This window comes from Hyaena hyaena, unplaced genomic scaffold, assembly GCF_003009895.1.
Source record: "Hyaena hyaena isolate Hyena2069 unplaced genomic scaffold, ASM300989v1 scaffold_255, whole genome shotgun sequence".
In the NCBI taxonomy this organism is placed as follows: Eukaryota; Metazoa; Chordata; class Mammalia; order Carnivora; family Hyaenidae; genus Hyaena; species Hyaena hyaena.
This window is the reverse complement of record NW_024080888.1, coordinates 1,373,928-1,434,875: the sequence shown is the minus strand read 5'-3', so window position 1 is coordinate 1,434,875 and position 60,948 is coordinate 1,373,928. Positions and strand designations below refer to the sequence as shown.

The window sequence follows — 60,948 nt, the reverse complement described above, 5'->3', positions numbered from 1 at the left end:
CATCATTTCATGTGTCTGTTGGCCATCTGGATGTCCTCTTTGGAGAAGTGTCTGTTCATGTCTTCTGCCCATTTCTTCACTGGATTGTTTGTTTTTCAGGTGTGGAGTCTGGTGAGTTCCTTATAGATTTTGGATACTAGCCCTTTATCTGATGTGTCATTAACAAATATCTTTTCCCATTCAGTCAGTTGCCTATTAGTTTTATTGATTGTTAAGGAGTATTCTAGAAGACTTCTGAAGCTGTATTCAGTATTTTTTGTTGAGACTGTGTGTGTGTGTATGTGTGTGTGTGTGTGTGTGTGTGTGTGGCTATGAGCTGGAAAAACAGAACACTCTTTTAGCCCTCTGACAGGTGCTATTACTATGTACAGAAGTACATTCACAGTTTCAACCATTCATTTGTTTATTCAACAAATACTTATTGAATGCCCATTAGGCACTGTTCTAGGTGCTGAAGCCATAGCAGTCTACTGGTGTCCTGGAGTTTCCATTTCCCAAATGAAAGAAGAATATTATTGTGCTGTCAAAAATAAGACACTGTCATCCCTATAAACACTGTGCACAAATTGAAAAAGACACCTAGCCAAAGAGAAAAAAAAATTAGAAAAGTTTAGACTAAAACCAAACTTATAAAAACACAAATTTTCTCCTCTAATTCCATAAATTCAAACTAATAGTAATCATTAAATTATTAGTGTGTCTCAATGCATGTTTTAGCTGTGAGATAAAGCAAAAACTAAAGAAGGTAAAAACCACTGATAAATGAATTTAAGATAATTTGACTTTTTTTTAAATTTAGAATTTAAATCTCTGTGAATTTAGAAGTTTATCAATTCTTTGGGGGTGTATTATAAGATGGTGGAAAGAATCAGAATAGGACATAAATATCTATTCTGTCAGTTAACTGTGTGTTTACTCCTTGAAATTATTTAGCTTCTTTAAGCTTAATTTTTTATCAGCAAAATGAGGGTAGAATACTTACCTGGAAGAATTAAATAATATGCCAAATTTAACTGTTTGGCTTATCAAAATCTCACTTAAGTCTGTTTCTTTCCTTCCCCCAGCCCTATTACTGTATGCTTACAACTCCCTTTGTCTACCTGTACATTCCACATGTTTCCAGTACTTTCATGTGACATAATATTGTAAAGGGCTTAAAACTTTGTTTTCCAGATTATTTTTTGACAGTGACAATTTATGGAAGAGGGTTACAATGAAGTATTATTTTAAATGTTTTAAATTATTTTTAAAAATAAGAATTTCTCATGTCAAAAGGAAAGAAAGAAGCTGCTAAGAAATCCTACTAATCTAGTGGAAGTTATTCTACATGGATAATACACTCACAGCCATAAAAGTGGCTTTAAATAATAGACAGCACCATCTATAAACAATGAAGTTACTAATTTAAGATCATCATTTAACTCATTTGTATGTTTATTTCAACTTAATAAACACTTTTTTGTTTTTTTTCTAGTTATTAGAAAATTGATTCATCCATAAGGGAAGAAAGAAAAATACAATGAATCTATTATCTCATTACCTAGAGAGAACTCGTTTTGCAAAATGTATTCAATCTTATGTTTATAATACAATGAAAAATGACATAAAAATCTGCGATAGCACATAATATGATGAGTTTCTTAGTTTCTTTCTTTTAAAAATACTCAAAGTGAATAAATGGTAATAGAGGAAAACATAAAAACCACCTAGTGGGCAATGAAGGGCATAGCAAAATGATGGGACACATGTATATAAAACTCTGATGGTATAGTTTAATCCACAGATAGTATTTTAAGTAGCTAGAAGAATGGATAGAGTAGCCTTTAGGCAACAATCACAAGAATATTATTTTTCTTAATTTTTATTTGATAAGTATTAACAAGTCTTAGAAAGCAGAATTTGAGGTTAGGCCTTTGACAGTTTCTGGAGTACAGATATTTTGTGTCTCCAATTAAGGGTTTATCCACACATCTAAAACCTTCAAATGAGCTGGGATTCTCTGGGGAGTTATATCAAAAGATGGCTCGGTGGACTGATAATGAGATACAGAACCTTTAGCCTTTTGATCACAAGGTCATTTGTAAGCTAGGATGGGGGTAACCAGAAGTCATTATTGGTCAATAACTTACAAGAGCAAAATGAATTGCTTAGCTCAGTTCAGTTTTCATTACCATTTGAGAGCTATTTGTTACCAGTTATAGATCCAATGATTGACCCTTTAGCACTAAAGTTCACTTGTCCTGAACAGGATCAAGATGTTTTTCACAAACCTTAGAAACAAATAAGCAAATCTATGTGTGCCATTATTCTGGTTGTTTCTTAAACTTCCAGGAGAGTCTATTCATCTACTTATACTAAATCTAAGAAAATGGATTTAAAACTTTACACTCTAAGAACAATTTACTTGGGCTTTTCAGAATTACTAGTCTCCTCTAAGTCACAGCTAGCTGCTTGTATATTTTACAGATAAAGATGCTGTAATGTCTTTTTCTTAGTACTGAAAATCATGTTTGTGCTGTGAAAATTATGCAGTTTTACTGCTCTGTTTAGTGACAAATTCCTGCCTGGATTGTCTGTGCTGGATGTGTTGGCTTTTACTAATGCAAAAGGCTTGTGGGATTATTCTGTGGTATATCCAAGAAACAGATGCTTTGTACTTCATATCAAAATTAGAGTTGATACTGATTAATATATCTTAGTTTAAATAACCTCATATTATATATCTCTAATGTGTTCACAATATAGTTGCAGAAGTGAGTGACAAACATTAAGGGGAGACAAAAAAGTATTAAGGTCAAGTAGTTCATATTTCAGAACAAAATTAGACCTTTCAAATCTGGTGCTCTGCATCCAGGATTTGGGACAGTAGTATACATCGACAATAATACTTAACCCAATAGGCACGAAGTTTCTAGTTACCCAATTCTGAAAGAAAAATAATTCTATGACTGAATATTCAGCAAGAACTTAATGACTGGCACAAAAATTGGCAGAAAGATTAATTACACATAGATCTGGCCTTCGGCTAACACAATAGACCATAAGCAAATAGAGAGCCAAGAAAATTCCTGCTTTATAATCTCAGAACCTAAGAGAATACCTTGCTGAAGCTGATTGAGGGTTTGGGTAATTACTGAAAGAATGAATGAATAGATGAACTGTTATAACATATTATTTATGTGTCCAAAGGGTCTGCTGCTCTTTTCTGTAGTAGTGAAATCAAAAATCCCATGAAGCATCTCTACTAGGAAAACAGCTCTCCTAAATTAGACCAATTTAGTTCTCTGTTATCTGCGGCAAATATATTTTTGCACCACAGTAAAAGTAAAAAAGCATTATATATGATTCCATTTTAATTTATTTTTATGTGACTTCACTTTTTATTCACCCATTGTTATCCAAAATTTTGACTTTTCATTCCATTAAGTGGTTCTGGTAGAAGTTTTGAGAGCAAAGCTTAAGTAAGTTCCTTGTATACCTATGTAATTCAATAGTTTATACTTTGTTGTTATTACATATCATCAAGAGTGACTTCAGGTAATGCTTTGGCTGAAGTATATTTATAAGAACGGGGGTATTTATATATTTTTTTCATAATTCAGTTTGTGATGTGTAAAAGGGCAGAGACCCTGTTAGTCAGGTAGTGTTTATGTATGTGCAAGCATAAAAGCACTTGAACAAAATGTGATTCTCTGGATAGGGCACAGTGGAAAACAAGTGTCACAAAGTTTTTCTCAATGTCCTTGCATAGTAGAACAAAATGTTAAGTTACTTGATTCAGCCTAAGCAAACAAAATTCCATACTCCCCGTCATCAATGTACAATTTCTCTTCAAAATCAGCAACAAACAGAACATGAGTGGAACTAGGAAAGTTATTTCATGTTTTTTTCATGGGTTTTCCTGATAATAATTGCCTGTGTTTTCCCATATTCACCCTTAGCTTTGTCACATACCCTTCACCACCTCCAGAGACACATCCTACAGAGGTCACGGATCACACAAAACGTACAGAAACAGGAACTCAAACTTCCTGAGTCCACTACAAAACACAGAAACCGATTTCCTCTTCATATCTCAAATTGGCAAAGCTCTGAAAGTGGATTCAGTGTGGAGCAGCTGTCTAAAAGACTAGAAGGATTGTATCTCCTAATTTCACCTGAGCTTTCTTCCTTCAAACTACTGAGATGAAGGGAGCAGGGCTATTTGTCCTGCTTTCGAGTTTATGGAATGGGGGCTTTGGGCTTAACACCACGTATACTTGGACTACACCAGAGGATGCAAGCTCCCCGGAGAACATGGCCTCTGCTACAACTCCTCTAAATAAAATGCCGCCAACCCTTCAGATCACATCGGCTGAGATAGCCACAATTCCTGAGGCAAGAGCCTCCGAAGATAGTCTTCTAAAATCAACACTGTCTCCATCAGAGACAAACACACCTCCTGAGGATGTAAGAAACCAAACTCTCACACCCACGGGGAAGACAGAAGGGGTGCTGAAGTTGCAGATTCTTGCCCTCCCAACCAAACCTAGCCTCAAGTCCAGTCCAAGAGCCGAGTCGGTGTTCCTTTCCAACTCTACTCTGAAATTTCTTCAGAGCTTTGCCAGAAAGTCGAACCAACAGGTAATCTCTCCCGACTCGGTTGCAGGCGGTGTGGGAAATCGATCCCCGCGGGAAACGTACCTCAGCAGAGGTGACAGCAGTGAAAGCCAGAAAACCAACAATCAAAAATCAAGCTTTGAAACAACTAGAGGAAAGTAAGAAACATTTTTCTTTTCTTTTTTCTAACTATAAAGTCTACTGTCTCAGTGTCAGAAAATGTTTTCATGTTCAAGATAAAATTCAATCACATTTCAATTAGATAAGGTAATCAAGCATTACTTTATCTAATGGAGAAAAGATGAACAAAAGAAATGCAGCAGTTTAGTTTTAATTGAAGTGGTCAAAGTCACTTATAAAGGGGCTTTTACTGGAGCTATTTACTAACAAACAATGTAACACCACAATGACTGTTAGTTGTTATTGTTAATTCAACTCAAGGTATGTTGGTGGTGCTCAGAACCACACCCACCACATGAAAGAAAAAAAAAAACCAACAATACGGTTGGGACGTGAACAGAACAGAACTTCATCCCATGGAAAATCCAGTGAAAATGATCTTAAATTATCTCTAGAGAAAATCGACTGTACTTAGAAACTCTACAGCCTGAAGTCCTAAGGCTTTCTTTTGCTAATCCTTTCCATCAAATCCAAGACTTCTTACTTCTGATGCGATGCAATTGAAAATAGTAGTAGAGGGGCGCCTGGGTGGCTTAGTCGGTTAAACGTCCGACTTTCGCTTGGGTCATGATCTCCCGGTTCGTGGGTTCGAGCCCCGCGTCGGGCTCTGTGCTGACTGCCAGCTCAGAGCCTGGAGCCTCTTTCAGTCTGTGACTCCCTCTCTCTCTGACCCTCTTCTGCTCATGCTGTCTCTCTCTCTCTCCTAGAAATAAATAAAACATTAAAAAAAAAAAAAGAAAATGGTAGTAAACAGTTCCATCCCTTATGGACTCAAGGTTGATGCAAAGAAGCTTTGATAAAGTCTTCCATATTTTCATTTGATTAGCAAGTAATAATAATAGTAAACACTCTGACATCTGTTCCTACTGTACTGCTCTAAGTGAATATATATATCGATATTTCCCCAATCATTTAATCACTACCATAACTCCATGAAGAAGATTCTATTATTATTTCTTTCCAGAGAAGTTATATAATTTAACCAAGGTCAATTAACAGTAAATCTCAGGGCAAAGATTCAAACCCAATTTGGCTGGCTGCAACAACATGGCCTTCAACTCCTACATGATACTTCTTCAACCAGAGTATGGGTCTTCAGCAGAAATATAGGTCTGTTCTCCTAACTGGGTAAATGAGAGTGACCAGTTTATATCCCTGCCTATGAGCAGACAGAGGCTATCCTTTGCTTCCAGAATAAAGCCCAGATCCTTAATCAGTTAGTCATACAATGACATCCTTGATCTGGCTTCTGCCCACTTCCCCAGCCTCATCTTCTGTGACTTCCTGGAAGGTAAAATTTGTAGTTCTCGGGTCCACAATATGCTGTTTGCTAAACCTATCTTTCTTCTGGCTAACATCATCTTTTCTCATCATCTACTTCCTTTAGCCCCAATAGTAATAGCTCCAAGAAGCCTTCTCAGGCTGCTAGGTGGCCCTTCTAACTTTCAGAGAGCTCTCCCTGCATTCTTCTATCACTGCGCTTATAATAGTGTATTACAATTATAGGGAACTTTGCGATCTCCTTTCTTACAGAGATGTATTTTGAGTGCTAGCAAAATCTCTGACTTATGATAGGTACATGATAAATATTTAACAAACTGAATGTAAAATTTACCGATTAATATGGGAATATAAAAAAGAATCTTTTCCAAAGACATATTCTTATTTCTCTATGATGCAATCTGGCTGATTCATTTTAGGTTTTTGTTGTTGTTGTATTTGGGTTTTTTGTTTGTTTGTTTGCTTGCTTTTTCCTTACTGCTCTTGGAATTTTATAGTGATTCTAAGTAAAAGGAACACCACCTCTTTCTATAGGATTTTTCTGGCATATTTTTGTCTCATTTTGTACTTTCTCTTGTCCTAGTGCTGTAGAAACTCCTGGCTACACCAGAGCTGTGGTTTCCTATCTGGCAGAGTGGTTGTTGGTCAGTGACTAAGCACTTTGAAATAGGCAAGATAAAAAGAAGCAATTAGAATTAACATATTTATGCATTGAGCAAATATTTGCTAAGGACCTAAACTGTCCCCGGCATTGTGCTTGTGCTGAGGGTAAAATAGTGAACAAACCTTCCCACCTGTTCTACCCTCATGGAGTATCCAGTCCAGTGGGAAGGACACAGGGAGGAAAAATTGAATCACAAATGCTGATGGTGAATCCAAATGGTAAGAAACAATCTAAATGAAGCTTGTAAGAATATGTAACAGAGTGAATAGACTACCCTGACGGCTAGTGAGCCTTTCCTGAGAGGATAGTAGGTGAAATTGAAATGAGGTATTGATAGACATCAATTGCCTACTTTACTTTTCCCACAATCCCAACTCTTGCACACACATACGTGAATCTTGACCATTTCAGTAAATGTTTCGTTCTGTACCTAGAAACACTTGATACCTCCTTGACCTCTTTCTTTCCCTCCTAGCTTTTATCTAACCTACCACAAAGTCTTCTTAGTACCCCCTCCAGTATATCCTAAATCCCTCTCTACCTTCACTACACCATCCTTTCCTAGCCACTATTTTCTACCCCCAGACTCCTACCTTGTCCACATGTTACCACTCTCACCTCCTGTAATCCATGTTGCACACAAGTGAGAGATCCTTTAAATGTTTTGGAAAGTAAATTTGACATATATCATTGTGTAAATTTAAGGTATTTAAACTTTTAAATTGGGTTAATACCCTTCATTTGATATAAGACTTTATCTTTTGGGACACATTATTTTGCATAGTAATAAGAAAAAGTATGACATCATTATTTCTTGGAGTTTTTAGATTTATTTATCATATATGTAATATATGATATATATATATCTTTTGCATACTTAATATGAAAATGTAAATGAAACTGGTTAAGATATTTCCAAGGCAATGGCAGTAACTACTGTCTTAAAACAATGACTGAATGATACCATTCCTTTTATTTTATTTTATTTTATTTTATTTATTATTGTATTATTTTTTATTTTAGAGAGGGGGCAGAAGGAGAGAGAGAGAGAGTGAGAGAGAATCTTATGCAGGCCCATGAGCTCAGTGTTGAGCCTGATGAGGGGCTCGATCCCTTGACCCTGGGATCATGACCTGAGCTGAAACCAAGAGTCACATGCTCTATTGACTGAGCCACTCAGGCACCTCATGATTTTAAAATATGTTCTTAATTTCAGAGATACTGTCTTAAAATCTGTGATATTTAGCATTTTGCTCACATGCTGAATATTACTCAGTAGCTTTCCATTCCATTTAGAACAAACTCCTAAACCCTCACCATGATCCACAAGGACTTGCTTGGTAATACTCTTGACTGTCTCTATGATCTCATCTTTCATCACACTCCAAGTTCATTCAACATCATTTCCTCCAGTCACATTGGCCTTCTGTCTGGGTACTGAACTTGTCAAGTTAATTTACATCTCAAGGAAGCATTCTTGCTAAAATGCTCTCCTTTTAGTATAGAGACATTTCTTTTCCTCATGCAACTTCAGCTTTAATGTCCCTCTTCAATGAGAACTCTGATCATCTAGTATAAATTTGCCATCTTTACCTTTTCACCTTAATTTTTTTTCCAAATTATTTGGTTTGTTTGTATAAGCAGTTTTGCATTTTCTATATTTTCATAAAAAAACATACATCCCATGAAAATAGAAATGTTGCCTTTCTTATTTACTATTCTATTTACAGCCCACAACAGTGCCAGGCACATAGAGAGAGAACTCAAGAAAACTCTGTACAATAACTAATGACTGGATGAATTTTGAGTTAAAGGCAGAGATTGAGACTGGAGATATAAATTTGGAAAATATAGAAATATGGACACTTGAATGAGGAGAGTTTTTGGTTTTTGTTTGCTTTTGAGTGTTTTTGTTTGTTTGTTTTATTGAAAGGGAGGAGAGAATAAAGTAGAAACTAGGCCTAGTCAGAGAGTTTTCTACCTTTTTTGTTTGTTATTTTATTTTATTTTGTATATATAATGGTCATAAATATGGTAAAATGTTAATGAAAGGTGCCAGACAGGAAATGAAAGTTGAATACTGAACAAGAGGAATATTTCATTTGCTGAGTTTAATGATCTTTCCTTTAGAACTTTATTTATTCTTTTTCTATAAGCTATATAACTTGCTTTATGTATAAATAGGTAGTTTACTTTAAGTGAATTATGATTTCTAATATAATGTCTAAAATGGTAAGTTCTACAAATCTTTCTCTAGATCACTTGTAAATAAAAATTTTAAACACCACATTTTTAAAAAGCGAAGTTTAAAAGTACAAAAATAATCATTAAATTGGTTCTATTATAATATACATTTTTCTACTTATCTCTGTAAATTTTGAGTAGGTTTTGGATATGAAAATCTGATAATTAAATTTATGTTGTCTCAGTTCATTGAGACTGCTATACTAAAATAACACAGACTGGGTGGCTTATAAACGACAGACATTTACTTCTCATAGTTCTAAAAGCTGGGCATCTGAGGTCAGGTTGCCAGCATGAGTGAGAATCCTTTTCAGGGTTTCCAGATTTCAAACATGATGGTAGGAGTGAAGGATTTCTCTAGAGCCTCTTTAACAAGGGCACTAACTCCATCAAGAGGGCACTGTCGTCTCCCAATGGCCCAGTCCCAATATTATCATATTGGGCATTTGGATTTCAACATATAAATTTGAGGGAGACACAAACATTCAATCTATGTCATGTGTATTTTGCAAAGTTATTATCTGACCTAATAGCATCCAAAGGAAATTTTTCTCACAGCCTGTAAAATTCTCAAGAGAAATGCACCATTATGTTAAAGAATATTTTTAAAATTTCCTTGGGAAATTAATGCATCTCCTAGATTACTGCCAGTGAAAACTGTATATATTCTGTATCTTAATTTTTTCTCATTAGTAACCTTTTTTTTTATCATTCCTTTGATATTTTCCTCATCAAATTACTAATGAATATATAAATACATATCAAATTATACATGCTGGAATTTAACAAGTGCTTATACAGTCTAGGAGATTAAATGATAACTTTTTGTATTTCCACACATTTTGGTTTTTTCAATATGAAAATATTATTTTAAACATTATTTAAGAGGAAATGCTAAAAGAATAACTGGATTTTAAAAAGAACCAGTTTAAAAGAATCCAGTTTACAAGAACAACGGGATTAAGTATGGAGTTAATCATCATAGTATAGGTTAGCCTGCCTTTTCTGAGGCTTTCTTGTGTGCTCGCTGGGACAGCCTGACACCTACTGGAATAGAAACAGTTCACAATGTCCCCGAATAGGCTGAAGTCACAGTGTGGGGAAAAGAAACAAAAAATAAAATAAAACTATGTAAAATAAAACAAATTTATGAAAAAGTTTATGTATAACTCTAAGAATTGTTACTTATATAGGTATATATGTTCTACATTTCTTTTTTTTAATTTTTTAATGTTTATTTATCCGTAAGAGGGTGAGAGAGACAGAGAATGAGCAGGGAAGGAGCAGAGCGAGAGAGGGACACAGAATCTGAAACAGGCTCCAGGCTTTAAGCTGTCAGCACAGAGCCCAACACGGGGCTCGAACCCACGAACCATGAGATCACGACCTGAGCCGAAGTCGGACGCTCAACCCACTGAGTCACCGAGGCGTCCCTATGTTCTACATTTCTAATTCAACGTATCTCTTAAAAATGCGCTATCATTAGCTTTAAATTTTAAAAAGTAGGCTAGATCAAAAAGCAAACTCCATATATAGTCTGTAGAATGGGGACACATTCAGTTCATTCTCCTAAAATTTTGCACTGAAATTATTGTATATTGTGTGACTCTGAGGCCCTGTACAATCATCTATCATCAAAAACTCAATTATATTTACCATACTGTGCCCACTGTGGAAGGCAAATTGATGCCTGACAAAAGACTCTAACTGCAAAAGTTAGCATATAAAAAAAAAGTTTCTTTTTAAAACCTAAATTAACCATAAAATTAAAGTTATCAGAATATCAGAAATTCCCCATGATCTGAGTTTAGTTGATCACCTTCCAAAATTTGTTTTAAATATTTAGTTACATGATTTTTTAAATAAAATGAATACTTCTATCCAAGTTCAACTATTAGGTAGAGTTTTTTAAAATATGGACCATATAGGGGCGCCTGGGTGGCTTAGTCGGTTAAGCGTCCGACTTTCGCTTAGTTCATGATCTCACGGTTCGTGGGTTCGAGCCCCGCGTCGGGCTCTGTGCTGACTGCCAGCTCAGAGCCTGGAGCCTGTTTCAGTCTGTGACTCCCTCTCTCTCTGACCCTCCCCTGCTCACTCTCTCTCTCTAGAAATAAATTTTAAAAACCTTAAAAAAATTTAAAAAAATAAAATAAAATAAAATATGGACCATATAAAGGTACTTCTACTAAAATAAAATGAATCACAAACATACATTTTGTTTGTTTGAAAATAAGTTATTTTCTTAAGGAGATTAGTATCTAGAGGAAATTACCTTTGGACTAATAGCCAAAACTAAATATAAAAGTTAAATGGTTTATTCATGTGTGATTTACATATCAAGAATCTTTTTACTGAATCTACATACCTTAAATTTCTATTATTTCTTCTTTCATATTGTGTACATTTGCTTTGGAGTACTTTCTGGTTTACTGCTAAACTCATGTAAATTCTAGTCTCTCATATTAATAATTTGATAATAGTGTTATTGTTATAGCTTGATTAAAAAATGAAGATGTGTGTAAAATAAAGATTTCATAATATTTGGAAAGTATGTATGTTCATAATTTTTTAGGACTATAGAAGCATTTTGTACAGATATCTGATTGATATATAATCTAAGAGCTAAGCTTCATCATATGAAATGGATATAAATGATGATGATAATGTTCTGTAGTGGTTTTCTGGAAATTATTTTGACCTGATATATATACATAATTATATGCATTTTATATATACATATACATATTTGTATATGTATACATATACATTTACATATTTGTATATGTATACATATATACATATACATAAATATATGTATATATATAGTTGTGATTATGATAAATTTATCAGGTCATTAAAGAGGTGAAAAAGGAGCCATATCTCTCCATATAAGGCAAAACTGGGAGATACATAAATATATAAATAGATACACAGATATCTATTCCCTTCATAAAATAATTCTACTAACTCTCTGACTCATTTAATCATCATCAACAGCAAGTATTTTATATATATTCTATTAATTCATTTGGTTTCACACCCACCTTGCAGGATAGGTAATATTATTATACTTACTGTAGAGATGAGGAAGCCATATTTAATGAACAACGTAATGGCTAATAGCTGTAGGGTCGAAATCTACAAGGAAGCAGTCTGGCTTCAGCATAAGTCAACAACTACATAACATGCCTCTCTATTCAGGAAAAATTTTCCTTATTATTTTGTTTCACTTATGTAGGTATCCCAGTTCCTGCTCTTCCCCTTCCACTTCCTTCAGGGAAAGAACAGCAACAAAACTCTGAACACAGAAATGCAATCTCTTTGGGGACACCTGGGTGGCTTGGTCAGTTAAGCGCCTGACTCTGGATTTCAGCTCAGGTCATGATCTCGTGGTTTGTGGGGCTGAGTCCAGGATCTGGCTTTGCACTGACAGCATGAAGAACCTGCTTAGGATTTTCCTTCTCCCGCTCCCTCTCTCTCTCTCTGCCCACTCCCCATCTCAAAATAATAAGTAAACTTTTAAAAAAGGAAATTCAATCTCTTCTTCCTTTATCTGCATGTGTGGAGTAAAAAAAGAGAATGAAAATCTTGTTCAGGAGGCCGCCCTTCATAATCAGAAATGACCTTCCGAATCTGACTTGCAGAAGTGGGGAAAGCATGTGTTTATGATGGCTGTGAAGCTGAGAGAAATGCCGCCTTTCCCTTCTGTTCCCTTCCTTCTTTTCCCTTTTCATCCATTCATATTGTAGCATGTGACAGAATTCCCTTCCTTTTAAGGCTGAATAATATTCTATTGTAGAGAGACAGATGATAGATAGATACCTATATACCACATTTTGTTTATCCATTCATCTGTCTGTAGGCCTTTTAATTGGTTCCACCTTTTGGCTGTTGTTATTTACAATATTTTAATTTAAATTAGGATAGTGCAATAGGGAGAACATTTACCCTGACTCGTGGTGTTACATGAAATCTGTTCTCTTCTTACAAACTTAGAAACACATATGTATCCTCAGGAACTTAGTAATTGAAATATTGAACTAAATAAGGCTTTATTTGATTATTTTCTTCCCTAATTATGACATCAAAAAAATTAGGCTTGCTAGGATATCTTGCCTTTAAAATAAATTACTTTTTACTAATATATATGAGAGAAAGACACAGAAAGAGGAGTTGACCATATATGTTATTGAGTTGAGAACTGAGTAGGTTGGATTAACAAAAGTAGTAAACACTTGTCATTAAAAACACATGACTACTTTTGATATATTTAGAATATGTTCATCTCACTTATCACTGAATTTGGTGGGGATTTCATTGCTCTGTATTTGAGGTGGTTAGTGTTCAATGATGCACATATTTTCATAATTTTGCTGTTATTAATGGTCAATCGTAGCTCAGATAGGTTTTTGTTGAGATGTATTTCCATACAATCATCATCTTATAATTAAAACAAAAGTGTTTCTCATAAGGTAAATCAGAGGCAGCATGAGTGAATTATTCTCTTGTGAAGATTAATTAATATTTTTATCTATAAATTAAATCCCATGGACAATTTAGTGTTTTCCCTGAGGCATTTATGAATTCGTTAATACATGTATATATGCTTATCATTTATAATTTTTAGTCACCTTTAGTTACAAGGTAAAGACTGATTCTCAAGTCAGGGAGGCATAGGTGGATGTTAGGTGAGATGTGGGAGGCTTATAGGAGAATTACAAAATAATCCTTTTTCTTTGAGAATGTTTTAATTTTCAGGCATAGCCATGTCTGTCTTGTTTAGCTTCATTTTCCTCCTGTTCTTCTTCGAATCTCTAAATTCATTTCAATAAGGAGATGACAGGAAACAAAATCAGAAAGTCGTTTCAATTCAGAATGTCTCCCCAAACATAAACTCTTTTCCAACTTCTTAGGAAAAAATTACATACCATTGGCTAATTTATGGTGGGGGATTTGTTGGTTTACTTTGATGTCTCTTGAATATCCTCAAGACTTTTTATTTTCATACTATTGTGACTATTCAAGCCACAGATTATCAGTATGAAGTTTAAACATTCAGCCTTTTGTGAATAAGATGGCAAGAAATTTAATAATCTGAGTTTTAAGGTTTAGTATAAATGGATAATGTTAACTCATAGATTGTTTTCTTTTATTTATTACAGGAAATATTCATTGTGCTCATTATTTAAATGAATCCTTTTTTGCTTCAGTCCACTCTTGGTTCAGGATAAAAATGGATATGATTGAGTCATGGTTTGGTCAGGATGTGCTTCAAATGGCAAATCACTAATTAATGAAAAAAAATGTTTTTTTTTAATTTTGTCTTTTTGCTAGCTCCTTGAAAGACTGAGTTTCTAAAACATTTCAATCAAAAGTACAATAAATTGTTTCTTTACAATGTTTCTCTTAGGTCATTACCCACAAGATTTCAAGTTGTGCAAGTCAAACTAGAATCCTTTCTCTGCCTTCTATTCTGTATGGTCTGCAAGCGAGGCTGGTGTTCATAAATAACCAATGCTGCTGCTTTTCCCTAGAACAAACCTTTTACCTATTAACTTGGAAAATCCGAAGAATCAATACAAGCTTTTTTCAGTACATGTTGCCGCACAAAAGAAACAGTGTTATTACCCTTAAAGAGAATCCTAAATGCAGTCTGCTGTTTGGAGGGTTGCGACCCCATGGAAAGCTAAACACTTCAAAGTAACTGCTCTCCATCCACCATAATCAGTCTGGAAAGGTACAAAGGACTTCTAGATTTAAGCAAAATGCTTGTCTGGGATCATTACATTTGCCTTTGTACTGCCTGTCACCATTTTATCATGTTTAATTTTCTAGTTTTAAACTTATGTTTTCTGATAATTTGGTTTTAAATTTTCTATTTACATTTTTAACATCCCTCAACAAGCTTATTTCATCAGTAGCATAAACCTAATTACAAGTCACACTAGGGGCTCTTTGGCTGTGGATAGTTCTTCCAATTTCCACCAGATCAAAGATTGCTGGGTCATAAGCAATCTGCTGGTCTGCTTTCCGCCTACTAAACTCTTTTAGTCATGAGATTGTTTTACTATTTAGGAATTTAAAAGATCTCTGCAGGAGACACTGTGATTTGTCCTCATAAACAATATCTATATCTATCACCTATTATCTATCTATCTATCTATCTATCTACCTTTTCTTTTCCAAAGCCCTAAGTATGTATGGATGATGGTACTTTTTTCCTGCCTTGTACACAACCGTCAAGTTATGCAGCTAGTGTTTATGTGGCCGACTATTTAACTACTTCTGTTAAAATTAGTCATTCTCTGTAATTAGGATAGTCAGTGGATTTGCATTAGAAATCTAACTACATATATTTTAGACCACTTGAATTTCTGTTCATTTATGCCTTAATATTTTTTCCTCTGTACTTCAGTTTGGATGGTTTCTTGTGTTCTGCCTCCAAGTTCATTGATCTTAACATCAAGGGTCCAAACTTCTGCTAAATCCAGTCTAATCAATTTTTATTCGTATCTTGTGTATTTTTGTTCTAATGTTTTTTGTTAGATTTGACACGAATTTATTCACTGTGCTCATTTTGTCTTTTATGATCTTGAATAGGTTTAAATAACTATTTTAGTCATTGGTTGCTAATTTAATATTTGTACCATCTCTCTTCTATTTTGTCTTTGTTCATTGGATTTTTACTCATGTATTGGTCATAGATTCCAGCTTCTTCATATATGTAGTTTTTATTGTTATTCATTTTTTTATGTTGGGCTGCTATGTGATGAACAGATTTTGTTATCTTCCATTATAGAGCATTGACCTCTGTTCTGGCATGGAGTTATTTGTATCAGGATTTTTTTAAGGCTTTGTTGGATTGTGTCTGGATTATTCTTACTCTCCTGGATGCAGTCTGTTAGGTTCAGATAAATGCTCAGATGTTTAATGAGAACTATCCTCTTTGGCTGGTCAGAATTCTCCACAACTGGGTAAAATCTGGAATCTCTGTTCAGCTCCTTCAGCTTTACAATACTCCTTCTCTGGTGGCCTTGCAAAAACTACCCTTTGCAAGCACTGCATGGTATTCAACCCAATATTGACTTTTAAAATGGCATCTCTGTCACTCCCCCTCATTTTATTCACTTTATCCACATATTCTAACCATCTCAGTAGCCCCAAACTCAGATCTCTGTTTCATTCACCTAGTGCTCTCTCTCTCTTTGATCCCCTAACCCCCATGTGATGCAGTTTGAAAACTGTTTGGAAGCAGAAAACTAGATTAAGTATGGAATCTATATCATGTTGTCACCTTTTCTAAAAAACTAATATCATTGCATTGTCTGTTGTTCAACATCTAAAAATTATTGTGTTATATAACTTGTCCAACTTTACAGATTTTTTTTTTTTTTTTTACCAAGGGAAAGTAAATCTGATGCTCTATTATGGACAGAGCCAGATATTTCTTTCTTTTTTAAAAAAAATTTTAAAAATGTTTTATTCATTTCTGAGAGGGGGGGAGAGAGAGAGAGAGAGAGCGTGAGAGCGCATGAGCAGGGAAGGGTCAGAGAGAGATGGGAGACATAGAATCTGAACGAGGCTCCAGGCTCTGAGCTGTCAGTCAGCACAAAGCCCGATGCGGGGCTTGAACCCACAAACTGTGAGATCATAACCTGAGCCGAAATCTAACACCTAACTGACTGAGCCACCCAGGCGCCCCTAGAGCCAGATATTTCTAAAATTCATGTTTTAGTTTACTACATAAACAATTCAATAAGCTTATTAAACTTGTATCAAAGTAAGGTTTGACTTAAAAGTGCACTAACTCTGTAGATTAACTTGAAGAGAATTGATATATTTAAATTGACTGTTCTCATCCACTAACAGAATTTATTGGATTTTATTTCAGGCCTCTCAACAAAGCTTAAAAGTTATATATATATTAAATTCACACTCCTTTTGTTGGATTTAATAAGAATAATGTAATTTTTGCTGTTATAAATAGCATCTTTTTTTACTTTTTTTGTTGGTACATTGAACTGTAACTGATCTTAACTATGTGATTATACTTTTTTATTATTAAAAGTGTATATTGATCTTAACTACATGGCTGAACTCTTATAATCATATTTAGATTATATCTAGACTCATATTTTCTTTATTCACAATTATATTATCTGCTTCTAGCAACAGTTATTTTTTCCTCTCTTTGATTATTACAGCATGTATTTATTTGCTTTTGTCTTACTGCACATTGTCCACCAGAAATAATGAACCTAGGTCTGAGTCTCCAATCTAAGTACTAATATTGGTATTTGACATAGGGCAATCCTCTATTTTGACTTAATTTATAGCTGAACAATATAGGTTCTGGTTTTAAGTCTTATTTATTCTCAATTTCCTTTTTCTTGTAGTGTTTGTTTACTTTTCATATGTACAGAGTATCTACTCCACAATACTGGCAGCCGTAGATAGAGGTCTATGAAAAATACTTTTAATGAAAAGAATTCTTTGTGATAATGATTTTTTTCCAACAAAAATGATCTCTTCCTTAGGAATTGGTGTGCTTATGTCCATACCAGATTATCTCCCACAGTGATACTAGACAACCAAGTCACTTATCTTCCAAATGGGAGAGGGCCTTGTGGCTGGACCAGGGGATCCTGTCCTCAGAGGTACGTGATACTGTTTGAAAATAGCCACTTCTTACTCTATATTCATGTATGTCCTGCAATATGTAGAGAAAGCTAATCATCCCAGGTACATATGTTTCATAGGGTCATCACATTAAATTAGGCACATGATCTTGGGTAAGTTAAAATGCAGATAATAATAACACACGCCTCATTGGGAGTTTTTAGAAACTGTGAGACAATGCAATAATAACCTTAGCCTACTGACAGAGCCTTCCACAACTGTTAACTTGCATGCTTATTTCCATTTTTACTATTACTATTATTTTTATTCTATAACCTGATCAATAATCCTGTCTTTTAATTCTTATGAAATTCATACACAGTTCTAAAATTTTATTGATAATTTCCCTTTCATACTAGGTCAGAGAGAAGTCCATAACTTGGCAAGCCATGAATTTCAATAATGGACAATAAAATAGCTAAGTGGGGCCTTTCTTTATATGTCTATTTTAATGATTCATGTTACTTAATTTTCATTTTTTAAAAAATCTATTCAGGACATTTAAAAATTGTCCTCAAATGTGAGGCTGAGTAATTGATAAATTCTCTGAATTCATACACTCACAATAGCTTATCTGAGCGTGTTTCAGAAGACCCTGAAATAAAAACTGAAATTATTATTCAGGCCATGATGGCTCATGTTATGCAAATTGTCATACAAATAACTCAGGCAATGAATCTGACACATTGGCAATCTGGAACAGTGCATGGTAAGGATTGTAAAATCAAGGTGTTTCTTACTCTCCAGAGGAATAGCTACGGTTCATGGTCCAGAGAACTAAGCACATCTTAGGGATTTGGGAGAGCTGAGCTCCAGTTCTGCTTTCAGCATTTACTCCCTTTGTGGCAATTTCCTTGTCCACATGAGAAACAAAGAATGCATTGTTAATTCTTCAGTAATGAAAATATTACCACAGTAACCCCTATTACACTGTCCTTCTGAGTTCAAGGTGAGTTTTTTTTTCTTTCTCTCTCTTTAAACAAACCAGAAATGCATATCTTTATTCTCATTTCTTATCTTTCTCTACCTTTGAATGAGTCTCTCCATTCATTCACTATTTCGGTATATATGCAATATTTGTTACTTTTTCTTTCATTATAGCTATATGTCACATATACCAGGGATCCAGTTTGCTAAAGCAGGGACATTGACTCCTTTAATAATGCAACCAACTGTGTGGATTCATCCTAATAACTCTAAAGAGCCCTTTTCCAAACAGCCTTCTTTTCAATTCAGTTTTCACTATTGGACTGGAGATAGTTCACTGGACAGAGTTTTACTTACTGAATATAATTTACTGAAATAAACACAGGTGAATGATTAACCTGTTTTTTGAGATGGAAAGAGTCTTATAACTCACTTTAAAATTGAGGAACAACCTCCCACATACTGAATTACCCTTCAAGTCACAGCAAGTCTCCCAAAGCTCAGCTGGTTACAATATGTTTTCCTCCATATGATCAGGGTTTACCCATGAAATTGACTATTGTCTCCACAAAGTTGCATGGGACAAACTCCAGATAATAAGAGAGGCTAACCCATTCAGAATGGAGTAAAATCCCATATGGATCACTTTTAGATATGAGACTTTGAGCAAATTATTTCATCTCTTTCTTCCTCAGGTTCTTCATCAGCACATCATACTAATTATAATTTTTTTCCACATAGAACTAACAAAATTAAACAAGATAATATACACCCATTTTATAGACCCACTTGATAACTATTAGCTAAATATTAAGGTCAGAGACGTAAGAGTAAATATGACAAAACTGTATTTATGATTGATATTTACATATATAGAGCCTACACTTCAGTACCATTCAGCATTTCTATTGATTGCTTCTTGATTTCCGTTTTGTGGTTTCTTTTCCAAAATATTTTCTCATGTTAGTTCCCTGTCTCTCTCCTTCTTGTTCTCTCCCTCTCTTTACCCCATCTCTCTCTCTATCAGAGATAAATACCATATGAGAGAAATAATAAAAATTAAACCTCTAAAACTTGAGAAAAGAGAAAGTGCAGGTTAAAAACCATAGTGGTTACCGTAATTTCAGTTAGATCATTGATACACAGTTTGTTTGATGTTGATCTGAGAGAAAACAGATCCTTTTAACTATGACTATATAAGGAATAATAAGAATTGAAATAGAATAAATTATCCTCATAAGCTGATTAAAAAGTAGAATTAAAACAAGTTTTAATATTTTTAAGTTTATTTTATTTTTGAAAGAGACAGATACAGTGTGAGTGGGGGAGGAGTAGAGAGAGAGGGAGACAGAAAATCCCAAACAGGCTCCATGTTGCCAGCGCAGAGCCCTATGAAGGGCTCAAACCCATGAAACCATGAGATCATGACCTGAGCTGAAATGAAGAGGCAGACGTTTAACTAACTGAACCATCCAGGCGCTCCTTAGAGTAAGTTTTAACATTGGTTTCATTAAAAGTATTATCAAGGGAAAAGCTCTACTATGTTTAGAAAATGTAATGATACTTACATTTAGAAAATGTAAGTATAAACTTAAAATCCCAAACAGCATAACTCTTAATGCTTTTCATAATATATTTAAAGATATCTAAGTTTAACAATAATGTTGATGATGAAGACTATAGCATTAATAATAACAGATAACATTTAGTGAATGCTTATTATATTTTGGGCATTGTCTCCAAAACTTTAATTATCCCAACTGATAATTTAATGAAAGACAAATAATCCCTCTCCTCTCTAGATCTCAGAAGATATCAAATCCTGTCTACAGGATGCAACATAAAATCGTTACCTCATTGGAATGGAAGTGCTGTCCTGGATTCAGTGGAGCAAACTGTCAGCTAACAGGTATATTCTGATAGTAATTTTATAATAACAATTAGAAGCATAAAACTTCCGAAGAATAAGCAGCTGATTCCAGTGAAGAGTTGTTATTTTTCCTTTTGAACCAAAGTTAATTAACTCACAGCCAAATCATTAAAACTGTTACCTCTCTAGAGTTTCCTAACTTAGTGCCTATTTCAGCACCCTAAATCTCTTTACAGAGATATCTCATATGTTCTAATATCATTATGTTAGTTTTATAGCATGAGTAAGTGGAGATCTGACTATTCACTTTTTCTTTTTTTAATTTTAACTTTTATTTATTATTGAAAGACAGAGAGAGACAGGGTATGAGCATAGGAGAGGCATAGAGAGGGGGAGACACAGAATCCGAAGCAGGCTCCAGGCTCTGAGCTGTCAGCACAGAGCCCGACTTGGGGCTCGAACCCACAGACTGCGAGATCATGCCTTGAGCCGAAGTCGGACGCTTATCTGACTGAGCCATCCAGGTGCCCCCACTCTTTTTTTTTTTTTTTTTAACATTTATTTATTATTGAGAGATAGAGACAGAGTATGAGACACTTTTTCTTAACTGTATGCTATGGAAACATGCCTTATTTAAATATCAGAAATCCTAATTTTATACTTTTAAATAATCATTAGAAGTGACCCTATGTGATAATAAAACTAACTTCTAGTTTTGTTCTAGTTTAATTATTTGAAATGATATCTATGAATGAGATTCAGTTTTAAAGAATATACAAACATGGCATGAATAATTGTGCTTTTTTCTCCCCTTAAATCCTAATAGAGTCATTTTATCAACTGTAATTTTAAGGATTTTCTGGTGGCAAGGCTAATCAAACACATGGTAACCTGCTGTGGCGTAACATCCATGTGGCTATTATTTTGCTTTTGGCTTTAAACAGGTTTCCTTTGAAAAATAAGATATGGCATCAGCATACATATTTTAAATGAATGAATATTACAAGAAAGACCATTAGCAGTGGTGAGGAATTCAATCAGCAGCATGAGAGACTGTGATTAAAAATTAATGTAAGTGTGGAAAAACCATTATGATTCACATTTTGAAAAAAGAAAGTTGTAATACAAAAATCTCTAGGAAACTTGTAGTCTTGCTAGGGATATTATGTATGGTTTTTCCAGGCCATTGGTGAGAATCTGTAGGCAAATTCAACTATACGCTATTTGTTCTGGGTCTGGCCTGAATTTCAGAGATGGTATAAGAATTTAATACATTTTCAGGGTATAGTATGAATATGTACTTCATTTATAATCAAGTAAAATAAACTTTTAAATGAAATATCATCTGTACCAAAGGTATTTAGAAACGAGGCAACTTAGCATATTCTAAAGAAGTCCAAATATGACCCTGCTTTCAAATGATTACTGATTTCTGGCAGGTGCACAGATATATTCACAGTAGTAAAACATTTTTGCCTTTAGTCTGCATCTGGCAGATAGTTAAAAGTTCTGAACAGTATTAGAATTCTATTTCTAAAGTCTAATATTAGTTTTTATATTTCTCTTCTTCTATGAAGATATCCTTGTATCTTAGGAATGTTAATTCCATTATTATTTCTTAGAGATTCAAGGGTTAGTTCACAGTATACCTTCCTAGAAATTTAGAATGTCATTACACACCCTATTGCACATAGGGGACTGAATGTTGATATGTGGCAGAAAACAAAGTCTTTATGTCAAAGAATGTCATGGGCTGCAGCTGATAAGAACTGTAGTTGCTTCACACTTGGTCCTTTTATAACTACTAATTGATTATTAAACACTGAGGTGGACTACATCTGTGAGGAAAAGAACCATAGAATTCCAGCATTATAAATGCACGCACAAGAAACAAGGCTAATTGACAGTTTTGAATAACTGCTATGTACTATCATTCCCTCTTTTTCAAAATATTATACATGAAATATTTGAATTGAATTCAAATAGTTTAGCTTTGATTGTTTAATGACATCTCATGTTCTAACTGGAAGCCACCTGTGGATGTTTTTAATACTAGACTTACAAATCCTTATCTTGAATCCTCATTAACAAAAATGTCCCAGAACAGATCTGTCTCTGATCTTCTGTCACAATACTATATTAGAATTACGCATAGTTCAAGCATCTGCTGATTAAGCTGTTGTGGAAAGGTTATCTTTCTATTGAAATCTATGATAGGAATAATTTTCTCATGGCAGATATGCCCATGATGTCATGCTATACCATCAATTCAATAAAACTGTGATTTCAAAAAACCCTACTCTTGCTCCCTATGATATTCTGACCATCTTACTCTTCACTTTTATTGCAGTATATAAAAGCTGTCCAATTTTTTATTAATGCATTTGATGCACTGGTAGTGTCAAGAAATACTGGGTCCCTTTGTCCCTTGAACCCATCTTCATTATTTCATCTATCCTGGGTTTCTTCCTTCCTTCCTTCCTTTCTTCCTTTCTTTTTTTCCTTTCTTTAAAAACATATTTTTCTCTTTTAATTCCTCCCCCTCTACATCCAATTCTCCCTCTTCTTACCACACTTTATATATGTGCCAACAGTCTCTTATTCTTATATGGAATGGAAAATTGTCAGGTTTCCTTTGACAACACTCTGCACACTGACTCATTTAACAAGCAGCCCCAAATATGGCAAGAATAATCAGTGTGGCTCATCCATTCTTTAAATGTCTTCAGAGCCCTCAAGGGTTTAGAATAACCTGGTCATGTAGCTACTGTGATAATTACTTCAGTGCTAGTCCTTCACATCAGGAGATTATTTTATCCATAGAAGATATGTAAAATACGAAATAAATTTTACAAATCCCCACTTCCCCAAAAGTTTCATCCCCACAAATAAAATAAATTTCATAATACAAAAGTGACAATTTCTTTTTCATTTAGATTGCAACAGGGAGATATTTTTAAATATATAGGGAAGATCCATAGATCAGGAATAAAATAGAATAGCTAGCAACTGTACTCTCTTTTATTTCTCCTCCTCCACTTCTTCACCTTTTGCTCTTTTTCTTTCTCTTCCCACCCTTTTATAACTCCACTTCCAACCTGTGAGAAAGGGGTGCTATGAAGGCCCCTGGGTGGCTCAGTCAGTTAAGTGTCTGACTTTGGATCAGGTTATGATCTTGCAGTTTGTGGGTTCGAGCCCTGTGTGGGGCTCTGCACTAACAGCTCAGAGACTGGAACCTGCTTCGGATTCTGTGTCTCCCTCTTTCTTTGCCCCTCCCCCACTTGCTCTCTCTCAAAAAATAAATAAACATTTAAAAATTTTTAAGAGAAAGGGGTACTGTGATTCAAAATCAATGAAGAAATTCTTCCTGCTGTCTTATTCTACAATATGCTGCTTATAATATTACTGAACCTCTATACATGCTCATTTTGCTACAATTTAGATAATCAAAATTCTGGTAAAAAAAAAAAAAAGCTCTAGATTAGCTTATTAAAAATATTAGTCATACTGGGCGCCTGAGTGGCTCAGTTGGTTAAACGTCCAACTTTGGCTCAGGTCATGATCTCACAGTTTGTGGGTTCGAGCCCTGCGTCGGGCTCTGTGCTGACAGCTAGCTCAGAGCCTGGAGCCTGTTTCAGATTCTGTGTGTCCCTCTCTCTCTGACCACCACCCCACCCCGCTTACTCTGTCTCTCTCTCTCTCTCTCTCTCTCAGAAATAAATAAAGCAATAAAAATTTTTAAAAATATATTAGTCATACTATCAAGAGAAAATAAATTTTTTTTAAAGCCTATAAGAATAGAAATTTGTTAGAGAAAAAAGGAAGAAGTATTAAGTCCAAGAGCAAAGTAATAGTTTTGATATATTTTACATTTGTTATACCTTTTTGAGAATCAAAGGGTTTGTCTTCAAAAAGGGACCTGATTTTGTGATGTGGGATCCAAGACGTTTTTTCAGAATGTGAGCAACAATTTACTTTTTAAAGCATTTTTATAAAATTTGCAATAATATGCTTTTCCAGTAGATGTCTCTAAAATGTTCTGAAGTACAACAAGGAAATTGTGGCTTGCTCTAATGATAAAAAGACAGAAATGTAGGCTCAAATAATGTTAGATTAGAGAGGAGGAAAGAAAAGCTTCTTTGTAAATCTGTTTTTAAAAAATCCAGCCAGCTCTAGTCAGATCTTTCAGATAGGAAAAGGGTATTTTATGAAATTATGTTTTGGAATACATATCGCAGATACTATGAATGCTGAAAAATACAATTACACAGTTATTGAAGTAAACTGATATCTGCCATTTGTTATGAATATATGAAAATATTTCATTTTCCAAATGCTGTGAAATAGCTCAACAAATTTTATAAGCTATTGTAACCAGCATTTTAAATTTGGAACTTCTCCAGTAAAATTACTTTAAAATATTACTTCAATTAATATAAATACTTAAAACAGAAAAAAGTATATAAATTTATTACATATTTGCATATCTAATTCTTCCCAATGGGGAAAAATGCTTTCCTCTTTAAGAAAGAACATTACCTCCTATAAGCATCTTGCTCAATTACGATACATTTAGTCAAAAGACACCATGTACCTTAGTCTTTGTTGCATCAAATTGCTTTCTTTGATTTAACTCCCACATCTCAGAAAATCTTTATGTATGTACCGAATATCACCAAGTAAGCACTCACCTGATATCACAGGATCAGCAGGAAACTGTCAGATAGGAAGCTTTCTGGTACTAAGAGCAAGCTTTCTCATGACTGAGTTGCCAGTAATGATTTCATGAGCCTCAAAGGTCTGGAAGAAAAAAAAAAACCAAATGCTCATAGACAACACCTGTCTAATAGAAGAAGGAAGAGGAGGAGGGGGTGAGGGTTGAGGAGAACGGAAAGGAAAGGGAAGGGAAGAATAAGGAGGGAATAGAAAAAAAGGAATCTAATTTTTTAAATACATTGCACTTTCATTTATTTATTTTTGTAAATGTTTATTTATTTTTTAGAGAGAGAGAGAGCACACAAGGTGGGGGGAGGGGCAGAGAGAGCAGGAGACACAGGATCCAAAGCAGGCTCCAGGCTCTGAACTGTCAGCACAGAGCCTGGCGTCGGGCTCGGACCCAGGAAGTGTGAGATCATGACCTGAGCTGAAGTCAGACGCTTAATCGACTGAGCCACCCAGATGCCACTGTATTGCGTTTTTTAAAAATTTGAAGTCCATAAAGCTCTTTAAATGTTATTTGACATAAATAAATGTCCTTCTGTCCTAGCACCTATCTCTCAGAAAGGACCAAGAAAAAGAGACTTAGAAATCTGCTCTATAAAACAAAGCAAAGGTCTGTACTGAAGTGCAAGATAAGAGTGCTTGGGAACCCTAGAATTCACAGCAGTCCTTGTGGTAGGGAATACATTTGGGAAGACAGAAAGATTGCTACATGGAAAAATAAAACAGCATCGATCAAGCAGAGGAACTTTATCACAGGAAAGTAACTGACTCCACTTGTGAGAGACCCTATCAGCACTCTCCATGGGCTAAATCCTATGCAATAAACTGGGATGAATGCAGGTATTGAACTCTAGTCAACAAACAGAGCTAGGAAGAGACAACATAAACCACTGAATTTGTTAAACAGGCATTTCAGGTTTTTAACAGCCTTGGCAGGGACCTTATCCAATGAACTCCAAAGAAAAGAGGTTCATATGACAATCAGATTTCAAGGATCTTTGTGCAATGGTTAATGGTTGTTCTTTTACTTATGAGTACAATTTTCTCACTTAGTTCCTCTTAAACAACTAACTTAAAAATAATTATAGCTAAGAGCAAATGGAAAGTTCCACATGCACATACACACAGATATGCAATCACATTAGATTTTGTCATTTAACACTTAAAATATTTTCCCAATATTTTAGTTCAAATCGGTCTTCTTAAAACTTCACAAAAATATGGAGAACATTTCATTTTTCTTATTTCACGTATATTATGTTTTCATATAATGAGGAGTGAATTACCGAACATCTTCTTTCCCTATACAGTTAGAAAAGAATTGACATCTCTATTAGAATATTATCTCCACTTTTTTTTAAATTTTTTTTAATGTTTTATTTATTTCTAGGAAAGAGAGAGAGACAGCGTGAGCAGGGGAGGGTCAGAGAGAGAGGGATTCACAGACTGAAACAGGCTCCAGGCTCTGAGCTGGCAGTCAGCACACAGCCCGACGCGGGGCTCGAACCCACGAACCGTGAGATCATGACCTAAGCGAAAGTCGGACGCTTAACCGACTAAGCCACCCAGGCGCCCCTATCTCCACTTTTTTTTAAAAAGGCTTATTTTCCAAATGCTAAACATAAAACTGATTCTTAATGATATGCCTATATCAGAATTATTTTAGGTAAGTTCTATAATATTTTCTTTTCTCAAATGTTCCATCATTTCAATTATATAATATTAAAATTCTAATTTTATCTTTTAAACATTTTCTTTTGCTTTTTTTTTCTTAACACTATTTGATAAAGTATTTTTGGAATTTTTTATTTCAAAAACTTTACTTGGAAATTTTTATTTCAAGAGTTATTTCATGAGACTAATTTCATAAGGTTCTTTAATATTTTTCTCTTGATTGAAAATAAAATTTAACTGATTTGAATCTAATTATGAAAAATAAGTCAAGTGATTTTAATTTTAAATTTAAATCACACAAGTTTAGAGTATTATTTGAATCAAATATTTTTACAGCAAGTAAAAGTCTACTAATTTTTACTGAAAATAAAATCAAGTTGATTTTCATTCCAGAAACACACATTGTCTTATATTGAATTGATTTTTGATATCAATATTTTGTTGTTTTAAATATTAATATTAATATTTTGGTATATTACATATCAAAAGTGTTCCAGACTTTTTCGCTGTATCAATAGATAATCCAGGACCAGTTTCATTATTGATAAAATTTCTATTGTTTTTCTTTTCTTAAAAAATCACACTCATAAGAAATGCTTCTAAAATTTAAACTTTCATCTGTTTCCTAGTGTTTTTAATAATGCACTATAAGCTTTTCAGTTATGTTTATCAAAATTACTTCCTCCTTATAAAAGCCCACTTCTCTATGGAACAATAGGAGACTCAATGTTGTAATATGTTAGAGCTTTAATAAATCAGGTCTTTAACATGTTTTTGTTATCAACAGGCAGGAGAGTTTGTTTAAAAATCTATGAAGATAAATTTCTTGATTACAATTTTAGTATGAAAATATCTGGAATTTTCTGTCTTATGAGTTATTATAATTAGAAATTTTGTTATAAGTTAGTATTTCTTAACCAAGGTCATAAATCAAAAATCAATTGTAGAGTTTAAAATTTTATATATATATGTATATATACACACATACAGATATGTATGACACACACACATATATATATATAACACGCATATATTTTACATAAACACACACACACACACACACACACACATATACCTGCTCAATTCTCTGGAACAGATCTACTGAATCAGAATCTTCAGGTAAGGAAATGGAAGGACATGGACACTTTCAGTGTTTCAGAATTTACAGGTGCTTCTGTTTTTCTTTACTTCCTAAGAAAGTATCCTCTGCTTACCACATTATGGAAATGCCTTTAAATGTACCAGCTCTTTTTGTTTTCCTATGATTGTTTTAATTTCTTGTGATTTGATTGAAAAGGTAAACAGTAAAAAAATGAAAAGATCATTTGTTCATCCTGTTGAAGCCACATGTTCCTTTTGCTATAAATACTTACACGTCCGTATCCTGAACCATCTTCCATTGCTAAGAGAAATACGGAAGGCAGTGAGGTGAGAAATTGCTAAGGAAGATATAGCTTGATGCCTTCTTCAGTGGTTCTCAAACTTTACTGTGCATTGGAAACACCAACCGAGCTTGTTAAAACACAAATTATTGCCCCATTCCAGACTTTTTAAAAATTAGCAAGTCTGGAATGGGGCCTAGAAGTTATATTTTCAAAAATTTGCAGGTGGAAAATAAAGAAAAAAATACTACCCATTAAAAAAAAAAAAGTTTTCAGGGATGCTTATCCAGCAACCCTGGTTTGAGAACCATCGCTTCACTTTCTAGTTACTCTCATGGTTAGACTTGATTTTAGCTGCCAGAAAAATTCTTTCTTACGTCATCTAAGGAGGAAACTTGATAAAAATCTATGCAAGTATTTAATAGATATATTTGTATGAATTAATTTGAATTTAGGCTTTAAGAACCTTATTGCTGGGACCTAACAGAAAATTAGAACTTGTTACCAACTTACTACAGCCCGGAAATAGGTATAATCTGCCCAAGCTTTTATTTGTGTTTTTTTGTTTTATTTGCTTTCTTCCAAATAAATCAACAATTATACAGGACTGTCTATAATACGATGGAAAGAAAAAAAGAAACAATATCAAAACAGAAAACTTGAACAAGAATGGAAATTCATTAGTTTAGCTTGATACCCTGAAGAAAAGCAATGGAAAATTCAGTTTGACAGAGACTAACTCACATTGATGCCAAGTATATTATTCTTTCTATGGAATAGAGATTCTTTAGTATTATTGTCACAGCTACATATACCTTCGAAGCATCATTAACATGTGCCAGAGGCACAGTTTCATTGGTACATAATTTCATATAGTTAGAGGCACAGTCAGATACCAAACCCATGCTTTCCCGTGTCTGATATGCAGGCTTCAGTGAATACCTTTATCCATTAAAAGTCTGCAAATTACAGATCTACATTACTTGATGTGTTCAATATTTCTAAAAAATTTTCCCTCTAAATTTTCTTCAATGAAGAACTGTATTTCCATCTAAAATATTGATTCATGGGAAAGACGAATCAATTCTTTAATTGAGTAGATTTATTTTATAAGAATATCTATTTTTCTGAAATTTCACTGATTTTATGGATTGATCCCCTTGAGACATGTGATGTAATAGTTTATTTTTACTTGTATTCCTTATATGCTGAGTCTATTTCCTAAAAATCTGGGAATGGCCCATTTATTTAAACAGATATTCTTTCATTAAGGAACCTGTAGGTTCCCCCTTTTCCAAAGAGACACCAGTTGGAAATTGCATTGTTAAACAAGCAGCTTTGTGGCAGTCCACTTATAGAGCCACTAGAGCTTTTCACACAGCTGATTTTCAAGTCCCTCAATTATGCAGGCAGGTTACCTCCGCCTGTTTGCACAGCTGCCACAAACTACCATCCATTTGCACCTAAAAGGGGACCTGAATAATTTTATTTTTGCCAAAGAGATTTAGAGCCCTGCACTTCCAGCACAAAGAGGTAGCACATTGCCCCTCCCCGATGGGGGTGAGCAGCTCACTCTGCAATCATCGCAGACCATCATGCTTCAGTACACGGGAAAATGAACAGCAGCCACATCGCTGCTCGGGATTGGAAAAATGAGGCAGCCCCACAGCTTAACTCTCTCTCTTCTTTTTTTGTCTATCCAGCCCAGGAACAGCAGCACTTGATACACAGCAACCAAGCTGAGAGTCACACCGCTGTTGGCAAAGAGACAGCCAAACAGAAGCAGCAGAAAGACTGTGGTGACCCAGGTCACAGCTTGTAATTACTAACATCCCTAACCCAATTATTGTCAACACTATTTATAACAACTTCGAAACAAGAAATCCCTCGGCTGTCAAATGTTTGATGGTGACATGTCAACATACCTCTCAATCCTTTTCTATTGGTGCCCCATGTTGGGAGAAACCGTGGATGAGCTTTAGGTTCCTAGCCTGAAGGGACCACCTCTAATTTCGAAGCTCTGTGTGCAAATACAGAAGCCGATTAAAAATGCTGTTGTATTAGGTTGTAAAGAAATCACAGGTTTCTAAAGTAAGGTCAAACTCTTGTCCTCCAAAGAGTGCAATCAATCATGGAAGTATCTTGACGTGGAAGGAATGATGTGATCATTTGAAGGAACTAAGAAGTCTCTCTTTCATTAACAGAGAAGGGATCACTGAGAATGTTGATCACTGACCTGGGAAAATAATTGTGACTAATTGAGAACTTCCTGTTGATTCAACGTCGGGAGGCCACATATTTTCTCATTTTTCTAATCATAAGCATTTTACCATTTCTTTTAATTTTATTTATTTATTTATTTTTATTTTTTAATCTGTATTTTTGAGAGAGAGAGACAGACAGACAGATACAGAGTTCAAGCGGGGGAGGAACATAGAGAGAGGGAGACACAGAATCTGAAGCAGGCTCTAGGGTCAGAGCTGTCAGCACAGAGCCCCACATGGGGCTCGAACTCAAGAACCACGAATTCATGATCTGAGCAGAAGTCAGACGCTCAACCAACTGAGCCACCCAGGCGCCCCTTACCATTTCTTTTAGGCCTTTATTTCTTAGAAATGGGAGGTTGTGGGGCACCTGGGTGGCTCAGTTGGTTAAGCGTCAGATTTCGGCTCAGGTCATAATCTCACGGTTCATGGGTTCTAGCCTCGCATTGGGCTCTGTGCTGACAGCTGGCTCAGAGCCTGGAGCCTGCTTCAGATTCTTTATCTCCCTCTCTCTCTCTGACCCTTCCCTGCTCACGCTGCTTTCTCTCAGAAATAAATAAAACATTTAAAGAAAGAAGAAATAGGAGGGCAGTTACTGCTGAAAACCTTTATGTGTTTGCCATAGATCTAGTCATATAAACTAGTGCACTCAAATTGAGAAATGTGACTTAACGGGAACTTTTTAGGAATAAACCTAAATATATCATAGAAACTGTACTGTTTTTTAGGGATTGGAATTCAGTATCTTCATAAAATATGATAAGATCCTCCTTAAATTAGTGAAGTGCATGTCTAAAAGTATGGAAACTATTATAGCTATGTTAAGTAATTCAAACTAAATCTGAATCTTTAGCACTCATTAAAGAAAAGCACAGAAAAGAATAAAATCCTCAGACTATAGATATGACTACATACATATGTATATATAGCTATACATATTTAATTCTGTAACACTGGATTTGGAAGCAGAAGACAAGGGGCATCTGGGTGGCTCAGTCAGTTAAGCGTCCAACTCTTGATTTCGGCTCAGGTCAGGCTCCCAGGGTCATGAGATTGAGCCCAGTGTCAGACTCCATGATGAGCATGAGCTTAAGATTTTCTCTCTCCCACTGCTCCTCTCCCTGGCTTGTACTCTCTCTCTAAAATAAATTTAAATAAATAAATAAATAAATAGGCAGAAGATGAGGTATGTGCTCTGCAACCTCAAACGAGTTACTTTGATTTTCTGTCCCTCAGATTTGTCACCTCTTAAGAATGTAACAATAACTCTTTGAACTTTAAAAACAAAACAAAAGACTGAAAACTGGGCAAAGTTATAACATTTTAGAAATCTAATATATTATAAATGTATACATACATATATATTTTATTTTATATATTATAAATTTTTACCCATAGTGTAAAATTCAGGCCGCCATTTGCTAAGTGCATATACAGTAGCCTATATTTTCAAATATATAATACAAACATGATTTATTTGAAATACCTTTATACTTATCACAATATTTGAGTGGTATTATATATATATTTTTTTTCAAATGCTTCCAATATTCCTTTCTTCTACATGCAGCAGTGACACAAAAGATGGCTGAGCAGATGAACCACCAGGCAATGAAATTGACCCTTCTACAAAAGAAGATTGACAATATTTCTTTGGCTGTTAGTGATGTAAGAAACACATACTCCTCCCTGGAAGAGAAAATCAATGAAGATAAAGGCAGAGAATTTCAATCTTTTCTAAAAGGTACAAGTAAAGTAAAATACATTATTCATTCAGTTAAGACAAGAGGTAAATGACTCATTTATCTTTTCTCATATTGCTTTGGAATTTTTCCTTTAGACTGGGTGGTATAAAGTCTCTAAGACTTACGTTTTTGAAATAAGATATTTGTAAATCAATCTCTGAAATAATTTGAAACATCTAAATTTTTTTTACTGTATAGTCAAATCTTTAACTGAATATTTCATCTAATTTATTTTCATTATGTACTGGTTACAGCTTAACTTGTAAAATGAGCCATACTTAATTTACTTCCATTTTGGTTTCCAGTTCAAGATAAAATGAGGTTAAGAATGATTATGAAGGAACTAGATACATGGCTGTCTCAATAATATTGATGAAGATGATGAATATAAATCTAAAGTACATAATTATTCCAGAAATTATCTAGCTTATGGAGAAATATATCCTAAAACATCACCTAAAAAGGGTGATAGAAATAATAATTTCTTTATAAATGAAGTAGTTTTGCTCAACTTTTGTGCTCTTAAAACAGCATGCTATGTTCCTTTCTGGAGGCTTTACAGGATAATCCACATCTTGTAATTCCAGTTGTCAAAATTCATTTTCTTGCAGTTGTAAGACTGAGGTCCTGTTTTCTATTGCTGTAAACTAAAGCTTGTTTCCAGCTTCTAGACGCCACTACATTTCTTGGCTCATGACCTTCTTCCTCCATCTCCAAAGGCCAGTAACACTGTTGAGTTCTCGTGGCATTTCTCAAGCCCACTCTTCTACCTTCCTTTTCCTCTTTAAAGGGCTTAAGGTTTACGCTGAACACCCTTGGATAATCCATAATACTCTCATCTCAAGGTCTAAAACCTTAATCATATCTCCCAAAGCCCTTTTTCCAGGTGAGGTAACATATTCATAAGTTCGGGTGTGGACATTTTGAGTGAAACAGCATTAATTCTGCATACCTCAGGGATCAATGGATAGTGAGTAGTTGCTATGGTAGTTTATGCTTAGGGCACTGTGGGACCATTTGATAGTTTCAGAAAATCTAGGCTAAGGGCACCAGGGAAGACTTCTACAAAAAGACACTATCTCAACTAATAAGGTATGGATCAGGAGGAATTAATTAGGCAAAGCAGTTTAAGTAACTTGATCACTAGGAATGTCTCACTTCCCTGGGCTTATTGCATGTTTCCAAATTTCAAGATTACTGGTCCCTGTCACTTTATTTTATACATAAAAACACACTCTCTGTCCAACCCCATATCTATTACATGTTATTTTTTCTTTATTTTTCACCTGTGGCTTGCAAGTAAAAGAGATAAAGTGGAGGTTTCGGTAACATCTACCAGTCTAGCAGCAACCATGATTTTTTTTTAAATTATATAAACAATTAGTGCTATCCAGCTCATGAATGAAAGACCCTGCTCTTCATAGTCCTCTATGGCTAAACTTACCAATAGCAAGCATATGAGAGGAATTTATTTTCCCTGAAGTGATAACATGTGAAAGAAGACAAACAGAAACACTATGCAAGTGACTATAACCACCATAATGAAATTTGTTTAGCAAAATTTGGTTGTCACAACCAAAGAGAATTAGAGACAATTAGGCCTCTCAACAGCTTTTTGTGAAATTACTAACAAGATTTCTGGCAATGACAAAGGGATAAAATTTACACTCATAACAACATAAACAACAAATCCTCCCCTCAATAGGAGGTATTAGTTTTGTAATAAGCATAACTGATTATGAAAACCAGAGGGCTAGTTGTTAATGAATGTTCATTCAGGAAACAGAAACTAAACCCACTCCAAGGAAGTGCACTTGCCTAACAAAACCTCTTCTCTTGCTTACTCAGCATCCAAAGTGAGAAACACTGCGTATCAACTAGTAGCCATAACCTGTTCAACGACAAATGTCCCAGTTCCTTAAGAGGTAACTGAATGTTATGAATGGGCCATACATGCACAACCACAGAGGAGCACACCAAGGTGTCTGATATCATATGTATCTGTGAAGTCACCACACTCAATGTCCTTTTTTAGGAGGTAGAAGCACGTGAGGCACATGAGACAGAATCAAACAGAGTTAAAATTATGTTCCCACTCAGATATTGACATACGGCACTTTGACATATTTTTGCCAAATCAGATTCTTACACAGATGATTTTTTAGCAACAAATTTATTAATATATTAAAGCTCCTTTTCCAGAAACAATAATCTGTTTCTAAGCTAATAGTCTATTCAATTTCTTTTCAGACACTGTTCTGATTTTACCCTTAATCCAAGGTATTTTCCGTTAAAGATTTAAAACATAATAGCTAAAGCACCTCCTAATTTTCATTTTCATCATTCACTTTCTTTTCCTAGTTACCCCCATCAAGATTCTGAACTAAACTTTACCTGTTTAATGTTTCTACCTATCATTCTTATCCTGACTTTCAGATCACATAGGTTTTGTTGACTGAATTTAAACAGCTATTTTTACTGTCCACAATTATTAATTAGTTAACTTACACTTAAGTTTTATTTTACCTTTTAAGTCTTGAAGAATTTTTTAAAGCCAAATGATAAGGTTATAAATGCCAAGAAGGTCTGATCCCTAACCTTAAATATTTTATTGTATTTTATCAAGTCATCATGAAAATTTAAGACAATTTTAACTAACAGGAAATGACTAAATGACATTGTGGGAAGTACAATAAAAAAACTTTGCTATTGAGTAGCACTTTACACCCAATGAAACTAACATATCCTATTTTTAGTATGAGAAATATAACTTTCCAAATTTTATTTTCTGTGTAGCATGTGAGAATATCCTCAATGTAAATTTGTTGTATATGTAGGCAACTGGTCAAGTGCTAAGTAAAATTTAGAAAATAAAAATACTTTAGAAGCCTTCTGGTGTGATTATTCATGCTCTTAAATATAAAAGCTAGGACTGTTTCAGTACAATCTAACTTAATTGTAGCTGTTTAATCTTTTCTAATGAACTTAGCCCTTACTTAGTACTTTGATGCTGTGTCATTGTTAGTATTCCGATACTTCACATTTTTACTATTAGTTTTTCAATTACACACAAATTGATGTTCAGTGACTTATATTTTTTGGACTTTTAAATGTATTTCAGTTTCTGCTATGTTTAGAAATGTAAAATAACTTTTTTTAACTCTAGAAATACTATTCCCTAAAGATCAATTAGCAACATTGACCTTTAGGGTATATGATTTCCAGGAAAATATTTGTTCATGAAAACAACATTTACGGCTTTGTCTTTGTACCAGATTAATAACAAGATGCTCAAGCAATAAATCATTCTATTTGCTATAATTGATCTTTCACATACTTTTTATGTAAGTCTCTTGGGCATCTTAAATACTTTTTTAAAACATGCTTACAAAATAGAGACATGTAGAGACTATATATTTTTATTCTGTAATTATCCGTCTTAAATAGGCTTTATGATAGCCATAACTCATTTTACAATTAGGTAGGCTTTCCTGTTCAAAATGCTTTGTAGTATATTGCATTACAGTCATTGCTACATTTTGGATTTGAGTGGAGATATCTTCCATTTATATGTGCTTCATAGCTATTTACTAGAAGTAAACCTCAAGCATATATTTTATTTTTTCCCATTTCCCTGTTTTTGTATGTAATAGGTTTGGTTTGCTGGTTTTTTACATTTTTAAGTATTCATTTCTTATTCTGAATAGTTCTGAGTTCTGAGTCCTTCAAGGACCCTTTTCTGTTTTTTTTTTTAATACTACTTTGAGATGTCCATAATTCTGATTTATGATCAGTCCATGCTTTCTAATATGGGAGATACTAATATGTGTTTCAGGAGTAGCAAGTTTCCTCTTATTTTTGCTAAGAATTAATGTCATATTATGATAATTGAGGTACATCTTGAATTTCTATTTTCATCTGACTTTGTTTTGTGATCCCCAAACCTCTCATTATTATTTTATTTTATGATAAGCTATCGTTGAATCTTGTGACTATTACTTCATATTGTTCCTCATTTGGGAATGTCATTAAATTTCTTCTCTGCAGTCAATTTATTAGTTTTTATGAGCTCAAAACACAAGCTCTGAAACCTAATTACTAGAAACCTAATAACATAGTCATGAGATAACACCAGGTATTATTTACCGAGGCAGATAGCCCAAAGCCATTTATTTTCATACCAGAGTAAGCCTAGAGTTAGAATCGTAACATACAAGGTCTATTAATTGAAATCAGTAGCAGTTCCTTCATATCTTTTGTTTATGGTGCTGGTGTGTTCTACAACCCAGTTGATTTCTTCCCTCAATTTTATCAGTTAACAAGGTGATCTCCTTCTATGAACTATAGTCATTTTTTAAAATTTCATAAGTAAATCTAGTGAAGAAGTATTTTTACTATTACATGTTATTAGGGTTTAGTCTCAAGCTTTTTATCTCTCTAGAGATATCTAAAATTTATATAATTAAAATCATATATCATTTATTATTTTTTATTATTTCTTTCTCTAGGTCTAAAATCCAAAAGCATTAATGACCTGGTGAAGAATATAGTAAGAGAACAATTTAAATTTTTTCAAAATGAAATGCAAGAGACTGTAGCACAGCTCTTCAAGACTGTATCAAGCCTATCAGAGGACCTTGAAAACACCAGACAACTAATTCGGCAAGTCAATGAATCCGTGGTTTCTATAGCAGTCCAGCAAAAGTCTGTTTTATTGCAAGAAAATAGACCCACTTTAACTGATGTACTAGATCTAAAGAATCACATTGTGAATATAAGACAAAAAATTACTTTTACATGTGAAAAGCCTATTAAAGAATTAGAAGCAAAGCAAACTCACTTAGAAAGTGCTTTAGAACAGGAACACTCAAGGAGTGTTCTGTATTATGAATCCCTCAACAAGACTCTATTTAAAATGAGGGAAGTACATGAGCATCTGTTATCAACTGAACAAGTATCAGTTCAGAAAGGTGTTCTAACTGCTGAATCACTTAGCAATAATGTCACTGAGTACGTGTCTGCTCTACATGAGAATATAAAGAAGCAGGGTTTGATGCTGCTGCAAATGTTTGATGATTTGCACATCCAGGACAGCAAGATTAACAATCTCACCATGGCTTTGGAGATGGAGAAAGAATCTGTCAGAAGTGAGTGTGAAGACATGTTATCCAAGTGCAGAAAGGATTTTAAATTTCAAATTAAAGACACAGAAGAGAATTTACAAGTTTTAAACCAAACTTTGGCTGACGTTCTCTTTCCAATGGACAATAAGGTGGATAAAATGAATGAGCAGCTAAATGATCTGACTTATGATATGGAGATCCTTCAACCCTTGCTTGAGCGGGGAACACCATTTAGAGAGACGATGACACATGAACAACCAAAAGAAGCAGTAGCTACAAAGAAAAAATTGGAAAATCTGACTATTGCTGTCAACAGTCTAAATATTCTTATCAAAGAACTTTCAAAAAGACACAACTTACTTAGGAATGAAGTGCAGAGCCGTAGTGATGCCTTAGACAGACGTATCGATGAATATGCCTTGGAAATGGAAGATGGCTTAAATAAAACAATGACTATTATAAATAATGCCATTGATTTCATTCAAGATAACTACATGCTAAAAGAGACTTTCAGTACCATAAACTATAATCCTGAGGTCCATCATAAATGCACCCAAAATATGGAAACTATTTTAGCATTTATTCCTCAATTCCAACGTTTGAATGATTCTATTCAGATGCTGGTCAATGACAACCAGAGATACAACTTTGTTTTGCAAGTTGCCAAGGTCCTTGCAGATAGTACTAAAGATGAGAAACTAAGTCAGTCCAACTTTCAAAAGATTTATCAAATGTTCAATGAAACCACTTTCCAAGTGATAAAATACCAGCAAAATATGAGTTATTTGGAGGAAAAAATACTCTCAGCCACAAAGATTTCCCAAAATTTTGAAACTAGGTTGCAAGGAATTGAGTCTAAAGTGACCAAGACACTCATACCTTATTATGTTTCACTTAAAAAAGGCAGTGCGGCTACAAGTGAGAGAGACCAGACCATTCAACTGCAGGTACTGAGTTCCAGATTTAAGGCCCTGGAAGCAAAATCCATTCACCTTTCAAGTAACTTCACTTTACTTAACAAAACTCTGCATGAAGTTTTAATGATGTGTCATAATGCTTCTACAAGTATATCAGAACTGAATGCTACCATACCTAAATGGATAGAAGGTTCCCTTCCAGATATTAAGCTTCTTCAGAAAGGTCTGACAGATTTTGTGGAATCAGTCATTGAAATAAAAACTCAAATTGCCATATCCAATTTAACTTGGTATATAAATCGAACATTGTCTGGTAGTCTTGTAAATGTTGCCAAGTCTCAGAAGCAAATAAAACCATTGCTGAAGAAACCCAGTTCACTCAAAAAACCCACAGGGAATCTGACCACTGTCCTGATAGGCCGGACCCAAAGAAACACAGACAACGTTCCAGTTCCTGGTAAGTTATTGCTGAAAAAATAACTTTTAATTGCTTTCTATTTAAAGGGTATTTAGTCAATCTGTGTGGCTTATCAAGAGCTTAAGATATAAAAAGTACTTTCATGAACTTGGGTGAATAGTTAAGTAATTCAATGATCACTGATGTACCATTGGAATGAGATTCCATCCAATAGGCATCAAAACAAAACAAGTGTGTATAGTGTACATATTTGTTTAAATGTTTCTTCTTTTCTTTTTTCATTTATGTGTATTTATTTTTGAGAGAGATACAGAACACAAGCAGAGGAGGGGCAGAAAGAGAGGTAGACAGAGAATCTGAAGCAGGCTCCAGGCTCTGAGCTGTGAGCACAGAGCTCAACATGGGGCTTGAACTCAGGAACCGCGAGATCATAACCTGAGCTGAAGTTGGACGCTTAACCGACTGAGTCACCCAGTTCCCCTCTTAACTTCTTTCCTGATAAGACCTCTATAATACAATCAAATTTTCCCATAAGCTGCTATAAGAAAATACCACTGACTGGGTAACTTTCAAATAACAGAAATGTATTTCTCACAGTTTTGGAGGCTGGAAGTCCAAGATCAGGAGTCAACCTGAATATCTTCTAGTGAGGTCCCTCTTCCTCACAGCTGGTGATTTCTTGCTGTGTTCTCACATGGTGGAAGGTGTGAGAGGTCTCTCTGGGGTCTCTTATTTCTATTTACCTATTTATCTATTATCTATCTGTTTGTTTGTTTCTGGAGTTTCTTTTAAAAGAATGCTAATCCTGTTCATGAGGACTCTTCCTCCCAAAGGCCCCACCTCCTAATTTCATCAACTTTGGGATTGAGAATGTCAACACATAAATTTTGTGTAGACACATTGAGATCACAACACTAAGGCATTTAGACATGATTTTGTAAAAAGGGGTCTTTGAAAATTTGGAGCAGAGGGTTGAGTGTGGTAAAAAGTATCTCTCAGAAGCGTGACGTTAGCAGTAGTATACAGCATGTCTGCAAAGAATGAAACTAGAGATACCAGTTAGGACAATATTAGCAAAGCATAAGAGCCAGATCTAAGGAAGAGGTGGTTGGAACAGAGCGGACAGATGTGAGACAAAATGCAAAAGTAAAATTAATAAAAACAGCAGGAGAGCGGAAAAATTGGTGATCCAAGCCACAAACAAATTATGATTTGAATTCTAGTGGTTTCAGTAAATTTCTCTGTAACCTTATGCAAGTTCACCTGTCTGTGTCTCTGTTTCTTCCTTTTAAGTGATGGGACTGTGTTAGGTATTTTGCTGAGCTCATTGGTAGAAATATTTGCAAAGTGCATTATTGTGAAAAATGTGAGCTGTTCATAGCCTGGGTGTATGGCACTTGGGGAAGGAGAGACGTAGAATATTCTGAGGTTTGGAATTTGGGAAATGAGAGGGTAGCAATATCATTAATAGAAGTTGTAAACACCTGAAGAGAATCATAAATTTGGGAGGAAGGTGGAATTCAATGCAGTATGTATAAACTACCTAATAGTCTCTCTATATGAGAGAAGTGTTTTATGAATATGTTTGGCACATGAATAATATTAAATATTCTTTCCACAATGAAAGTAATAGCTACTGATTCTCACTAAAAGAAATGACACTGTTCCTCTCTTATGAGTGTGCTGTTAAATTATATGCCCAGTTGGATGAATTATTTTTATTTTACAGATTTCTAATTATGAATGATCATTATCCTAACACAATATAACTCCATATTTAATTTCTGAATATTTTGATAATATTATAAATCACAGAATAATACAAAGCTGAATTGTTTCTTCATTACCTAAATTATTGTATTTTACTTTTGAGTTCCTTCCAGTTAGTCTGACCCAGGAAGACTAATCTTAGAATCATAGAACAAACAATTCAGACTTAGCATTTCCAAGACAAAAGTAGTAGTACTTCATTACAAGATGTTCTTAAAATTTTAGGAAAAATAGTCAGTTGTTCTTTTTCTCATTTTATTTCCATCCTTGGTCTTCCTGTGGACATTGCAAATGTTTCCTAAAATTTTAAGTTCAATAAGTTCTATAGCACATGTGATCATACACCAGGTAAACCATGTCTTTTCTTTTTTCTTAAACCAAAAAATACTTGGATCCATACACTAAGTATAAAATTTAAATAGCTCCAAAATTTATTGAGGTAAAATGTTTAATAGAACATAAGAACTTACAAACCTTTATAGTATAAAGAATGCATGTTAGAAGCTTATAAAAATTGTATTTAGATATTTATATAGCAGCTGACTCAGTATTGGGCTTAATGGGCTAATAATTAACTTAGTTCTGATCCTCATTTTTCCAATGATGCCTTGATAAAATTGCTTCCTGTTCCTTTATTTACTGGAAATAAAATATTTTATAGGGCTATCTACAAAAATTAATAATTAATTAAAAGTTCTTTATTTTATTTCAGTAAAGATAGCCAATAACAATGTCAGGGCACTAAAGATATATTGGCCTAATTTCATCAACTGGTTGGATATTCACTTTATGTATGACCAGTAGCATAATGCATAGTACCCTTTTAGTGGATGTGTAGATATGCAAGCTCATTAAGCCAGCTTCTATGGGCCATAAAACTGATGGCATCCATGGGACAGCTGAGCAGATGAAGTCTATCCATGGTGATAAAACCAGTGGACTCAGGCTAATTTCTTCCTGTAAGAATAAACCCATTTCAATTAACTACTTTTCATACTCTGTTTCACACCAGGGATGGGACACACTGGCACTCTGGCTAAATTTGGCTGTGTGTCCTTTGACCTTTGCTATTCTATTATAAATACCATGTAGCCAGATTGCTCCACTACCTAACCAACATCAGAAGATAATTCACCATCGTCTTATGAATCTCACAACATTATTCAGATTATAGCCACTATTATTTGCAGACTAATAAGTACAATTAGTAGAATGAAAAACCATATAAATGTCATTTTTAAAATGTAATCTTTATTTTCATACTGATCACTTCAAGCCTAATAATAGTAATATTATAATAACATAATATTGAATTCTACGTATTAACACTCAGTATATCACAGGTACTGTAAAAATTATACTACATATGTTAGCCTAATTAACAATACTTAAGAAATAGCTCTCATTATTGTTATTGTTGATGATAAGTCAACTAACCCTCAGAAAGATGAACTCATCTATTCTGCTTAGTTCATGCAACTGGCTAGTGATTGAGCCTGGCCCCTGGTCTCTTGGTCGCAGGGCCCAGTCTTCAGCCACTATACTTAGAGATTGTGTAGTATTGTTCACCTGCTTTACTCTTCCTTCTGCTTCTGTTCAGCACATCAAATCTATCTCAGTGTCTGGCCATACCTGAATATTCCAGATGGCCAGAATTGATACTCCTAGAGTTTCCTTTCTCGAAGATACAAATATTGTCTTCATTCCTGCACTTACCAGGAAGTAAAGATGCTACTTTTCAGGGGTGCCTGGGTAGCTTAGTCAGTTAAGCATCCGACTTTGGCTCAGGTCATAATCTCACAGTTCATGGGTTCAAGCTCGAGTCCGGCTCTGTCCTGACAGCTAGCTCAGAGCCTGGAGCCTGTTTCAGGTTCTGTGTCTCCCTCTCTCTCTGACCCTCCCCTGTTGCTGTTTCTCTCTCTCTCAGAAAAAATAAATAAATACAAATAAAAAAGATGCTACTTTTGTGTTTGGATTCTCTGGGATATGGCCAGTGGGCAGTTGTCACTGAAAGTCACCATCAATGATTCACAAGATCTTTCTTCGACTGAAGCAATAGAAGGGCGAAATTCAGAGTCTTCCTCCCTATCAGTTTCTTGTGAGCCATGCCACATTCGGTTCTGTTAATTATGATTCCTCCTAGGCCGGCGCTGATAAGCTGTTCCGGTTGAATCACTAAATATTTGATTTGTGTCTAAACAATATTCCCATAGACACCAAGAGGGTTTTATTTCATCTTTGAAGATTTGTTTGTACAGCAATCGGCAGACTTGTCCCCACAGAGAGGGTTTGGCTGCTTGCCTTCTAAGAGGAGCTGAATCCTGCCGCAACCCATCAGCAGCAACAGTGCTGAGGATGCACACCGCCTCCTCGTAAAACCACTGACTTTTTATTGTGACCATTTCCCAGTATTTACCTATACTAAACTCTCAAAATAAGCCACTTTTATTCGTAATTGCCCTTTTAACCACTCCTCTTAAGAAAGATTACATTCTACATAAGACTTGGTAGTATACTAAATATACTTCCTAAAACTATTGCTGAGGTATATATAAGTGATTTAAAAGAGAAAAATAGGAGCCTGGATCCTTAACTGTTTTATACCACTTTAAAACCATATCTAATTTTTGTGACTCTGCATTGAGTTAGTTATGATTACTAAGGAGCACCAATTTTGGAATCAGGAAACCAAGATTCAGGTCCCACCTGGCAATGTATTTATTTGTAAACGTCATTTTTACATTTATTTTTATTTTTCTAAAACTTGCTTTCCTCATTTATAAAATATAGAATAATATATCTACCTCAAAAGTTTATTTTGAGGATCATGGAACTAACTTGTATACAGTATATCATTAAATAAATTGCACCCATGCGTATTATGATTACAACCAGAGCCATACCCAATGTTTATGGTTTTCCCTAATATTTTCACTTAATATTTGACATATAATTCTTTACATAAATCAACACAACTTATAGACTCATGGTATTCCAACATTCTCTATCTTTATAAGTCATTGCATTTTTTTAAAATTATTTTTTATGTTTATTATTGAGACAGAAATAGAGCATGAGTGGGGGAGGGACAGAGAAAGGAGACACAGAATCCGAAGCAGTCTCCAGGCTCTGAGCTGTCAGCACAGAACCCAATGTGGTGCTCGAAACCATGAACCGTGATATCCTGACCTTAGCTGAAGTTGGCCGCTTAACGACTGAGCCACCCAGGAGCCCCACATCATTGTATTTTAAATTCAACATATGGGGGCATCTGGGCGGCTCAGTTTGTTGAGCTTCCGACTTTGATTTTGACTCAGGTCATGATCTCATTCTCACAGTTTGGAGGTTCCAGCCCACATTGGGCTCTCCACTGACAGCATGGAGCCTGCTTGGGATTCATTCTCTCCTTCTCTCTCTACCCCTTCCTTGCTTGCTCTCTCTTTCTCTCTCTCCCTCTCAAAATAAATAAATAAATGTTAAAGTAATTTCAACATATGCTTATAACTAAGTTCATGCCTACCCTATAATGATAACTCAAAAAGAATAAGATACAAAATATAAAGGCTGAAGTATATAAAAATGCATGTGTATTAATAACTGCTGAAAAATATCTGCAAAAAATTTTGAAATTGTCTTCTACAAAGTATTTTATACTTTTCATGTGTTTCCATATTATAAAAAATTAACATTTGCAAATATACCTCAAGATGACTAATAAGTTGAGGCACCTGGATGACTCAGTTGGTTGAGTATCCAACTCTTGATTTCAGCTCAGATCATGATCCCAGGGTCCTGGGATTGAGCCCCATGTCAGGCTCCACTCTAGTCCTGGAGCCTAATTAAAATTCTCCATCTCTCTCCCTCTGCGCCTCTCCTTGGCTCATACTCTCTCACTCACTTTAAAAAAAATAGATAACTAATGTGTTGACTTCTGTACAAAATAGTTGACTATGAGCTAATTAAATTTTGAAGGATAAGAGCTTGAATTTAGAATTGATGCTGTGTTTTATAAAGGTCTCTAAAACCACACACAAGTTTGGTGATCTGTCAGAAGCACTCATGGAACTCAGCAAATAGTTATGCACAGAGCTAAGGTGTATTATAGTGAGAAGTTACATGATAGGATCAGAGTGGGCAAATGGTACAGGCAGAGTCTGGAGAAATCCATGTACCAGCTTTCTTATGCTCACTCTGTCCTGTAAGGAAGTACGCTTGTGTGTGCTCTTTTCTCTAGTCCCACACTCCACCACACACACACACAAATGCAGTAATATATCTGCCCAGAGAAGTCCTTCAAATGGTCAGCACCCAGGGGTTTTATTGGTCAATTCAGGCTGCTGTAACGATGTACCATGGATTAGGTGGCTGATTAACAATAGTAATTCATTTCTCATAGTTCTGGAGGCTGGAAGTCTCATATCAGTGCATCATGGTTGGGTTCTGGAGAGAACCCTTTTGCAGGCTGCAGACTGTTCACTTCTTATATTCTCACATGGTAGAAAGGAAGGGAGTGAGAGAGCTCTCTGGGGTCTGTTAAAAACAAGGCACTAATCCCATTCATGAGGATTCCACCCTCATGATCTAGTAAACCCCCCCACCCAGGAGTCCCTACCTACCAACACTATCAGACTGGGGGGGAGGGTCAGGATTTCAATGTATGGATTTTTAGCCGACATAAACATTTTGTCTATAACAGGATTGATCATGTAGGCACCCTCTTCTTAGCATATATCACAACTGCAGACCCTCAGAGGAAAACAGATATCCAGGACACCCATATTATTTGTACAAAAAGTCTGGGCACAGTGAATGACACTTACTAATTAGGAAATGGCAAGAAGCCAAGTGCCCAGAGGTGGGCTAAGGGCAAAACCTTGCAGGCAGGCCTCTCTAAAGCTAGCAGTCTCAGGCCTGCTCCATTAATTCTTTTCTGCTCCTGATGGTAAAGATATCCATTGTGTCAAAATTGATTGGCAAGCCTATCTGCTGGGAATAGTCTCTCCAGTTTGTGTCAATAAAACATACCAGTGTTGAAGAGAATATTAAATGTACTATTTTTGTTCATGGTTCCGTGGGAGAAGAAAAGAGTCCTCAGGTTTCCATGTAATTCTCCTTCAGATGGAAGGATGACAATTGAGGAGAGGATGCTGACAGAACCGACAGACCCTCCTGTACCTTATCTTGCAGTAAAGAATCCATGGTCTCTGAGTGAGCAGGCAGAAGCCCATGTGTTTGACACTCACACCTGAACCAAAATTTATAACACATGGTCAGACACAGAAAAGAAAAGGGGACAGAATACCAGGTCCCACTTAACACAGACACTGCACCTGCTTCGCTTATTTCTTTGACAAGAATCACGGGAGCTATTTCTACAGGAGACTATTTCTTTGGCACCCGAGAGTTGAAACCAGATTTGATTATTAACTGGTCTGTAACTAAATACAATGAATAGATGTCTTTGAACTGGTCATCAAAAACACTAAATTCAACATGATTGTATGATTTCATATATGAGTTATCAAACATGAGAAGGAAAGTGTGGGGATTATTAAATCACATATTGTGAACTATTGTACAGTGGTCTGAGTGGACATTATAGTTATATCTTGACAAAAAATTGAAGCATAAAAATAATAGCTGTACCAAATTTTAACTGCATATGAAGTTTGAGAAACAATTGATTGCCAATTTCACTATATACAGCTTAAAAGTGACCCTGAAAATAAATAAGTATTTTATCCCAAGTTTAATTTGAACTATTCAAATATGTTTATATTGAATATCATTCGTTGGGGAGAAACTATGACTGGGTACCTTTATTGTTATCATTATTGATTGAGTTAAACTCAAAACTCTTCACCTCTAAAGAATTACCAATAAAGTCATTACACAATGTTTGGAGAATTAAGGAAATCAGTGGAAGAAAGTTATTGTATGGCACTGTTCCAGAAAGATAGAGGAATCAAAATATACATCTACCTTGTATGAAAAAAGGAAGCCATTTTTTATGGTTAATCAATACTCCTTCATGAATTCTTTTTAGACTTTATAATCATAAGCAAGTGCTAAGTTTTAAAATTTGTGTGGATATTTAGATTTGAGAGGAATCGGCATAAAGATAAGTGCTTTGAAACTCTGGGTATGGGTGAGATAAACCAGGGGAATGTATGTATTCTATGGAGGGATGGGAAATAGAGCAGAATCAAATCAATAGAGCAGCCTCTAAGGGTTGGTGGAGAAAAAGAAATGAGAAGAGAGTACTGAGAAAACACCAAGAAGTACTAGGATGTGCACACCTCAAGTGGATGTTAGCATCTGACTGTATTCCCCAAGACTGCTGTATTAAATTGGAAGTTATGAAAAGTATTCAAGTAACCCAAATAATTATCTGGGTAATAGTGAGGAAACTACTTTCCAATTATCACCTAAAATCAGTGACTTTATTATAAACTATGATATTTTCTTAAAAATCTCAAATTGCATGTCTACCTCTAGATCTTTACAAATACCTTCCTAGATTAAAGGTGGAATAAAAGTATCAGTTAATTTTTATGTGTCAGTGTCATATTAGCTCAAAATGTTGTGCTCAAACTCATTTAAGTGGTTTTTCTCTTGGGGTCGAATAACAATCTTTAGAGTTATTACTGTTATTTGAAAATGGTTATAATTCATAACTGTTTGATTCAATTCAACAAATATAATTGAGTGCTAAATGGAATCGGGTACTGTTCTAGATATTTTGGATACATCATAATGTTTTAGAGAAAAAGCTATCTTCCTGAAGTTTACACTCCAGCGGGATAGAGGGGAAAAAAATAACAACATAAATTACATTGTATGTTAAAAGGTAATAAATGCTGTGCATAAAAGAAAAAGCGAGAAAGGTAAGGGAAACAGTGCACTGTAGGAAATGCCAGGGTGTGTTGGGAGCAGATTGCAGCATTATTAAATAAGATGGTAGGATAGGCTTCAATTGTTGAGAAAATAGTTAAGTCTTCAAGAGGTATAGAAAGCAAGGCCCTGGTCCAGAAACTTTGTAATTTTATTTTAACAAAAGTTGATAGTAGAGGATGTACTTAGAGAGTAGTGTGATATTTGGTGGTTGTTATGTTTTACGTATTTTTATTATTTTTAAATTTTTATATACTTATGAACAATATACATTGTAATAAAACTATTTTAAATATGAAAGAAACAGATCAAAACATGTACTAAGCACTAAATGAGTGCTATATGTTTTCATTATTATAAGAGTTTCATTTCTTATTGAGAACTGGGTGTTTGGGCAAATCTTAAGTAAGAAGTAGATTTGGGCTGAACATTCATACCATTTACATCCAATTCTGAGTGTGCTATGTTCAGATTCATTCTCTTGGCAACAAAGATTTTTTTTTTAACATTTATTTACTTTTGAGAGACAGAGAAAGTTAGAGCATGCGCTGGGGAAGAGAAGAGAGAGAAGGAGACATAGAATTCAAAGCAGGCTCCAGGCTCTAAACTGTCACTAGGAGCCTGGAGTGGGGCTCAAGCTCAGGAACTGTGAGATCATGACCTGAGCTCATAACCTGAGCTGAAGTTGAATGCTTAACAGACTGAGCCACCCAGGCACCCAAAATATTTTAAAGCAGGAATATGGCTAATTATGGATATGCATTATTAAGTTTGAGTTCTTCAGACAGACCAGTTAGCAAATTATTATAATAGTTCTGGCATGAACAGATGAAGATCTCAAATAGGTGATAGAGACAGGAATAAAATGGAAGCTAGGAGTGACAGTTAAATGTGAATATATATTTAGTAGAAACATGTAATTGAAAATACAAAGTCTTAGAATGAAGAATAACACCAGAGTCTGAATAAAGTATCAATCTCATAGAAATGAGAAGTTAATCATTCCACTAATGGAACTAATAACGTTAAGGAGAAAGCACAGATATATACAGGAAAGGAAGTTCAGTCTGTGATACATTAATTTAAAGATCAGTTGTTTCTGTGGGGTGCCTGGGTGGCTCAACTGGTTAAGCAGCCAACTCTTGATTTCAGCTCAGGTCATTGTCTCATGATTTGTGAGTTTGAGTTCCACATTGGGCCCTGTGCTGACATTGTGGACTCTACTTGAGATTTTCTTCTCTCTCTCTCTCTCTCAAAATAAATAAATAAATAAACTTAAAAAATCTATTATTTCTATTAAAAGTCCACGAGTTAATTAGTAAGGTAGTCCTGGAACCAGAAAATGGTTTTCAGATAAGAGTTAGAAATTACTTGCACAGAGGTGATGTTCAAGGACACAGAAGTAAATTAGAGAGCTAAAGAAAAATAAAAGAAGCTAAAAACTGGAGATTTCCTATGTTTGATCAAAGTGAGAGAGAGAGAGAGAAAGAGATCAATGAAGGAAAAAGGAGGAATGATAATAATCAGGAAAGTATATGTATCTCCAAACTCAATCTTTAAGAAAAAAGAAAATGAAAACAAAAAGAAACATAGGGATGTGGAAGGATGTGTGTGTTTTGACAAAAGCAGTCATGTAATCACCACAACAATCAAGACAGAGAACCTGTCCATCACCCATCATCCCCACAAACTTCCTTATGTACCTTGTAGTCAGAGTCTACCTCCACTCCCAGTCACTGGCAACAAGTGGTCTGTTGTCTTCCCTCACAGTTTTATCTTTTCCAGAATATTTTATAAATGAAATGCATGTACATAGGGTTTTGAGTCTACCTTCTTCCACTTAGTACATTATGTTTGAGATTCATCCATGCTGTTGAATGTATGCCTTTTTATTTCTGAGGAGCCTTCCACTGCATAGACTACCATAGTTTGTTCATCCATTGACCAGTTGAAAGATATTTTGGTCATTTCCAATGTGGGCTGATTATGAATTAAGCTGCTATAAACATTTACACATAGGTGCCTAGGCGCACACAGGTTTTCATTTCTTTTGAATAGGTATATAGCAAAAGCACAGCTTGCTTATAAAATAAGCATAGTTTTATTTTTATAAGTAATGGTCAACCACTTGCCATTTCCACTAGTAATGTACGAGAATTTCTCTACAACCTTGCCAACACTTGGTATTGTCAATATTGTTTATTTTGCCATTTAATAGGTGTGTAGATGTATCTAATTGTGACTTTATTTTGCATCTTCCTAATGACTAATAGTGTTGAACATATTTTAATGTTATTTGTAATTTTTTAAATACTGTTTTTGATTAAAGGTTATGACTTTTTAAATTTTTTAATGTTTTTATTTATCATCAAGAGACAGAGCATGAGCATGGGAGAGGCAGAGAGAGGGAGAGACACAGAATCTGAAGCAGGCTCCAGGGTCTCAGGTGTCAGTACAGACCTCAACGTGGGGCTCGAACTCACAAACCACGAGATCATGACCTTAGCCGAAGTCAGACATTTAACTGACTGAACCACCCAAGAGCCCCACAGTTATGACGTTTAAGAAAAAACTGAAAACAGTTGATGATATCAAATAGAAACATTCAATTTCCTAGGTCATGTCTTAAGATAAATGAATGATAAAAGCACCTGGGCGTAGAGCTCTGTGCTGACAGCTTAGAGCCTAGAGCCTGCTTCAGAATCTGTGACTTCCTCTCTGTCCCTCACCCACTCAGGCTCTGTCCATGTCTCTCAAAAAATAAGTAAATGTTAAAAAAAAAATTTTTAAGATAAATGAATGATAATTTGATGATAAGGTTAGAGTAAATCTTCTGAGACAAAGCAAATACACTCAGGAAGGATTGCTGATATGATTAAATGAGCTTTAAAGCTATATTTGAAAGGCTGAGAAGAAATTTCCCAGAAACAGTATCAAGAGCAGCAGTAGTGATTTAAAAAGAAGAACAAAAATAAAAACTTATGACTTGAAGGAAAAGTAGTAAAGATTTTTAGAAACAATATTTCCATCCATCTATCTGCCAATGGACAGAATATGACTAATTAGAACAATGAATTTGGAAACTTAATATAAACAAATAAATACATTTCGTGAAGTTGTTGGAAAGAAACATATGAACCACTTTTAGAGCAATGCACTTTTAGAGCAAATAAACCTTATTTGACAAGAACAGTTTTGATGAATGGGGACACAGAATAATGCTGAAAGTTAGTGTGTCCATAAGTATGAGTATGGAATCATTTTAGAGGGCATTGGAATTGGAATGAAAAATAAAGTTCTAGTGTGTGGAAATGTTACCTTGGGCAAAATTGTGCAGTAGATTTGTACATCATACTCCTCTGTGTATGACAAAATTGGCCCAGAGGCAATATTAGGTTTCCTCACCCCTATTTTGGAAACTCCATTCTGCCCCAAGCAGAGATCAGGATTATCTACCCTCTACAATGTTATTGTTTAAATAAAGAAAGAAAAAAAAAAGATCTTGATACTAGAGCAGAACTAAGCAATAAAATTTTTAAATGAAGTAAATACTACATAAAATAAAAGTAAAATATGTTATATAAAATGTATTATATATAACATTATATGTACTATAAATAAAAATAAGAATGATGGAGAAAACATCAATAAAATAGGCCACTTCATTTTATTTATTTATTTATTTATTTTAAATTTATTTTAAATTTTACTTATTTTGAGAGAGACAGAGAAAGTACAAGTGGGGGAGGGGCAGAGAGAGGGAGAGAGAAAGAGAATCCCAAGCAGTCTCCATGCCACCAGTGCAGAGCTCAATAAACGGCTCAAATCCACAAACCCATGAGATAATGACCTGAGCGAAAACCGAATGTCAGACGCTTAACCAACTGAGCCACCCATGTGCTGCTGCCACTTCATTTTATTCATTAAGTATCTATTGAGTAAATGTTGAATGACCCCTGAGAAAGACTGAGTGGACAGAATGGTAAATTCAACACACTCCCTCTTCTCATGGACCTCATAGATTTTGCAAATAATTATAATAAAGAATGACAAATATTAGCAAAGGCAGAGTGCTTTGAAAATGTAAGGAGCTCTCCAGTCAGTTCAAATTTAACATGAACATTTATGAAATATAGAAGTAGAATTAATAGGAAAGTATAACTTGAGCACATATTAGGGGCCAGAAAGCAAAGACCAGAACAAATTATAGCTTATGAAACATTCCAAGTCAATGGCAAAGGAATTTTAGTCATGTTCAGAGCAGGGAAATGAATATTGAGGGATTAGTTATGCTATTTGCACAAGATAGTAGAATGTTGAGTTGGCAGACTGTTCAACTAATCGTACTGACCTCCACCAAAGAAAATAAATGGGCTAGAAAGAGTTTAAGACTTTAGTGAAGCCCAAGGTAGGAGACAAGCTGTGGAAAATTTGCTTGAGATGATTCCAGGTCTCTAGAAAAACATGCCAATGACATCATAGCATCGAACTCTACCCAGTCTTTGCGAAATGTGGAGAAGGGTTAGAGTGTTGGGTTAAGAATGTGGTCATCTGTTCAATCTTTCATTAATTTGTTTATCCATCTTCATCTTATTTTTTTTAGTTTTTATTTTCACTCCAGGTAGTTAGCATATGGTGTTATTAGTTTCAGATGTATGATATAAGTGATTCAGCAACTCCATACATCACCCTGTGCTTCTTTATTCAACTTTAAAAAAGACATTTTAGCATTTGGTGTGTCAGGTACCATGCTGGTCAGTAGTGACACAAAGTTTAACAGAGGACTCAAGCCCTGACTTCACAAAAGCTCACAAAGTAACTGAAAGTGAGGAGGATATGTGAGCAATTAAAGTGGAGTGTGATAAATTCAACAGAGAACTTCTGAGCATCTGACAATAAGAGAATTAACATAATTAATTCTGTTGATGGGGATGAGAGAAGATTTCAAAAAGAAAATTATGCTTTTAGGAGGTCTGACTTTTGTTGTTAATTCAAGAAAAAAAATGCTTTTTGAGCACAAGCATATACAGGAACTTATAGATACCCAACCAGTATTTTAAGTATTTTTGTAATAAAGTAAAAAACGTGAGTTAGATGATGTACAAAAGTAGATTTTTTAATTGATTGTAGAACAAACCATAAATAATTTCAATTTATAAATCAATGTCAATCAGTCATTAGTTGTCTATTATAAAACTCTGGCTTGACACTGATCCATTAAGTATTTTTATCAGTGACTTGGATGAACACATGAAACATAAGTTTGGAAATGATGAACCTGGGAGTATTAATTTAAACTATTGCATGAAGAATTAAAGCAAAGAACAGTTTCAATGGACAGATGATAAGTCAAGCCTAATAAGATAAATGCAATTGTTGGTAATTGCAAATCCATGGTAAAATGAATTAAATAAATATGAGATTTTAGAAAATTTCAATGACATCAGGACATAGAAGACCTGTTATGACACAATGTAATGCAGTTGCAAAAATTGGAAATGGACACTTAATGCGTATATAACACTAACAAAAATATAAGGCCATTTCATTTCAGTCTAAGGTCATACTTGGCAATTGTTACTGCAGTCTGCTCTAATTAGAGTCAATTCCCAATATATCCAGTTCTGGGAGACCTGGGCATAATTTTATGTATCATAATGTGGAGTAATTAAACAGAGATTTGCAGACCAGGAATATCTAAAATATCAGAGAAGCCAGAGAAAGGAACTTAAAACAAAAGCGGCAGACGCAGACCAGTGTGTGAGGCATCCTGGACAGGTGTTCAGTAGGAACACCAGATTCCCCAGGAGGCAAACCATGTGTATTCTCTGCAACCTCCAGCTACTACAGCAATAGGAGGAATCAAACTCAAGTGAACCCCTCCTCCAGATGAATGACCTTGCAAAGGAATAGGAATCAAGGGTAAAATGTCATCCTCTGAAACATCTTACAGAGAACAAGGAAACACCCTATTCTTAGAGGTAATGAAATGGAGGGAAGAGAAAATTGAAAGGTACGTCCTACCCATTACCTAGAAAGCAAAGGCCCTGGTTGTGTAGACTCACAGGAGAGCCAACAGGAATACAAAAAAGTACATTTCTAGAATTTCTGAAACTCTCCTGCCTAGAATAGGTTGATGGCTGATTCATGCACAGGGGCAGAGTCTACAGGTGAGAATAGCATTTTCCTATCTGGGAAAACAGATTTGTAGAGCTGATCAGATTGCATAAATAATTCAGTGGCCCCTCGGCTCCGCTTCACAGTTGATTCATTCCTAGTGAAGCACTGTGACGAACACCCCTGTGAGTCGACCACTATGCTAGATTCAGAGAACATGAAAAAGGATGAAGACAGTGCTTTGACATAAAGAATTCACATTTCTATAGAGAATGGAGAATCATTGAAGTTTTTAAAGCTAGGAAGTAATGGGCTAGGTTTTAGAATGATAGGTAACAGTAAATGGAAGGGTTTAATAACCTATTCACTTAGTTGAGAAATGATGTTAAAATTTTTTTTGCCAATTTGCAACATTTTAAAAAAGATATTGCATATGTGTAGAGTTTTCCATAATGGGCAAAGTAGTTTGTGGAATTTTGAAGAAAATATATCAAAATACTTTAAACCAAATTCTAATTGTGTAATAATATATATATATTATATATATATATTTTTTTTTTGCAAAAAAAATTCTAATAATGTAGTTCAGGCATGTAGTTTAGTCACATTACATGTGAATTTGAGTTATTTAAATATGAATTATAATGTATATAAAGTATTTACAGATCTCACTTCTTGAGAAAAATGTTAAACAAAGCAAATAACCCTAAATTTGAAAATCATCAACAATCAGGATTTGAAAGGACTAAAGTGTAAGCCGTTTACACTTTTGTCACAAGGTGGCGCCATAGCGGTAACTGTGGCCAGTAATGTATTCTTCCCTAACCCTTTCTCTGTTTACATAATTATGTATTACCTTTATAACCATATTCATAATTTGAGGTTTTCTGCATAATTGAAGTTATTCTATACTTAATGAGTGAACTGGAACTTTGCCATCAGTAAATCAAATGGGTCAGAAATCTATCTCATACTTTAACTGCTGTCTAATACTCCTTAGGGAAAAGATACCTATAGTTTATTTTACAATAAAATGGTCATTTAGGTGTCTTACAGTTTTTCACTAATGCACATTATGTCATAGAGAACATTTTTTAAACAATTCTCTTTGCATACATAGGCAAGTGTCTCTGGAATATATATTCTTCCAGGAGAAATTTCTGGCTTTGAGCATATGAACCTTTTTAATTCTGATAAATATGGTTAAATTGTTCATTCTAAGGTTCTAACAATTTAAGTTCTAACCAACATTGTATGAGAATGCTCATTTTCTCCATAACTGAATGTTTTCTATCTTTTTGAATGTTGCCACCTGATGTAAAAATGGTGGTGAAAATTTAGTATTCCTTAATTAGTAGTAAGATTGAAAAGGCTTTAAAAATGTTAATGAACTTTTGTAGGATTTGTTCAGTATTTGGACAGTTCATATCATTTGTCCATTTTTCGCTTTTTTTCCACAATCCTTTGGATTGGTCAGAACTTTTTGTATGTTATGTATATTATTCATTAGTTCTTTGTGTCCATCAAAAAAACTTTTCTCTTAATCTGTCACTTATCTTTGAACCTGATAATGGTGACTTTCACTACAAATGTGTTTTTTTTTTTTTTTTAAATGTTTTATTTATCTCCAGGAGAGAGAGAGACAGCGTGAGCAGGGGAGGGTCAGAGAGAGAGAGAGGGAGATACAGANTTATCTCCAGGAGAGAGAGAGACAGCGTGAGCAGGGGAGGGTCAGAGAGAGAGAGAGGGAGATACAGACTCTGAAACAGGCTCCAGGCTCTGAGCTGGCAGTCAGCACAGAGCCCGACGCGGGGCTCGAACCCACGAACCACGAGCTCATGACCTAAGTGAAAGTCGGACGCTTAACCGACTAAGCCACCCAGGCGCCCCTCTACAAATGTGTTTTAGTTCTTGGGTGGGCAAAGGTCAGAATTTTCTCTTATGGATTCTGGATATTTGTTTCGTTTTGCTTTAAGATCTTCAAAATTTTAAGGCTCTACAAAGATATGCATTTTACTTGATTGTAATCTAATTGTATGGATTGTTTGAGTTTGTGATCTTGGTTTTCTTTTTTCACATTTAGTGTTTTTGTATTTGGAAAATACGTTTTTATGAATATTAAATTTATATTAGTACCATGTATTGAATAGATGTTTTTCTTCAATGATTTGAAGTACTACCTTTATCATGTATCAGTTCCAAATATATATAAATCTGTGTCCAGATGCCCTATCCTGTCCTACAGTTAACCAAAATCTTAACATTTTCATGCAATGGATTTTCCCCACTTTGACTATTATAGAAGATCCCCACTTCAAAGAAACAGTAAAGGGAGCTCAGAGAGTGAAGAGGCTTGATGAAGTCCTGCGACCATGCTGACCACCAACCTGGGCCTAGGGACCCATTTTTCTTATTTCTGCTTCAGTGTTTTTCCCATTCAGCTGCAAACTATAATTTAAGATCAACAAGAAAACAGGTCACTTTCAGCCTCCCTTATATTGATTCTCTTTCAGGAACAGAGAGGTATTCAGACTGCAGTAGGTCCCCATGTCAGAATGGAGGCACGTGCATAAACGGAAGGACTGACTCTATCTGTGCTTGCCGGCATCCGTTCACTGGCGAGAACTGCACGGTCAAGCTGCTGGACGAAAATGCTCTGGCTCCAGGTATGAAAGTGCACGCAGCCTTGGATTTGCTCCGTGTCATAAAAACATTGTTTGAAAATATTCACAAATGCATATTTAAACCTGATTAATCAGGACTCGTGTGAGGATTAATTCCTTTTACTTCTGAAACTTACTGAATGACATACATGATTTACAAGCGGAAATGTCTGTCAGGTAAATCCAGATTGATGTAGGCTTGTTGAAATCTTCAATTTTGATGTAACAGAGACAGTCATTTTTTTTCCTTGTGCATCTTAAAAGAAAATACAGATGTACATATCTGATTAGTATAATCTCTCCTCAAAAAAGATGATAAAGAAATATACCTTTGATTCATGTCAGATATAGTCATTTAAATGAAGCTTTAAATTAGCACCATGTCTTCTATGAAGGTTGAGCTAAACGTGCCAGTATGACTGGGTGAGACTTAGAATATGCTCAGATGTACTAAGTAGAGCAAAATGTCTTTTTTTGTCCATTTTCCTTTATAAGTGTTGCCTGTTATAAATTAACTTTAAGAGTGTATCACTTCTGATTTTTATACAAGAAAATATGTGCAACATTTGAAATATATTTTCTTTAATGACAACAAAAGCATATTTTAAATCAAGTTTTTTTCAATAATATGCTGCATGCCAAAGAGTAAATGTTTTAGTCTATTTTTAAATCTCAGCCTTTGTGAGTCCATTTGGCATTAATTACATAGAAAATTGCTTTTGTCTAGTTCTCTATAGTGCATATGACTTCGTCTGGTTTCCGTTTTAGCCTCTAGAAACTGTTTGACAAGGTGCTGGAAAAATTGTTTCTACATCATGTCAGCTTCAATTCCTACAAGGGGCTTTAAAACATGCTGGCACACCATAATAACCATAGAGTGCTTTGAATTCCTTTATCTCTAGAGAGATCAAAGTAACATGCAAATTAATCTTTGAGGCGATTCTGTGAGGAATGTATCAAGTGTTATTATATTCTATCCTGATCTGAATCGAGAAACTGAGGCTCACAGAGGGCAAGTGATTTGAGATAATTCAGCAAAGAGGCACGCAAACATCTATGCCCTTGTTAAATCTGATGAATGACCTTTTTCCTTCTGCTAACCCTTTTTATAACTGAGATAAAATGATAAAGAAATGAGGAATGACAATATTTTAAAAAACATGAAAATTGACTCCACTTTGTTTTCCTCTAACAGATTTCTCCAAAGGATCTTACAGATATGCACCGATGGTGGCATTTTTTGCATCTCACACATATGGAATGACTACACCTGGTCCTATCCTATTTAATAATTTGGATGTCAATTATGGAGCTTCATATACTCCAAGAACTGGAAAATTCAGAATTCCGTATCTTGGGGTATATGTGTTTAAGTATACCATTGAGTCATTTAGTGCCCATCTCTCTGGATTTTTAGTGGTGGATGGAAGAGACAAGCTTGCATTTGAATCTGAAAATATTAACAGTGAAATACGCTGTGATAGGGTTTTAACTGGGGATGCCTTATTAGAATTAAATTATGGGCAGGAAGTGTGGTTGCGACTTGTAAAAGGAACAATACCAGCCAAATTTCCCCCTACTACTACATTTAGTGGTTACTTGTTATATCGTACATAAATTAGTATGAAAGACAGACTATCACCTTTACTGAGAAGCAGTCAGTGTTTTTCTTTATCTCTGCATGCACATCTGCTCTGTTTTTGGCTTTCTACATGAAATGAAAATCAACTTCTCTTTTAATCTGAGTAAGGCTCTAAGTTTGTTTATGTCATAAAATTATTTCACTATCTCTTGGATAACCTGTATTTGAAGAAATTTTTGCTCCTAAAGAGATTGCGTGACACAGAAAACAAAGTGCATTTGTTAACATAATGATTTTTATCTTCTCCAGTTAAGTCATTTTAATATAATGTTATATGATTAAATGGCAATCATTCAATTTCATCAGTCACAGTAGTCTTTCCAATAACATATCTACCTTTTGATAGTTCCTATGTATATAAATATATAACATATATTTTCTAAATCCACAATTCAAATAAATTTCTCAAAAACCAAGTAGTGTGTTTTTTAACTTTGATTTTTACTCTTCATTATTGGATTGATCAGTTTTATATTAAAATTTTCATTTGTAATCAAAATGAAGAAAGCTGTATTTGAAACTTGAAATATGCTACTGTTCTCTGTAATTTAGAGGTTAAAGTAATAATTGAAATATCGTGGAACATTTACATCTATGTTTACGCATATATTAAGTGGGTCTTTTACTTGCCTCCATTATACAATATCTACAGAGAAAAAATAAAAGTTTCCTCTAATGAGGATCCTTCCAAGGCAGTGCAATCAGGCCTGCTCATATTCTTTTAAGGGGCACATAAGATTCCAGAGTAATGCTATGTATGATTTTGCAATGTTCCCTCTGTCCTCTGATTCTCTTCCAAGGAACTTACATGGAATGTCTCATTGATGCCTCGCAAAATCTCTTGCAAAGTGGACATTTTTATTATCATTTTTTACAGTTGAAGAAAAGAAACAGAGAGATTACGGAAAGGACCGAGCTTCGCAACTAGCAAGGACCAAGGCAGGATTTAGAACAAAAGAGCGTCTTCTCCAGGGAGGAGGGTCATCTCTTCACGTTCATTGCCTCCCACAGATGTACCACAATTTACATAATCATCTCTTTAGATTGCTTAGAGTATTTTATCATAACACCATTGTTGTAGTGAACACCCTCAAATATACATTTCTTTCATATTTGATAAAGTATTTCTGAACAATGGATTCCTATAAGTAAATAGTAAAAATAATAATGAAAAAAAGTTTGGCTTGGCAAGCATTCTTCAGGGATCAGTTTACTTAATGTTCACTAGAATCCTATGATATGTACATATAAACCTATGATATACATATTAAGTATTATCATCCTCCTGCTACTGGTGAGAAACTGAGGCACACAGAGAGTACTTACAGAAAACTATGGAGGATTTCTGTAATAAAGGATAAGCATATTTTTCTCATTTTGCTAAGTACTGTCAAATTGAAAAGATTTGTGCTGATCCATAGTCCATTTTGCTCACGTAAAAGAGTGTTCTTTATCCCTTATACATCCTCATCAAAATTCACAATTTTTAAAAATATTGCCTATCTTGAATGTGAAAATGATATTTTCTTATAGCAGAAACTTGAAAATATTTCAAATTGACCAAAACTTGAAAACATATGTCCATACAAAGACTTGTATATGAATGTTCATGAGAGCTTTATTTGTGATAGCTAAAAACTAGGAACTGCCCACATGTCCAGCAACAGATGAATGGTTAAACAAATGCTAGTATATCCATACAGTAGACTGCCAAGCAATAAAAAGGAATGAACACACAACAACACGTATGAAACTCCTAATAATACTGTAGGAGAAGATTTCAAACTGTAGCGTGATAAACTTGGCCAACCTTGCAGAAAAGTATCAAGTGAGTTATTTTTTAGTTGTTTCTGTTTATTTATTTTTGAGAGCAAGAGAGACAGAGCACAAGTGGGGGAGGGGCAGAGAGAGAGATAGGGTGGCATAGAATCTGAAGCAGGCTCCAGGCTCTGAGCTATCAGCACAGAGTCTGCCGTGGGGCTCAAACTCACAGACAGAGATCATGACCTGAGCTGAAATCAGCTGTTTAACCGACTGAGCCACCCAGGCACCCCACAAAGTGAGGTTTTTTTTTTTAAATTGAGATATAATTGACAAATAGTACCGTATTAGTTTTAGGTATATTATATGATGAATTGGCATATGTACATATTGCCAAATGATTACAACAATGAGTTTACTTAGCATTCATCATTTCACAGAGGTGCCTGGTTGGTTCAGCTAAGGTCTTAATCTCACAGTTCCTTAGTTCAAGCCTTGCACTGGGATCTGTGCAGACAGTTCAGAGCCTAGAGCCTTCTTCATTGGGATTCTGTCTCTCCCTCTCTCTCCCCCTTCCCCTACTTGCACTCTGTCTCTCTCTTTCTCTCAAAAATAAACAAACATTTAAAAAGATAATCAATTCGCATAGTTATAATAGCTTTTTCTAGTGATAAGAGCTTCTAAGAATTACCCTCTTAGCAACTTTCAAATATACAATCCAGTATTGTTAACTTTAGTGTTGTCCATCTTCCGATGACTCATGTTGAGCTGAAATGGCTGGGATCCATACCCTCACCTCCCTCAGTGATAGACTCGGGCTGTCAGGGAAGAGTATGAGCTAGATACTGACAAGTGGAGGCTTGGTGACTCACGATTTCTATTCTGTTATGTGTAAATGTGTCATTTCCAAAAATTTAAAGTTTTGATAGTTTCTTTGGTGCTTGCTTAAAATCACATCACAATCTAAAGGTTTTTCATTTAATTTTTTCAAATACTCTTAGATTAAATAGAATTTTTATCTTACAGAGACGCTTTCAACATAGATTCCAATGATACCAGTGTACGTTCATATTAGCAGAACAGAAGGAAGTAAATCATTTGACAGTATTTTTCATTGCCATGCACAACTTGGTTAAGTAATTTTGTAATTAGATAATTAAGAATATTTAGCTTTAAATGATGCTTTGGTGTTTGGAATTTTAATTATTAATATAATTTTTTATTTTTATACATATTTTAGAAATGCGCAAATGACAAATCGCTACCAAGAGCAAAGAGGCATTGTAGCGACTTTTAAGTTGCTATAATCTTGTTTGGTTATTCTTTTTAATCCAGCCAATATAATGTAAGACAATTAATTAGTAATGCGTTTCTAATTGATATGACTAAACATACCCATGGATAAAAAATAC

At 34.8% G+C, this 60,948-nt stretch overlaps 1 protein-coding gene across 1 annotated transcript; it reads left to right on the top strand.

Moving 5' to 3' along the window:
- Positions 1-4,185: 4,185 nt before the first annotated feature.
- On the top strand, positions 4,186-57,750 carry MMRN1 (multimerin 1). The gene is made up of 8 exons (XM_039245367.1): positions 4,186-4,757; positions 17,506-17,625; positions 20,377-20,483; positions 29,926-30,030; positions 32,057-32,230; positions 36,740-38,728; positions 55,990-56,136; positions 57,329-57,750. The coding sequence occupies exons 1-8, from the start codon at positions 4,186-4,188 to the stop codon at positions 57,748-57,750; spliced, it is 3,636 nt and encodes a 1,211-aa protein (XP_039101298.1).
- Positions 57,751-60,948: the final 3,198 nt, after the last annotated feature.

Coding starts and splice junctions, on each gene's coding strand:
- MMRN1 (XM_039245367.1), top strand. CDS start 4,186: ATGAAGGGAGCAGGGCTATTTGTCCTGCTTTCGAGTTTATGGAATGGG. Junction 17,626..20,376: donor AGGGGATCCTGTCCTCAGAG/GTACGTGATACT, acceptor TCTCCTCTCTAG/ATCTCAGAAGATATCAAATC. Junction 32,231..36,739: donor ATTTCAATCTTTTCTAAAAG/GTACAAGTAAAG, acceptor TTCTTTCTCTAG/GTCTAAAATCCAAAAGCATT.